This window comes from Macrotis lagotis, chromosome 4 (assembly GCF_037893015.1).
Source record: "Macrotis lagotis isolate mMagLag1 chromosome 4, bilby.v1.9.chrom.fasta, whole genome shotgun sequence".
Taxonomy (NCBI): Eukaryota; Metazoa; Chordata; class Mammalia; order Peramelemorphia; family Peramelidae; genus Macrotis; species Macrotis lagotis.
The window spans coordinates 230146081-230215570 of NC_133661.1; the positions used below are offsets into that span (position 1 = coordinate 230146081).

At 36.7% G+C, this 69490-nt stretch overlaps 1 protein-coding gene, 1 long non-coding RNA gene and 1 pseudogene across 4 annotated transcripts; 1 reads left to right on the plus strand and 2 right to left on the minus strand.

The window, feature by feature from the left end:
- Positions 1 to 1724: 1724 nt before the first annotated feature.
- On the plus strand, positions 1725 to 45690 carry LOC141522272 (uncharacterized). Of its 2 annotated transcripts, XR_012478177.1 has the most exons (5): positions 1725 to 2046; positions 15980 to 16189; positions 37008 to 37126; positions 38846 to 38891; positions 44568 to 45690. It is a non-coding gene; the product is annotated as an uncharacterized LOC141522272 (long non-coding RNA). The 2 variants fall into 2 exon arrangements; XR_012478176.1 differs by lacking the exon at positions 44568 to 45690 and having other exon boundaries at positions 38846 to 40530.
- Positions 39234 to 49193, minus strand: GPR65 (G protein-coupled receptor 65). Of its 2 annotated transcripts, XM_074235582.1 has the most exons (3): positions 49108 to 49193; positions 43775 to 45334; positions 39234 to 39381 (listed from the first exon to the last, which is right to left on the minus strand). In XM_074235582.1, exons 2-3 carry the CDS (start codon positions 44688 to 44690, stop codon positions 39308 to 39310), a joined length of 990 nt encoding a protein of 329 aa, XP_074091683.1. In that variant the 5' UTR covers positions 44691 to 45334; positions 49108 to 49193; the 3' UTR covers positions 39234 to 39307. The 2 variants fall into 2 exon arrangements, with proteins under 2 accessions (XP_074091683.1, XP_074091684.1); XM_074235583.1 differs by lacking the exon at positions 39234 to 39381 and having other exon boundaries at positions 41205 to 45334.
- Positions 45411 to 45505, minus strand: LOC141523156 (U6 spliceosomal RNA; annotated as a pseudogene).
- Positions 49194 to 69490: the final 20297 nt, after the last annotated feature.

Consider the following 69490-nt stretch of genomic DNA (forward strand, 5'->3'; position numbering starts at 1 on the left):
TTTTGCAAGGCAAAATGGGCTTAAGTGGCTTGCCCAAGGCCACACAGCTAGGTAATTATTAAGTGTCTGAGACAAAATTTGAACCCAGGTACTCCTGACTCCAGGGCCTGTCCTTTATCCACTGCACCACCTAGCTGCCCTGACAACAATATTATTTTAAGAACAACTTTGAACAGATAAGTTATTGTGACTATTATAAATATCCAACTTAACTATAAAGGATATATGAAGAAAGATACTATCTGCATCCAGAGAAAGAACTGATAAATAGATGTAGCCTATCTGATGGTAGCTATCTCTAGGGCAGTGGGTGGGGAAGAAAAAATGAAATTTGCATAATAGTTAAGTTGAGCATAATTTGAAGTTTCCTGTGCAATCTTCTTTTCTATTGTACTGATATGGAAATGCTTGTTTTATCCCATAAAACTTAATTAAAGAAAAGCTGATTTTGTACAAGAAAACACGAACTTTTCAGTAGAAGAAGGAAGATCAGGAAAGGTTTTATGTACAAGATGATTTTTCAACTGAGCTTTGAAGAAAACTAGACTTCTAAAAGGTCTACTACCAGTACATTCTTCCTAGAAATTCTGCCATCTTTCTGGACATTTGTTTAAAAAAAAGTTTAGAAAACTTAAATTTTTAAAAGTCTGCTTCTTCCTCCCTCCTTTCCTCCCCCATCAACATTTGCACTGGAAAAAAAGAAGTTGCTTATGCAAAACCTCAATAATCTGCATCTTCTTCCTGTTCTTTCTTCATCATTTACAAAAATAAGTCCTTCCCAAGCACACTGTGAAAGTCCCTCCTCACCTACTTTTCAAATTTTTTTATAAAGGTCTTTTTTAAATATCATGTCACTTATGACAAACAACATTTTTCTTGATACTTTAAAGTATTTCAATTATTTATTAAATCCACTAGTGAAGATTGCTGCTTTCTGGACCTACAAATCCTCAGTGACAAATTTATACAATTTCTTGTTCTCTAGTCATCTTTGTTAATATCTACCACTTGCTTATAATTAATTTAGGATAAATATTGAGAATGCTTCATGGACATTTGTTTTTCTCATTATGCATGTTAATGTCATGAAAATAAATTACGATTAGCACTGCTGTGTTCAGGTAAATCTTGCTCAATTATTCTAAAAGAAAATCATGTTAAATAAAATAATCATATGTAACATTCATCATAGCTGTTTTCCTAGTTGGAAACAAATGCAAAAGTATAAACACTAAATTCATAGACAACTTCTCATACCTGGGTAACTAGGTAAGGGGATAAAATGATGAAGGGTGCCCAGGAGATAGACTCTCCTGAGGAGGGGGCTTGCAAAGACCACTGAAGGTTCATTTATAAATGAAAAAATCTCACAGCTGTCTGACCCAGGAGTGTCAGAAAAGTCATAAATCTTAATGCACAGATTACTGCAAAAAGTTACAAGTTCATTTAGAATTATTTAAGGGGGCATCAAGGTAGAGAAAGTGAGTTTTAATAAGATAGTAAAGTTAAGAAAAGAAAGACAGCTGAAAGGTCATGCTTGCCAGCTGGGCTGAGGTCAACATAGTCTTGATAGAGTTGGGTTGGGAGAAGGGGAGGCAAGAAGAAGGAAAGATATAAAGGGGAACAAGATAGTGGTCAGTGTGAAATCAGCAGGGATTAGCATATGACAGAGAAAGGGAGAGCTACCAGTGCTGGGAGGAGCCGGGGGAGGTGCCAGGGAGTGGCCAATACCTGGACAAGACTAGGGTCAGGCATACACCTTGTCAAGCTACTTGCTAGAATGGTAAAGGAGGGGTAATGGATAAGGGGCTGAAGTTGCTCCTGCTAGCTCAGTGGATTTATATTTCAGATGAACCTGAACAATGTGATAGAAGTCAGAGTTCCACCGAAAATGCCAGACAAGTGCAGATAATATTTCCTTAATATTACAGATGAATGTTTCCCTAATATTTCTCCTTCAGCAAGAGCATTGGACTTGGAAGCAAGAAGATTCATCTTCATGAGTTTTAATCCATCCTCAGACACTTCTTAGTGGTGTGTCTCTAGGTAAGTCATTTAATCTCTGTCTATCTATAATTTTTCCAACAATAAAGTGAGGATAGCTATATCTGCTACTGTTGTGATGATCAAATTAGATTATATTCCCAAAGTGTTTAGGATATTGACTGTTTTAGAGTAGTAATGTCCTCACTTGTCACCACACTCTGTATTCCAGTCAAACTGATATACCTGCTTTTCCTTGAACTTGGCATTCCACTTTTGATATACATATCTTGGTATAGATTGTCCCACATCCCTAGTATTCACTTCCTTCTCAATTTTGTCACTTAGAATCTTTGCTCCCTTTAAAGCTCAGCTCATTTGCCATTTTCTCTTTAAAGTCTTTTCCAGGTCTCCTGGATGCAAGTGTTCTTTCTGTCCTCAAATAATAACAGGGATAATAATTTTATTACATGTTGTACCATTTGAGTGAGAAATTCTTTGGGTACTTGGACTGTTGTTTATTTTTTCACTGCATTCCTGTAATATCTCACAATGCCTTGCTCTTAGGAAGCATGAATACAGGTTATGATGAGATATAAATGAGGTATACACAGATTACTAATCATTTTGAAGGAGGTAGAGTCAGGAAAATGGAGCTCAAATCCAGCCTCAAATTCTTATTAGTCTCAGCAAGGCACTTAACCCTCTTTTCCACAGTTTCCTCATCTGTAAAATGAATTGAAGAAAATAGCAAACCACTCCAATATCCGTGCCAAGAAAATCTCAAATGGGATCAAAAAGAGGCAAATATAACTGAGCAACAACTACTGACTCATAATCTAGTGCTCTCTCCTTTGCACTATCACGGCAGAGTAATTTATAGGGAAATTAGTCTCATCTCTCTCTCTCTCTCTCTCTCTCTCTCTCTCTCCCCTCTCTATTTCTTCCCCTTCCCCTACTCCTCTAACAACTACTACATGAAGAAAATCATTCTTGTGGTCACTGAACACACAGGAAACAAAAATTCATCCTTTTCAACAGTGGTTTCTACAAGGAAAGACTGGAATTGAGTTTACTTGAATAGACTCCACTTTAATATTCTTTGAAGATTTCATTTCCCCAGTTATGTTTGTACATCTAGTACATTGTGAGATTTTCAGAATGTCTTTTTTCTCTCATGAAACTAAATAAAATTAAATCATGTCTTTATTGATCTCTTACAATGTATGCTAAGGATCAAAACATTTTCCTCATGAGTGTACCATTCATGGAAACTCCTTTATATTAGCTTTCACTAGATGACTGAAGCAGAAGTAAATCAACTTTAAAGTTATGAGTATGGAAAATATTTGCAGAGGGTTATCATAAATACCATCATCTCCACCTTTACCCATTATTCTGTGGACATCTTCTAGGCACATGGCTTTGTATCTGGGCTATTCATAATAGATTCTAGTCTTCCATTTTTCAGCGAGGATACATAATGAAAAACCTAATGTTCTCTAAACATTTACAGTGTTGGGATAACCTTCAAACAAATATCAATTTTGTGTGCTTTTTTTCCTTTCTAATAACAAATCTGAATCTCCCTAAAGATTCTCATGCTTTGTGGAGGTTTTTAGGATAACTAATAAGGCACAAAGGCCCTGAGATAGTAGGAAACATTCCTCCTGGTCCAATAGGAATGTCTAATATACAACTCCATTTTAAGTTGAGGGTGATTCCCTTGATAGAGAAGCCAGAAGTAGTTTTTTCCCAGATCCTTCCTTCTATAGAAGGAGAAATATCTGTCTAGTTTTTAACATTAAGAAAAAGTTGTGCTTATCTAATGTGTTCTGAGGGCTCCCTCAGCTGAATGGACCCTAATCAGATGTAAATTCCCTCCTATTGTTCAATGTAACTCCATTGTTAAATGTAAATTCTACAAGATAAGAGCAACCTCCACTCCTCCTTTTACCCCTCCCTCCAGTTTCCTGCCTTTCAGAATAAGTACAGACTTCAATCTCATACTAGAGGTGGGATCCCCCTTTGACTGAATTTTTCCACACTCTTCCCTAGACAGGAAGTAAGCAAGACTATAAAATCAGTCCAAACTCCCCTCCAGACTGGACTCACTCCAATCTAATCCCAGCCAGCTCTTAAAGTGGTTTTCCTTTCTCTCTTTCCCTCAGGCATTCTCTCCTAGATCTTTGTTATTCAGTTTGTCCTCAAGCAGCTTATTGTCTCTCCTGGGAAAAGTTTAATCTGTGAACTTTGTAGACTTAAAAACCCTGAGCTTTTCCAGCTTCAGGGCTCATCTTGAATTTTTCACTTTCAAAGAATTCTCACCTTTATGATGGCCCCACCAATTTCTCCATCATCATCATATTGCCGACCCATGAAGGGATTAAATGTGACCCTGAACTTGCTTGGAGTTCTAGAAGGTGAGGGACCCCAGAACCATGCCCAAGTCTTCCAGATCAGACCAAATTGTACTCTTAGCTGGCCTTCTCACTTTATCCTTCTTTCCCCCAACCAGGAAATTGTGGGAAAAGAGGTATATGTTGTATGAGCTTATTAGGGGTGACTAGAAGCAATAGACAGGACACTAATATTGCAGCACCCCTCATTTTGCATGGCTCTTGCTCAGATCCCCAAGGAGCATGCTGTGCGTTGAAGCTCCCCTCTTTCAAGGCAGAGTCAGATGGATCTTGCTTGGACCCCCAAGGACCACACACCAATAGTTTTTGTTCAGCAGTGAGATGTTTACAAAGTTTTTTAGGCTAAAATCCAATTGGTGTGAAGATTTTAATAACCAGAGTTTATGAGACGGATTTTTTTTTCTTTCCCAGTGGTCCTATCCATGGACAGTAACGAGAGAGAGAGAGAGAGAGAGAGAGAGAGAGAGAGAGAGAGAGAGAGAGAGAGAGAGAGAGTTCCTTAGGGTGGTTAGAAGGAATCTTCCCCTCCTTTTTCCCCTTTGGCTGGAGGATAGTTGTAAAAAAGACTTTTTAATCTCCTAAGAAATCTGGATTTTTTTAAAGGAGTTGGCTTGGTTTCTTGTTTCTGGAGTAATAATTACTTATCTAGTACATTCCCTGCCTTGATTTGCCTAATCTGTTCTACCTGCTCTTTCCCTCCCATCAAAGAAAGTGCTTCTTGGAATCTCTTGAAATCCCGAAGTCTGGGTGCCAAGGATTGTGTTAATTCAGTGGCTTCAGGAATGAGTCTCAGGCATACTATATTGACCTCAGTCTATGTTTCTCTCTCTCTCTCTCTCTCTCTCTCTCTCTCTCTCTCTCTCTCAGAGGAGAAATGGAGCCTTTCTTTTTACAAACTCTCTTCTCCTTGCTACTGCACAGGCCTGGACCTGGGCAGAAAATGAGATAGTGAGGGGTCCTTGCCCCTGAACACAGAAGCTGCTAATCCTGTCCCCAGTTTAAGTGACATTCTAACTCCACTTCTCCAGCATTTGGGATAAATTCTTCAAAGGTCTGAAGGAATGCCCCATATCTTCTTCCTTGTGTTGCTTGATTTTGCTCCATTATGTTTTATACATTAAGTTTTGATCCATTATCCACTTGCGAAGAATCACTCTTTTGATCAGGGAATGCAAGTGTAAAAAGAAAATAGAGATTTATTAAAAGAAGTTACAACACAAAAGAAAGTAATAGGAAAGTGAAGATGAGATTAAGGAAAAGCCAAGTGCATTGCTAATTAATCTTGGCAGCCCAGCAGAAGATTGAAAAGCAAGAGAGCCCAATCCCCTCCCAAAATCTCTTTAAATTCCCCCTCAGGGTTCATGGGGAGAGGTGGTAAATTGGGAGTGGTCCAAGTCCCCATTGGAGATTTTGCCTTTTGGGGGGAAGGGGTGTGTTTCCAGCACCTGTGAGACCTGGCTCAACACGCCCTATGTCCATGGTTCTCTGCATCAGTCATACAACTTGGAACCAGGTATCCCCCAATGGCAAGCTAAGCACTGGTCCTTCCTGTCTCAAGGTGCTTGATCTCCAATTTCAACATATTATTTCCTGCCGACCAGCAACCAGGCCAAAGTTAAGTGAAAGGAAAAATAGGGACATGATACAAATAACAGTGTCCAAGGGAGGCAGAATCTCAAGAGCTGGAACCTCCACCCATTTAAAAGATTTTGTTTCTGCTACATTCACAATTCTTTCTGTCACTTGTTTGGAGGTACAGCCTTTCACAGGTCTACCTATGGGGCTGCCCAACCCTGACTCCCATTACTAAGGTTTTACCACAAGCTTTCCTACCTATCTAGGAAAACCCCTCCTATGAAAAGAAGGGTGGGGCAGTCAGCATGACCTAAAAACCTGGGCATCTCCAAGAGGGTTTCTATAAATTAACAGCTTGTCATTAACTGGTTAAATTTTGTTTTGGAAGTTTTCTAACTTTTCTTTTTAAAATAAATGAAAAGATCTATATGGGAAATGATAATCCAAAGTTAATTAATGAACTTTTTCTGGGACTGGGGAATTCAGATTTGAGTTCAATTAAGCTGTGCTCTTATAAGAAATAATAAGAAAAAGCTAAATTCTAAACACCAAGCACTTGTGAATCCTAGCAGTGAACTAGCTAAGTGAAATAAATATTTTAAAACATGAAGTATGGAAGTATTTGTTATAGGAATATTAACATTTTTATTCTTATCTCTGCAATTAGATAACTGGGTTTGATCTGTGCAAGATAATTTAAAAATATATTTAATTACATCAAGGATTTTTAATTACTGATTGACTGTTTAAACTGCACAAGTAGTACAGTACTAATTGTAACTAGTACAATTAAAAAATAATAATATAAATGTATATGTTTGTATGTATGTGTATATTTAAGTATATATTTTAAATCACAAGTCTCTGTTATAGCTCCCAATAGCCCTTCTTTCCTCACTAATGTCCTGGAGAACTAAGAAGAGGTCAATGAACTATTCTTGGGGTTTAATGAACTGTCCAGAGACTTAAAATTTGGCTACATAAGTGAATTAATATGTAATCTTTGTCCTAATGAGAATGATATCTATATTTGTGAGTGTGTATATATGTGTGTGTTTGTGTGTGTGTGTGTGTGTGTGTTTGTGTACATGTATATAACTTGAAAGATAATAATGAAACCTTTCTGGGAGTGTGCAACCCAGATTTGAAATGGTTTAGGATGTGTTCATGTTTGGGGTAGACTGATTTATGTCTGGCCCAGTCTAAATGAAATAAATATTCTAAAATGTTTATTACTCCTTTTTATTTGGGTTTTAGATTTGTTTTAAAAAATACCAATTTAAAATTAATAAGTAATCAATAACAGATTATCATCTGAGTTAGGGCATCATCATTGAAGATCTCAAGGCCTCAATTGCTAGTGAATACTTGCTAGTATTAATAATTTGGTTTCAATTGAAAACTGAAAAGATAGTATTTCCCTTTATAAATCAAGTTAGTAAATCAGATTTAAACTAGAGAAAGTGTTCAAGATAAATATCTATTGGAAGCTTTTTAAAGGCAAGCCTTTAAAGGCAAACCCTGCTAGCAGCAAAAGAAAAAGACTGAATGGTATCTTCTTATTTATCTCCTTAATTAAGTGTAACTACTTTAAAATTCAAGCCACCTATGTTAGGAAATTTTATCTTATTTAAAGGGCTTGTTAAAAGCTCAGTTCAGACATCAGATGAGCTGCTCCTGGTTCTCTCTGGCTTAGAAAAGCTGAGTCCAATTGTCTCTGAAGGTTTACATTTGAAAGTTGACATTTGAAAGTAGGTTTGTGTAAAATCTTACTTTAACCAAGAGAAAGTAGTATTTGGAAGCATCTATAAGCTAATTTATCGTAAAGTTAATCTAATATTGATAACAATTATATCCAACCTATTTTACTTAATGAATCTCTGGAACGTTGAATATTCTATTAGGTAAAGTTTTGGAATGTTAAGTGGTATGTTATAATGTTTATTCTCTGTAATCTAAGCTTTTTTTTTATCAGGACCAATTCAAACTAAACTTTTGGGAATTTTTAAATTGTGTTATTGATAGTAAATAGAGTGAATGAATTGGGGTTACATCTAATGATTTAGACCTTTACCAATAAGATTGTAAAGATTTGTTGTGTGAATTGTAGTAGGTCAGAGAATACATTGTCAACACTTTCTCAAGGTTTTTATGGCCCAGAAAGTTTTTGAAACTTTTTGCTATCTGAAAACAAGATGAGGGGGGTGGCTAGGTGGAATAGTGGATAAAGCACCGGCCTTGGAGTCAGAAGTACCTGGGTTCAAATTCAAATTCTCAGACACTTAATAATTACCTAGCTGTGTGGCCTTGGGCAAGCCACTTAACCCCATAAAACCTAAAAAAAAGAAAAAGAAAAAAGAAAGAAAACAAGATGAGGTGGGGAAAACATATCTATCTGAAATTTTTATTAAATGTACTGAGTGACTTATTGTTTCTATGTGATTGTGAAAACCTGGCATGTCAGTTAGTTATTATTGTTCTTGTTTCAAATAATTATTTTCTTGGTTCTTAGTAATAAGGGCTAATTTCTCTTGGCAATATCAGCCTATATGGTCAGAAGAAATCAGGATTGTGGACTTTTTCTCCCTAAGTTAATTGCAAACTCAGAAAGACAGTAGTTAGGTTGTTAGAAGACTCACCCTGTCTTCAAGATACTTTGAGTCCAGGAAGAGATAACAAATAATCAGACAGTACTTGTACAGGTGTGATGGGCTTTGAAGAATAGAGGGCAATTTGATAATAGAAGACTAATAGACTCTCATATTCTTTAATGTTTATAAATTTTTATCAATTATGTTATCAACTTTTGTAACTTCCTTAATTTCCCTTCACCCTTATTTAAAGTTTAGAGATATTACACCTAAATTAATTGGTATTGTTATCAATGGCTCATTATAAAAACTTAATCCAGATAAGTATTTAAATAAATGCAATAAAATATCTTTTATTGATAGATATTTTCAAAGTCGGATGTCCTTTCTTATGGAAAGGGGCTCTAAATCATGGCAATGTTGGGTCTTATATGCAGTTTGAAAGACTTGTTCCTTCCACTTTGTGCCAATTATTGGCCAGGGTCACAATGTAATTGATACATTCACATTCCGCCCCCCATACTAATGAGCATAGGAGTGAACAGTAACCTCCTTGAGCAGACACAAAGGAGAAGGACACAGATGTTAGATTAACGCAAAATTAGATGGGGGCAGACCTGTTCTAATCTCAGATTTTGATCCAGTTGGGGTCAATTCTTTTGTTTTACACTCACATACCTGCTCAGAGGCACTGACACAGGCAGACCCCAGTCTTTGTAATGTAAACTAATACTCTCCCTTCACATTCTTGTGGAAACTAAATATTCCCACATTCCACACAGTTATCTTTTGTGAAAACATAAATTATTTCTTGGTAGCTAGGTGGCACAGTGGATAGAGTACCAGCCCTGGAGTCAGGACTACCTAAATTCAAATCCAGCCTCAGACACTTAATAATTACTTAGCTGTGTGACCTTAGGCAAGTCACTTAACCCCATTGCCTAGCAAAAACATATATATATATATATATATATATATATATATATATATTATTTCAAGTTACTGCTAGATCTGTAGGCTTATGTATATTATAATGTTGAAAAGATTATGTTTAGTAAAATGTAATAATTCATGTGTTACTCTACTTAGAAATAAGGTTGTTCCTAGTACTGTTTTGTTACTTTTAGAATTAATGACATGTTGAAAATTTAAAGTCATCTAAGATGCTCTAATGGTTAGAAAGAATTCTGAAACAATTATCTGTATTTACATCTGATTTAAGTATGGTTAATAACTAAATAGATTTACTGTAAAGAGTTGTTTTTTTAAAAATGTGATTTAGAATTATTATATTTTTACATCTCAAGTTTTGCTTATTATATTTCATTTATACCACAGTCCTTAGGTTCATGTACAGTGATTGATAGAATTAGTTACAATTTTTTCTCTTGATCTCTTTGCTGACATTAGTCATAATCATGGTACATTCTGATTCCTTTAAAACTGAAGTCACCTGAAGCTCTGATTATAGGAAATTGATATATTTCAATATATATTGCTATAGTTGGTCTGTCTGACATCAGGGATGTTAAACAAAAAGACAACAATGTGGGAACACAGGCTATTCTAATGACCATTACACAGGTTATTTCCAAATAACCGCCACCTGGACACAATCTCAGGAGCTGGCACGCTGCCCTGAGAGATAAGTTGTGTGCTGGAGAACTTGGGAGTTGGTCTTTCCGCCCCACAGCCCAAGGGCACAAAGCATAGGCTGTGTTTAACCACCTCCCCTCAATGTACCCCCTTATCTTGTAAAGCAAATGCTGTTTGTAGATCCTGCTTGCCACATTCCCTATTTCCTCATTTTTCTTTGTTCTACTCCAGAAGACCTAACAGTATATATGTTAGAAGCTAAGCAGTAATAAATTTGAGCTTGAGACATAAGGCAATGTGGCTTGACTCCTTATTCTCAAAACAAGACAAGCTGCAACACAACAATATGCCAGTGAGGCCATTAGCCCCATAGGGTTTGATGTTTATTATTTCCAGTGACATAGCCTTTGAGGGAAAAGCCATTAACATTAGCTTAGACAGGACTCCCTTAAAAGAATGCCTCTCCTGGAAGACCTGGAACCTGATTCATTGAAAAAGATTGACTATATGACCTCTGCCTGGAACAGGCATATAAATACATAGAGGGACATGTTCTTTTTATGTGACTACCTCCAAATTTTGTTTGTGCACAGTTGTTTGTTTCCTCCCCTTTTGTTGATCAAGTAAACCTTCCTGTCCCCTGGAAGAGGCTTCTTGCAGAAGGTGAGACTTGAATAGATACTTGGGAGAAGCCTGGGAAACCAACAGGTAGAGAAGAATAAGGACAGCCAGTGAATTAGGTGAGGGATTATAAGCATGGAATGTTTTAGATAGTGTGAACAGTGAATTTTGTCCTTTTAATATATATATACATATCTATACATAAATACAATCATACACATACATGCAAACATATTTTTCTAGGTTTTAAGAGCAAAGTTGAAGTCATCTTTCACAGATACCAAAGAAACTTCTTGGTAATTAGCATTTGAAAAGAGTTCTTTCAGAAAACAAGGCTTATCTTTATCCCATCAAGAATCAGATATCTACCTCCATTGCTTTGAAGGTCTTTTAGGATATTGTATTCTTTTTACTGGAATGATTGATGTTGACTTCCTGTGTCTTGTACTGAGGTGCCCCCACACATTCGTAGTTGGGTGCCCATGACTTTCTTTGATTGGACAAGCTAGAGGTGACATTTCAATCCCACCTTCTGATAGTCAAAACTATATAAAGCCAATTGTAAGGCTACATTTTTTGAGGGGGTGGAGTGGATCTGTCTGTAGCTAGGATCCCCACCCCCATCCCCATGCCTATTTAATTTGCAACATAAAGAAATATCAATAAATATTGATATTAACCTAATTCTGTTTTATTCTTCAAGGCCCAAACTTTGCTAACTAACCTTTGTCCCTGATTGGGACAAACTCTAGGAAGGTTAACATATTTATTTTCAACAGGCCAAAACTTAATAAGGACTCCTCATTTTGCGACTCCTTAGCGATAGATAGAAATACAAACATACACACATGCATATTGTTAACCATAATTTTCCTAGGCTAAAAATGAAATAACAAAGTTAGTTTTCTAAATGAAGTTTTATTTTCTAGGACCTTATCAAAGCCCATAGGTGGGATGGCATCTTTACGGATGCCAATGGTGATACAAAATTTGGGGGCATCTTATTTTGAAAGGACAAAGAATCATAAAAACTGAGTTAGGTACCAATGAGATTTCACATAAATTACATGGTTTTACAATATGGTTTTCTCAAATTTTATAATATTTGCTTAAAATTCCTATTGACAAGAATTCTACTTATGCTGGTAAATGTTTATAAAATACAATTGGACAAATTCAAAAAGAAAATAATTCTCTCAAAACCTCAATTGTTCAAATGGAAAACTCTTACAAAAATAGAATTGACCAATTGGAAAAGGAATTGCAAAAGGTAAACGAAGGGGGCGGCTAGGTGGTGCAGTGGATAGAACATCGGCCCTGGAATCAGGAATACCTGAGTTCAAATCTGACCTCAGACAATAATTACTTAGCTATGTGGCCTTGGGCAAGCCACTTAACCCCATTTGCCTTGCAAAAAAAAAAACCCTAAAAAAAAATAAAGGTAAATGAAGAAAATTCTTCTCTAACAAAAAAAAATAGAGTCTGTGGAAACCAATGACTTCATGAGACAACAAGAATCTGTTAAACAAAACCAAAAAACTGAAAAATAGAAGAAAATGTAAAATACTTCATCAGCAAAACCACTGACCTCAAGAATAATTAAGGGGAGATAACCTAAGAATTATTGGTCTTCCTGAAAACATTGAAGAGAAAAAAAAAAGCCTGGACTTAATATTATAGGATTTAGTGATTGGAAAACTGCCCTGATATCATGGAACCAGAGGGCAAAATAGTTATTGAAAGAATGCATTGATCCTCTCTGGAAAGGGATCCTAAAATGCAAACACCAAGGAATATTGTGGTCAAATTCCAGAACTGTCAGATAAAAGAGAAAATCCTGCAAGCAGCTGAAAAGAAATAATTTAGACACCAAAGAACTACAGTAAGGATTTCACAGGACCTGGCTGCATTAACATTAAGGGATCAAAGGGCCTGGAATGCGATATTCCCCAAAGCAAGGGAACTTGGAATGCAGCCAAGAATTCATTATCTGGAAAAACTGAGCCTTTTCTTTCAGGGCAAAAGATGGACATTTAATGAAATAAGAGACTTCCAATTTTTCCTGATGAAAAGACCAGAGCTTAATAGAAAATTTGGACTTCAAACAGGAGACTCAAGAGACAAATGAAAAAGTAAAAAAAGGGTGGGGTAAAAAAAATAAAAAAAAATGCCATCCAATAAGATGAAACTGGCTATATCCCTACCCGGGAGAAAGAATAATAACTCTAGAGAACTGCACCCCTATTAGAGAGAATATATTTAGCCAGAAGTGGTGGACACTCATGACTTCTTCAAGAAGCTACTATCCAATAAGATGAAACTGGCTATATCCCTATCTGGGAGAAAGACTCTAATAACTCTCAATAATTGTAATTCTATTAAAGAGAATATACTTAGCCAGAAGTGATGGACACTCATGACCTTTCTGTGACATGGATAGAATGATTTAAAAACAATACCTCCTTAAAAAGGGGGACAGTAAAGAGATGGGAGGATGGGGGAGACTGAATGGGGTAAATGTCATTGCAATAAGAATTACAAAGGACTTATTGCAATAGAGGGGAAGAAGGGAGGAGGTAAGAAGCATCTGAATCTTACTCTCATGATTGGCTTAAAATTAACATACATATACTCAGTTAAGTTAAAAAACTTATCTTACCTTTAAAGGTGTTAAAAGGGGGAAAGGGGAGGGAGAGGAAAGGGAGAACCAACAGAAGGAAGGGAAGGAAGAAGGGGCAAAGAGAAAAGGGAAAAAAAGAGGGGGTTGGATATAAAGAGGAAACACTGAAGGTGGTGGTATTTAGAAATAAAATACATGGGAATATGGATAAGGGGAAATATACAAACAGGAAAGATAACATGAAGGGCAATAAAAAGTTAATAATTATAACTTTGATTGTGAATGGAATGAACTCTCCCTTAAAATGTTATTGAATAGCAGAGTGTATTAAAAACCAGAATCCTACAATATGCTGCTTTCAAGAAACTCATTTGAAGCAGAGAGATACATATAGAGTAAAGGTAAAAGCTTGGAGCAAAGTATATTTTGCTTCAGATGAAGTGAAAAAAGCAGGGGTAGCAATCCTTATCTCAGACAAAGCAGCTGCAAAAATAGATCTTGGTAAAAGAGATAAGGAAGGAAACTATATCTTCCTAAAAGGTACCATAGACAATAAAATAATTTCAATACAAATTTAAGAGGTCTATTATAGTCCAAAACTTTTGTTTGTTTGCTTTTTCTTTTCTGGCTTCATTTGAAATTTTAATTAAAAAACCAACAGCTTTGTTGGGTATATATTTTAATTAGATTGTTTTGCTTTTCCCAGTTAGGGCTGTTTTGTTCTTTGTTTTTTGGTGTGGATCTTGTTTGTTTGCTTGTTTTTTAAAGAATAATTTTGAAAGAAAGTTTTGTTAGTCTGGCTTTAAAGTTCCAATAATTTCTCCCTCTTCCACCTTTTCCCTTCCCTTGATAAAGGTATTTGGCTTCCCATTTTATTTTCAGAGAGCTTTGTCCCAGATGTAATTTGACATATTGATTCCTGGAATTATTCTTCCAGAAATTAATACAGGAAATACTGATTTTCAATCTTTTTCTTTTAGACTTCTCTTATTTCTGGAGGTATAAAATTTGCAGATTTGATAATATTTCAATCTGATAACCAGAGAGATTTTTTTTTTTAGAGTTAGACAAAATAATAACAGAATTCAATAAGAAGGGAAAATGGTCTGGAATCTTAATGGAAATAATGACATGTAAAACAAAATAGGAATGAGACAGGAAAGGCACATATAGACCACTAATTACATAAAATATAAAGTAATGATCATCAATTACTTATTTAAAAAAGATTTTATTTATTTTTAATTTTACAATTTTTTCCCTCTAATCTTGCTTCCCTCCCCCCTACCCCCACAGAAGGCAATCTGTTAGTTTTTACATTGTTTCCATGATATTCATTGATCTAAGTTGAATGTGATGAGAGAGAAATCATATCCTTAAGGAAAAAAAATAAAGCATAAAAGATAACAAAATTACAAAATAAGGTAACAGTTTTTTTTAATTAAAGTTAATAGTCTTTGGTTTTGTTCAAACTCCACAGTTCTTTCTCTGGATACAGGAATGAGCAAGTCCATTAAAGTTGATCATCAGCCCCATGTTGCTGTTAGAGTGTACAGTGTTCTTTTGGTTCTGCTCATCTCACTCAGCATCAGTTCATGCAAATCCTTCCAGGCTTCCCTGAATTCCCATTATCTCCTGGTTTTGAATAGGACAATAGTGTTCCATGACATACACATACCACATTTTGTTAAGCCATTCCCCAATTGAAGGATATTCACTTAATTTCCAATTCTTTACCACTACAAACTATGAATATTTTTTGTATAAGTGATGTTTTAACCCTTTTTTCCATAATTTCTTCAGGGTATAGACCAGTAGTGGTATTGCTGGAATCATCAAAATTATTTTTGAAAAATAGAAAAGTAAATTAATATTGCCAATTGTGTTTTATTATCCACTGTGAAGAATCACATTTTGGCTTGGGAATGCAGGTATAGAAAGAAAATAGAGAATTATTAAAAGAAGTTACAATACAAAAGAAAGTAATAGGAAAGTGAAGACGAGATTAAGGAAAAACCAAGTAGATTATTAATTAATCTTGGCAGGCCAGCTACCAGGCTCAGCAGAAGTCTGGAAAGTTGAGTGACTTGGCTTAACCAAGCTGCACAGAAAGGCCCATGGAGCTCCATGTGGATTAAAGACGAGCCACAGAAAGAACCATCCTTCTGGATGGGAAACTGGAAGAAGCAAGAGAGCTTGAAGGGACAGCACTTCCTGTTAAATACCTGTTAATGATCCTTGAGACCCACAGCTGTGAGATAACAAGGACAAAGGTCTCCAAGACCCTCTTGCTCCTCTGTTGTTTTGCAGTACTGCTGGCTTGGTATCTTAGGACATCTTCATTTTCCTACTTTTGTGTTTGCCCAAGAACTGGCTCATCCTAAGATAACAGGATATATAGCATAATTGTAAAGATAAGGAAGTATGCCAAGAATTTGGACAAACAACTTTATTATCCTTTTGTATGGTTGGCTCTCACTGATTAACTCATGGGATATGTTTGTGCTGTCCACGGGCATTGGCAAGATATGTAGAGGTGAAGTATACTGAATAAAGTGGTCTTTTGTTCCTAGGAAAAGAGTCTCCTGTCTCTCATCTTTTCACTGTAGCTGAGAACAAGTTCTTTGCTGGTCAAAGAACTCAAAGTAGTTGGTGCACAGTTTCATTTCACTTGGTGCCAAACGTGGTAGGGGAAGATCATCAAGGGACTTCAACCACAGGGCAGATCAGCCTCCATCAATCCAGGAGGTCTCCGGCTACAGCCCTGTGTATGGACTGGTGAGGTAAGAATATTCTTATCGTGGGAGAAGTATTAGGAGTTTCAGATAAAGACACGCACATAAGATTATTATATAAAGCCTTAAAGAAACAGGATTGTACAGTACAAATCAGAGATATTAGGAAATATTTAGAAGTAGTGTATAAAGCATCCCCCCTGGGTGCTAGAAAGAACGCCCAGTGACATGAATGATTGGATCATAGTAGGGGAACAAATGACTGAACTTCATAAGCATGAATCAGTCACTGAAGGAATTTTTTTATGCATAATTTGGTTAGACCTGTTTATGCAGATGAATCGAACTTACAATGCCCTAGGAAGTTTAACACAGAAATGCAAACTTCTGTTCCTAGGTCTGGTCAAGAGAAGCCCAGCTCTCTGGTCCTTAACAACTTACTGTATCCGGATTTGGGTCCATTTAAAAATGAAAGAGAAAGGGTTAACAAGGAAACAATGGATAGATTAGAAAAAGAAATCAGTGGAAAAATGCAGTCAGTTGACTATGCTTTTAATAGGTCAAAAGCTGGTTGAGAGCTTTATGAACAAACCCATAGACAGCCCGAAAGAGTTCAAGAAATCATTAATTAGTACAGAAAATAAGGAATTAGGCTTATCACCTCTTAAAAGGGGGTTATTTCAGGCACTACAACAGGGAGAAAACCTCATGGGTTTGGAAATAATGATGCCTGTCTTAGAAGACACTCAAGTGGATCCTAATACTGGACAACAAGCTTGAATCAGAAGACATAATGTGGTTCTTATTAGTCAAATAAAAGAGTTAAAGAAGGCAGTTAAAGAATATGGGGTGAAATCACCATATGCACATTTGCAGTTAAAAAATTTGGAAACTTATGTTCTTTCACCAAATGATTGGAAGGTAGTAAGGCTTGTCTAACACCTGGTGAAGCAGTAGCATGGATGTAAGAATTTATGAAGCATTGCAGGAATGTCACAGCTTCATTAAATCTGGGTAATCTAATGAATGGTAACACATACTTTGAGCAAATGACAGGAAATGGACAATATTATACAGAAGGTCAGAAGATCACCTATACTTTGGAAATTTATGAAAGACTTGCAAAATGTACAATAGAGGCTTGGGGTAGGGTCCCTGTATCTGGAGAAAGTAAAAAAACCCTTTGCCACTATAATACAAAAACCTGATAAACCTTTTGTTGACTTTGTAGCCAGAATGCAGGATGCTGTAGCTAAGAGTATGGGGGACACCTTGGGTACAGACACTCTATTGAAACAACTGGTAAGAAATAATTGTAACACAGACTGTAAAAAAGCCTTAATAGGGAGCAGACGGGATGCTTCATTGGAAGAGATGATTCAGAGGTATTCTAGCATAGGCTCTGCAGCATATGAAGCAGAAATCATGGCTCAAGCTATGACTAGGGGCTTTAATAAAAGTAGCATAAAATATTTCAAGTGTAGCAGGATTGGACACATAAAGACTGCTGTGATAAAGGAGGAGGGAATAGACCAACCAAACCCTGTCCTAAATGTAAAAAGGCAGGACATTGGGAAAGTGAATGCCATTTAAACTCAATGTTGGGCCACATCCCATTTGCCCAGGAAAACAAATGGGGAATGTTAGGGGTAGAAATGGAAGTGAATCAAGAGACAAAAGAATTAAGACAGAAATATAAGTTTACCTCTCACAGGAAACAATTTTAATTGATCTTCCTTCCCAAGGGAATTATTTAATCAGGGCCAATACTATAGTTCTTTTACCCATACAAGAAATTTGAACAGATAATGAATATTTAGTAATAAATGCTCCAAGTACAGACTATACTGGTTTATGTGTTCAAGTAGCTATATTAAAAGGAAAAGAGATTTCGGTTTTTAATCCCTTACAAAATCATATAGAAATTGATGATAATCAGGTAGTGGCCCAAAGGAGTATTACTTACTAAGATCAGTAAGTCACACACATTAGGAATGTTTGCTGAAAGGATTCAAGCCTCAAGACCAATGATTATTATAAAAGTAGGAAAAAGAAACTTTAAAGGGATGCTAGATACTGGTGCTGATAAAACTATTTTTCCAATTAGCATTTGGCCTCATAATTGGCCTCTGGAGGCTACAGATAATCAGCTTTTTGGGTGTAGGTGAATTACAGGACACTTAGATATCAAAGTATTATTTAGACTGGGAACTTAAATAAACAAGGTAAAATTGGACCTGATGTGGTACAAGGGCTTCCCAATGATTTTATGGGGAAGGGACTTGCTCACACAAGTGGGACTCAAAGTCTTGACGGATTTTTCTTAGGGGCCACTGTAGAAAAGGAACAAAAAGAACAATTGATGCCTCCTAAGATAAAATGGAAGTCAGATGAGGCTATCTGGATAGCCTCTGGATAGATCAGTGGCCCCTTAGTTCAGAAAAAATATAGGCTCTAGAACAAATTATTAAAGAACGGCTTGAGAATGGGTATATAAAGGAAAGTACCAGACCATGGAATTCTCCAGTCTTTGCTATTAAAAAGAAATTGGGAAAATAGAGGATGCTTACTAATCTCAGGGCTGTAAACAATTCTATGGAATTCTATGGAAAAGAACTATAGTAATGCTGGATTCCCTTGTGCCAGCATTATTCCAGAAAATTGACCTTTATGGGTAATTGCTGTTAAAAATTGTTTTTATTCTATATCCAAGGATGCTATTAAATTTACCTTCTCTATACCCTCTGTTAATTTAAATTCACCCATGAAATGGTTTCAGTGGTGGGTATTGCCACAAGGGATAAAGAACAACCCTACAATGTGTCAATATTTTGTGGAAAAGATATTATAGCCTATCCAAAATACTTTCAAGGATGTTATTATTCTTCATTATATGGATGACATACTAGTGTCTCATCATAATGTTGAACTTTTAGAGATAGTTTTACAGGAATTAGAAAAGGCTTTAGCATGTCACGGTCTCAAAGTAGCTCCTGAAAAAATCCAGAGACATCCACCCATTAATTATCTGAGACAATTGATCAATCCTACAAAAATAAATATTATACCCTCACATTTAGACAAAAACTACTAGGAGAAATACAATGGAAAAGACCAAAAATCTATTTGCCTTATGATACCTTGAAACCCCTATATGAAATGTTAAAAGGTGATCCAGCTTTAAATTCACCAAGAGAATGGACTCCTGAGGCTGTTCTAGCCATTTCTCAGTTCATTGAAACCCTGAAAAACACTTATACCATAAGAATTGATCACAGTATTACACTTGATATTACTGTACTTAATACTCCTTATATGCCTACTGCTGTCATTTATCAAGGGACAGGAATTGCTGAATGGATATATAAGGGTTTAAACCAAGGAAAAACATTGGTTATGTATGCCAGTATGCTAACTCAGATCATACATAAGTGTAATTCCCGAGTATTACAAATTAGTGGAAGAACACCTAATAACACCTACACACTATATTCATTAGATATTATAAAAGGATTTATTGTGGAAGATCCTTTTTGGCAAATAGTTGTTAATAATAAATTTTGTCCTGGGATCCCATTGTTAATGAATCATTATTTCAGATGTGGCCTTGGGATTAATCAAAGATAGTGAAAACAGAACCTGTGCAAAGTTATAATGTTTATACTGATGCCACAAAGAAACATAGGGCCTCTATTTATTTCCCAGCATTGAAATTGTTAAAAATCATAGAAAACTCCTTTTGATTCTACTCAAAAGAACAAACTATGCTACTACTTTTGCTACTTCCATCCCTCATCCCATCAATTTGATTGTAGACAGTCAATATGTAGCAGGTATTATAGCCTGAATAGAAACTGCATTTATTAAACAAAGTGATAATATAATGTTACAATTTTTTTTCACAATTTACAGTCTTCAATTAGGGCACGATCTTATTCTATGTTCTGCATGCATATTTGTTCACACTCAGGGCTGCCTGGTCCCCTTGTTGAAGGCAAATGATATGGCTGATAAACTGTTGGTAGGTGCAGTGGGGGAGGCCTGTGGAGTCCATGAATGGTTTCACCTCTCTGCATGGTCTCTTAGACTTTTATATCATATTTCCAAAGAAGAAGCCAGACAGATTGTAAAATGGTGTGTTCAGTGTGTCTCTTTTCAACCCCCTGATCAGTCCCTGATCCCTAGGAACCCTAGGGGTACCTTCCCTATTTAATTATGGCAAATGGATGTTACTCATGAGCCCTCTTTTGGCAGACAAGTTTGTTCATGTAATGGTGGTCATCTTTTCTTCATTGTCTGGGGAATCAATTAAGGATGTCATTTGTCACTTAATATCCTGTTTCTCTGTTCATGGTATCCCTGCTTCTTTTAAGACTGATAATGGTCCAGCCTATGTTTCTCAGTCTTTCAAGTCATTTTATGAGGAATTTCTTGTGATGCACATAACAAGAATTCCTTACAATCCCCGTGGTCAGGTTATAGTGGAATAGGACCCTAAAGACCTTTCTTCAAAAACAAAAGAAAGGGGAGTTTGAGAGTAAAGCTAGGATAAGAATAGACATGGCATGTTATATATACAATTACCTGACCCTTAATGAAGACCATATTACTCCAGCCATGAAATATCACTATTCTCCCTTAACAAAGAATTATGCCAAGGGACATAAACAAATTGTACAACCAAGGCATGATGAACAGGTTATGTGGAAAAATCATGATGGAATTTGGAAAGGGCCTAACAAAGTTTGAAGAAAAGGGCCAGGTTTTCTTGGTGTTTCTACAGATGAAGGAACTGAATACTGGATTCTTCAACAGAATGCACAGACTGTCTTTGAAGGAACAAAGATGCAAAACACCACAAAGATGATCACATAGAAGGGGAAAAGGAAAACACAAACCCACTATACAAAAAATACTTTTGAGGTCAATGGGACATTTTGTAATGTCACTGGACAAAGATTCTATCCTCCTTGTACTTTGTGATCTAGATACTTGCATTCAGAGTTATATCCACACATGATTAAATGTAGTACATAGTGAGCTACTTGCCTCAAGGACTATGTGTCATGGCACAATGACTCACTTCCTAATGGAACACTTTATCATGGATTCCCTGCTCCATTATACTTGAATAAGGAGGGGAAGACTTTGGGGGAAGGATGGAAAATAGCTATGGTTATGGGATGGAACAAGATCACATGGAAGTATACATCCATATTAATTGTGCATACATTTTGTGAATGATTCAATTTATATTCTTGTTTGGCACCTGATATTTAAAAATGAACTGATAGTTTCATAAGCTCATTTGTTTCTTGGTTAATCTCTTAATGCCTTGCTTTTGTGAACACATAATAACAATATTGTTTGAGTAATTTTTAATACATAAAAACTCATTTGTGTTCCCAAAATGGTTTTAAAAATTATAGTAATTTTAGAGAATCAACCAAAAGCAAGTGAAATAATTAACAACTTTTGCAGAGTTGCAGGATACAAAATAAACCCACAAAATCATCAGCATTTCTATATGTTACAAGCAAAGTGTAGCAACAAGAAATAAAAAAGGGAAATTACTTTAAAAATAACTATAGACATTAGGAAATACATGGGAGTTTACCTTTTAAGAAAACCAGGAACTTCATGAATACAATTACAAAACACTTTTTGTGCAAATAAAATCAGATCTAAAGAACTGGAAAATTATTAATAGCTCATAAGTAAGTCAATATAATAAAAATGACTATTCTGCCTAAATTAATCTACTTATACCTACGTATACTGTTTTACTAATCAAATTAGCAAAATATTTTATAGAGCTAGAACAATACTGACAAAATTCATCAGGAGGAACAAAATGTCAAGAATATCAAGAGAATCAATGAAAAATATAGGGGCAGCTAGTTGGCACAGTGGATAGAGCACCAGCCCTGGAGTCAGGAGTACCTGAGTTCAAATCTGACCTCAGACACTTAATAATTACCTAGCTGTGTGGCCTTGGGCAAGCCACTTAGCCCCATTGCCTTGCAAAAACAAAAAAAAAAACTAAAAAAAGTTGTTTTTACATGTACTTGGGGGAATAAAATAGTATTAAGAAAAATTGATTATGATCCATTATTTTACCTTCAATGATATGTAAATATCATTACACTAGAACATAGCCACATTATTGTGATGGGGAGGAAATTATTATAAACAAACAGGCAAATGTTTTAAAGGGGTTAAAATTAATAGAGAGAATGAAGATTAGAAACAATTTGTAGATTTTAATCTAGATTTTATCTAGATTTTAATAGGCAAGTTTTACAACATTAGATAATAAACATGGCTATTTAGCATAATTATTAGTTTGAATTTATTCCTTCAGTAATTTGTTCACTCATGTACAGAGTAGATAGTGTAATGTGCTTTGTGTGGAGGCAATAGAACATCTAGATTGCAGGACATGGAGTCCCGAAAGACATGATTAAAATTCCACCTGTAATTTGAACTTGCTCTCCAATAAGAACAAATCATTGAATGTTTAACTAAAAACAAATATAGACTGGCTACATTGAGGTAGAAGTACTTTCCACATATGAAACCTCAGGTCAACAAACTTGAAATCCTGTTGTGTAATTCCCACTAAAAATGAAAATTTATATATGTAAAACTTTATATATAAAATCATTTTCTTCACATTATGATGATATCTGATTTACTTAAGTCTCTCACCAAGGACCAAGGTCTTTACAAGCTATTTTTATTGCCATGCATTTTATTTTCTAGGGAAATATTGCCCATAATTTTCCATTATTCTGTAACACATGAATTTATAATTGAAGTCAACATTGCTCTTGGCTGCCATATATTTCTTTTTGGCATAAGGATTATCCTCTTGAACTAGAGATGTTGACAGGAACAGGTCAATCACAGTAAGAAATTACCTCCATTATGCTTTATATTTTGTCCCCTCTACCCCATCTCTGATCTTAAGACTTCTAATTCAATGGTTCAAATATTAAATAAATGATGTCTGCTTAAGTCATTTCCATTTACATACTTCTCTGGCATGAAGAAATGAGAGGGAAGTTGAACTTCCTTTAAAATTGTCCTCTAAATATATATTCTATCAGAAATTCTTTCTAAAAGTAAATCTGATACAGTTACTTTTGAGTTAATATTATACTTATAGAAAGGAACTGAGCAGCTAGTTGGTCCAGTAGAGTGCTGTCCTAGAACTGAATTCATATCTGGTCTCAAATACTAACTGTGACCCTGGGTAAATCACTTAACCTTGTTTGCATCAGTTTCTTTATCTGTAAAATAAGAAGGAATGGCAGACCATTCCAGTATCTTTGCAAAGAAAACATCAAAGGGAATGTTAAAGTGTCAGATACAACAAATCAACTAAAGAACAAATAGAAAGGGATTATTGTCTAGGGAGTTATCATTTCAGTAGGCAGTGCCTAGGCTAGGTCAAATTTCAAGCTAGGTCTGATGGGCTGCTTTAGAGGTATAAGATCATTTAGCAAGGAACAGTTTTTTTTTTTTTTTTTGCAAGGCAAACGGGGTTAAGTGGCTTGCCCAAGGCCACACAGCTAGGTAATTAGTAAGTGTCTGAGACTGGATTTGAACCCAGGTACTCCTGACTCCAGGGCCAGTGCTTTATCCACTGCGCCACATAGCTGCCCCGGAACAGTTTAGCATTTTTAAAGCATTCAAGATATTATGTGGAGGACTTCCAGTAAAAGTCAGTCTCTTCTGGGTGAAAGGGGAATATAACCCAGAATAGAAGGGAGAACTGGAAAACCATCAGGAGACTCTAGCCACAGATCAGCTCAGAAAGATGTAGTCCCCTTTTTCCCCCATGCAGAAATATGTATTGTTAGTGGAACAGGATGAGGTCACACATAGGATATGGGTTATCTTCCAGGTCTAAAAAATACTGAATCCTCTTAGGCCAGCATTTTATATGCCCAGTGACCAAAGGTTTCCAACTTTCTTTGGTCCCCATACCCCTTGGTCCTCCATAAACTATCCAGGGCTCCTTATGAAAGTCAATGGGGGGGGGTGGAGCCAAGATGGCCATAGGAGAAGAGCCTCTCTTAGGTGCTCTCTCAAAACTCAAAATAAGGGCTCTAAATTTTCAAGAGACAGAACCCACAGAGGGATCCAGTGAGGCAGTTCTCCAGCCCAAGGTAATCTGGAAAATAGTGGGAAGGCTCCACTCCACAGGGTTAGAGAGGTAGCCCAACAGAGTGAAGGAACTCCAGCCTCCTGGAGGCAGCCCCAGAGTGCCTGGGAGCCATGGCTCATGGCAGCAGGGACAGTTTCCTGACCTACATTCTGGGGAGCACCGGGTACAACTTGGAAGATGGGGGGGGGAACACCTCTGCCAGAGTGAGCAATGAAATCCAGCCTTCAGGGCACTCAGTGAGCAGCTTGGCTCACAGCCACAGCCCAGATCCAGGAAACAGAAACAGGAGGAGCCGGTAAGCAGGAGCCTCCAGACAACTGAACTTTGAGTGCTCAGCCTAGGTAGGGGAGCTGAGAGAGACTTCTGAGGTCTGTTCTCTGTACCTGGAGCAGGAATCTGGAGCTCTGACCACATTCAGATCCTGATCACAGTCTAGGCCCCCCCACAGAACAGCAGGACACCCCCTCACCTCAGCCCTGTGCCAGAGGGGTGTGCTTGTGGTCATTCACATATTGGGGGGAGACAGGGCTTCACACACTGAGATCCTTGTGTGTGGGGGTGTTCCAATAATACTCAAAAGCTCAGGAAGCACCTCACAATCAGGCATAGGCTGTGGAAATGAGTAAAAAGAGAAAAAAGAGGAACACCATTGAGAAATACATTTTCTATGATCCCAAGAAGGATCAAAATACTCAATCTGAAAATGAGGAAGTACAAGCTCCTGTATCTAAAGACTGCAAAAAAAAAAAAAAATGGAAATTGAGCTCAGGCTATGACAGAACTCAAAAGAGATTTTTAAATCAAGTAAGGGAGATAGAAGAAAAATTGGGGAAAGAAATGAGAGAGATGCAGGAAAATCATGAAAAAGAAGTCAGCAGCGTAGTCAAGGAGATCCAAAAAAATGCTGAAGAAAATAACATGTTAAAAACCAGCACAGGTCAAATGGATAAAACAGTTAAAAAAGTCATTGAGGAGAAGAATGCTTTAAAAAGCAGAATTGGACAGATGGAAAAAAGAAATAAGAAAGCTCTCTGAGGAAAAAAAAAATCCTTCAGATGTAGACTGGAACTAAAGGAAGCTGCTGAGTTTATGAGAAATCAAGACACAATACTTCAAACCAAAAGAATAAAAAATTGGAAGAAACTGAAACATCTCATTGAAAAAATCACTGATCTGGAAAAACAGATTCAGGAAAGATAATTTAAAAATTATTAGAACACTTGAAAATAACAATCAGGAAAAGAGCCTTGACATCATTTTAAAAGAAATCCTACAGGAAAATTGCCCAAATATTCTAGAAGCAGAGGGCAAAATAGAAATTGAGAATATCCACCAATCTCCCCTGGAAAGAGATCCAAAAAAACCAACCCCCAGGAATATTATTGCCAAGTTTCAGAACTCCCAAGTCAAAGAGAAAACATTACAAGCAGCCAGAAGGACAATTTAAATATCATGGAGCTGCAGTCAGGATCACACAGGACTTAGAAACAACTACATTAAAGGCTCATAGGGCTTGGAATATAATATTCCAGAAGGCAAAAGAGCTTGGAATGCAACCAAGAATCAACTACCCAGCAAAACTGAACGTCCTCTTCCAGGGAAAAAGAACCAGGGGAATTTCAAATGTTCCTGTTAAAATGGCCAGAGCTGAAAAGAAATTTTGGTTTGCAAATACAGGACTCAGGTGAAGCATAGAGAGCATATGAGGGACTTAATGATGATGAAGTATATGTATTCCTGCATAGAAAAATGATATTGATATTACTCATAAGCAACTTCTCATTTAATAGAGCAGGTAGAAGGAGCTTTTATAGATGAAGTAAAGGAGAGAGATGAATTTGAAGATATAATATATTGTAAAAATGGAGTCAATGACTAAAATGGAAATGTGATGGGAGTAAGAGAAAGGAGAGGTGGAATAGTGGAATAGGCTGATATTTCATATACTAAGATTTTTTTTTATTTTTTTACAATGAGCTATTGCAATGATATGGAAGCAGGAAAGGCGAGGGGGAATGAGAGAACCTTCACTCTTGTCAGAGGTGGCTCAGAGCAGAAACAGCATATATTCAATGGTGTATAGACATCTAGAGTAAGAAGGAGAGAAAAGGAACAGGGGGAACAGGGGATGTGAGTGATGGAGGAGAAGAGGGACCATTGGGGAGAGTGGTCAGATATAACACATTTTCTTTTTTACTCCTTGCAAGGTACTGGGATTGGATGGCTTGTCCGGGACCACAGGGCCAGGTGGTTGTTGGGCCTTAGGGGTGGTATGTGGGCTCGGGGCCTCTTGGCCTGACCAGTGATCAGTCTGCTGTGTCACTCAGCTATACTACAGCACATTTAAGAAGAGGGACAGAGTGAAAGGAGAGAGGAAATATAGTATATGGTAGTGGGGAAGTATGAATGGAGGGAGTTGTGATCAGCAATGGCAACAGTGGAAAAATATGGAAGTAGCTTTTGTGATCGACTTATCCTAAAGAATGTGATCTACCCGCAACAGAGTAGTGGTGGAACACAGTCTGAAGAACATTTTTTATTATTTTTTATTATTATTTTTTGGGGGGGTTGCAGGGCAAATAGGGTTGGGTGGCTTGCCCAGGGTCACTCAGCTGGGTGGTTTTGGGTGTCTGAGGCTGGATTTGAGCCTAGGTGCTCCAGGCTCCAGGGCCAGTGCTCTGTCCACTGTGCCACCTAGCCACCCTTAATATTATCATCATCATTATTATTATTGTTATTGTTATTATTATTATTATTATTATTATTATTATTATTGTCTTTGCAGGGCAATGGGGTTGGGGTGGTTTTCCCGGAGTCACACAGCTGGGTGATTGTTGGGTGTCTAGGGCCGGATTTGGACTTGGATGCTCCTGGCTCCAAGGCCAGTGCTTCGTCCATTGCTCCACTTAGTTGCCCTTATTATTATAATTATTTTTTTAATTTTAATTTTTTTCTCTTTATTGCTCATGGAGGTCTATATTTTGGGGGGTATTATGTTTACTCTTAAACAAGAATATTTTAGTAATGTATAAAAAAGCATCATTTGTACAAAAATAAAAATATAAAATATAAAATAAAAAAGGAAGTCAATCAGTCTAAGCATTTATGAAGTTCCTATATGGGCCACATACTGTACTAAGTGATAGTTACAACGAGAGGGGGGGAAATTCCTATTTCTGAGGAGCTCAGAGTCTAATAGGGAGAGACAACATGAAAAGAACTATGTAAAACAAATTATATTCAGCATGAATAGGAGATAATCAACAGAGGGAAGGCACTATAATGAAGAAGGGATAGGATAATCCCACCTGCAAAAACTGAGTTTTTAGTTGAAATTTAAGAAACCCAGGAATGTCAGGCAGTGGTGGTGCAAAAGGAAACCATTCTGCACAAGAGGGACAGTAAGAGAAAAATCCTGGAGCAGAAAGATGCAGTGCTTATTTATTAAATGGCAAGAAAGCCATTGACATTGGATTGAAGAATAAATTCAGGGGTGGGTTGGGGTGGGGGACATAAAATGTAAAATGATGAAAGAGTGTCAGGCTTTGAATTCTAAGCAGAGGGTTTTATATTTGATCTTAGAGGCGATAGGGAGTCATGGAAATTTGTTGAATAAGCAGGTTACATGATTGGACATGTGCTTTAGAAAAATCACTTTTGGGGAGGCTAGGTGGCGTAGTGGATAAAGCACCGGCCTTGGAGTCAGGAGTACCTGGGTTCAAATCCGGCCTCAGACACATAATAATTACCTAGCTGTGTGGCCTTGGGCAAGCCACTTAACCCCATTTGCCTTGCAAAGACCTAAAAAAAAAATCACTTTGATGACTTGTTGAATACCTTCCCAGACACTCCTTTATCCTTCCCCAGGTGAACTTTGGAGGGGCGGGAGACAAGGAAGACATGTTCTCCCTTTGTACACCAAGGTCTCCGTTTATTTACCAAAATACAAATGCTTAAATAAACTCTCCAGTCCCTGGTCCACTCCCACTCCCATGGCACTTAGTAAAACAAGGCTCTGGTGCTCAAGGACACCAGGTGATGAAGTTTCACAGCACTCCCACACACAACAGTACCTAACAATGATTAAGCAAAGGATGGACTGGATCTGGGAGAGATCTGTGGTAGGTAGATCAACCAATGAGCAATTGCAATATCCAGGTGTATGAAGTTGGGAGCCCTCATTGGAGTGGTCATCTCATGTTATGTTCCTGTTAGACTGGTTGCTCAGGAAGTGTTAGGTTCCTGCTGGCTAGCTTATCCTTACCCAGGCAAACATTGAAGAGGTGGGAGACAAGGATGGAAAGTTCTCCAAGTTTTCCATTTATTAAACCAAATGCAAGTGCTTAAATATCCTTCCCAGTCTCTGTTCCACTCCCACTCCTGTGGCACTTAGTAAAATAATGCTCTGGTGCTAAAGGACACCAGGTAATAAAGATTTACAGTACTCCCACACACAACAATTCCTTACATATCCCCCTTTTTTGTTTTTTGAATAAAAATTCCTTAATTCAATTACATAATGAATGCATGAATCCACAGATTTATCCCAGAAGGATGTCATGATTTATGATATTTCCCTTACCATAAACATATGATGATAGATAAGACAAAGAATATATAAGTAACTATTTAACAAATATCAATTTAACATCAAAACAAATGAGATAGTACAAATATCTCTTTCCCAAAAGAAATCATTAAATTATATGCTTCAATATTCCCAAATTCCTTGAAATACAATTTATCTCAATTATATTTTCCTTCTTAACACAAACAAATTCTCAAGACTTATTACAAAATTTAGGTGAATAAATTACTTTCAGATAGTTTTTTTCTCTTTTCAGAACCGCTTGAGGGCAGGAAATCTACCCCACTTTGGGCTGCATTCTCAAGCAACATGACTCCAGTGGAAATGCCCCAGCAGAGGTGGGGGGAGGAGGGGTGTTCCCCATGGCACCTCACTCCCAGCCCTGTCCCTTGTGGGAATGAAGGGTGGAAGGGTCAGGAAGTCTACATTTACTAAACCTTAAAGTCTCATTTAATATAAGTTGAATACAGTTATCAATCAATATTAGGTTAATAAAAGCTTAGCTCACAGTTGAGATCATTTCACAAACTTTGCAACTTAACAAAATTTCAAATGGTATTAAGTGGATAGGCTCAGATCCCAACTACATTTATTACTTAAATTAGATCTTTTTAAGCAATTAAATTCAAAATTCAAACTAAAAGTAGTAACATTTAATTTTGCTTATTTCAGATCTGAATAATACACACACAGGAGTTTAGACAAACACAAACTCAAACACAGAAACAATTCTCTTGTGTTACATTTACCAAGCTGAGATTGGTACCCAATATGAGACTGATGGCCAGTATCGGATCGCAGAATATAGGAACATTTTCCCACCTCTCCAGGCCAGTAGAGAGAGATGTGAAAGAATCCTATTGATGTTTAAATATACATATATACACATAACACACCAAAATATTAGCCATAAGCCATAAGCTATATTCATTCAAAAGGTGAAATCTGAATTTCCCAGTGCCAGAAAAATGTTTTCTTCCCCTTTTTTCTTAACTAATTGACCATGAAGCTTTCAATTCAAAAGCCAATTGCCCAACCCCACCCTCCCCAAACCAGGAAGAAGGCATGGGGGTCCCTTGATTTCCAAAACAAGTTTTTGGGGGAGTCTTGCCCTTCCTGTAGTGAAGCATGCATACCTTCTGAGAGATAAGTTTAAATTTCGAAGTTTTAAAAAGGATGGTTTCCCTTCTCCCTTCCCCCTCCCTCTGCAGAAGGTAGGAGTGGCAGAGAATGAGAGAGAGCATTTGAAATTACTTGAGTTGTTAGCAACAGTACAATTTGGAGTTGTTGCATTTTCTGAACAACAGCCAGCACCATTACAAATTGTTCAATAACATGTAACATTTTTGCTCTCAACACAGGAAGTGCAGTTAGTGTGTATTTCACAGCTTTCTGGTACCGGAGCAAGAGTCATGGCAGGCCTGGTTGTAGGTTGGAGAGTGAAACTCTTTGTGGCTTATGTAGTGGAATTTGTCCTGGGGTCAGGGTCTGCGGCACCTATGAGAAGTCTCTGCAGTTGGTCATAGGTTTTTGGGGTTTGGGTTGCATTTAGCACACATAACACAGTCAGGCAGGCAACAGCAGCCAAAAGGAACTGCAAGCAGGTTCCTGCATCTCATTCATGGCGCTGGTATGAACTGCTGCTGAGGAAGAAGCTCTGTCCTCTTAGGTGCTGTCTTGGAGACTCCACTTCCCATTGGCTCCTCAATGCTGAATACTTATTTGTTTCTTCTTACTTTCGCTTTCCTTCATACCTCCTTATTCCAACTTCCTTAAAATCAGGCCCCTGGTAACAATCAACCTGTTACCTCTCCAAAGTCTTATGCTTCAGAATGTCACCTAGAATTTCTCTTGCTTGTATCTGCTGTTCCTTATCCTGGACTCCACTCAGATAGCTCTGCTTTTGTGTTCCTGTTTGGGCACCATTTGTTATGCTCCTGTTAGACTAGCTGCTCAGGAAGTGTTAGGTTTCTGCTGGCTAGCTTATTCTTACCCAGGCGAATGTTGAAAAGGTGGGAGACAAGAATGGAAAGTTCTCCAAATTCCCCATTTATTAAATCAAATATAAGTGCTTAAATATCCTTCCCAGTCCCTAGTCCACTCCTACGCCATGACACTTAGTAAAAATAATGCTCTTGTGCTAGAGGACACCAGGTAATAAAAGATTACAATACTCTCACGCACAACAGTCCCTTGCAATCTCAGAGGACAGAAGGGGGTATATTTAAAAGATGAAAGAAAGGCAATTTACAGATGAGGAAACCAAAGTGATCCATAGTAATATGGAAAATTGCTCTAAATCACTACTTATTAGAGAAATGCAAATTAAAGCATCTCTGAGGTACCTTTTCATACCTCTCAGACTGGCCAATATGACCAGAAAGGACAATGATCAATGTTGGAAGGGATGTGGGAAATCTGGGACACTTAATACATTGTTGGTTGATGTAGCAATACCACTACTGGGTCTATATCCTGAAGAGATCATGAAAAAGAGTAAAAACATTTCTTGTACAAAAATATTCATAGTGGTGGCAATGAATTGGAAGTTGAGTGAATGTCCATCAATTGAGGAATAGCTTAATAAACTGTGGTAAATGTACATGATGGAACACTATCGTTCTATTAGAAACCAGGAGAGATGGGAATTCAGGGAAGCCTGAAAGGACTTGCATGAACTGATACTGAATGAGATGAGCAGAACCAGAAGAATATTATATACCCTAACAGGAACATGGGGGTGATGATCAACCTTAATGGACTTCTTCATTCCATCAGTGCAGCAATCAGGCACAATTTTGGGGCATCTTTGATAGAGAATGCCATCTGTATCCAGAGAAGGAATTGTGGAGTTTGAACAAAGACCAAAGACTATTACCTTTAATTTAAAAAAAATTTATCTTACTATGTGACTTTTGCTATCTCTTATACTTTTTTTCCTTAAAAATATGATTTCTCTCTCCTCACATTCAATTTAGATCAATGTATACCATGGAAACAATGTAAAGATTAACAGACTGCCTTCTGGGGGGGGGATTGAGATTAGGGGGGAAATTACAAAATTCAAAATAAATAAAAATTTTTAAAAAAGGTAAAATTGCAAGGTCTTGCTAATAGATAGGATGGGGTTGAGGCAGGGGAAGGGGAGAAGATAATGAGTCTAGGATGATATCTACATTGTGGACCTCCAGACCTGGGTGGATGTTGGTGTCCTTGATAGTAATAGAGAAGTTTGGAAAGGGGGAATTGAGAGAAAAGATGGGTTTAATTTTAGAAATATTGAGTTTATGATGTCTAATAGATAATTTGAGATTGGAGATCAATAGACTGGTTAGTCTGGATAAATAGATTTGATAATCATCATCTTAGGGATGATAACTGTATTCATGGAAGTTGATAAGATCATCAAGTAAAGTAGTATAGAGAAAGAAAAGAAGAGGTCCTAGGACAAAAACTCTGTGGGATACCTATATAAGTGAGCATGTTTCATCAAAGGAAAATGAAGAGTGGTCAGATAGGAGAAAAACCCAGGAAACTGTGATAACCTAGAAATATGGAGAGAAAAGAGTATCAGAGAAGAGAACGATTGACTATATAAAAAATTTGAAAGAACATAAGGATCGAGAAAATGCTATTAGATTTATCAATTAAAAATAATTAGTAGTTTTGAAGAATGTAACTTCAGTAGAGTGAAGAGATCAGAAGTAAAACTGGAGAGTTATAAATAAGAGAAGACACAGAGGGAACTATTGTAGATGGATTTCTCAAGTAATTTAACTGCAAAAGAGAAGAGTTAAGGAATGATAGTGGAGATGGCAAGAGCAAGTCAGGTTTTCTGAAGGTTGGAGAAGTATCAACATGTTTATAGAAAGTACAGACTTTCCTCTGTCCTCTGCCCCTGGAACAGCACTCTGGGGCTCTGACCACATTCAGATCCTGATCGAAGTATAGGCCCCCCCATAGAACAGCAGAGTCCCCCTCCACCTCAGCCCCGTGGCAGAGGGAGGTGCTTATGGTCATTCACAGACCAGGAGGGAGGACAGAGCCTCACACACTGAGACACTTGTGGGAGTGCCCCAAAAGCTCAGGAAGCACCCCTAAACCAGGCCCAGGCTGGGAAAATGAGCAAGCAGAGAAACAAAAGGGAGACTATTGAGAAATATTTTGCATATGAGCCCAAGAAGAATCAAAATACTCAGTCTGAAGATGAGGAAGCACAAGCTCCTGCATCTAAAAACTCCAAGAAAAACAGAAATTGGGTTCAGGCTATGACCAGAGCTCAAAAAAGACTTTGAAAATCAAATGAGGGAGTTAGAAGAAAAACTGGGAAAAGAAAGGAGAGAGAGATGGAGGAAAAACATGAAAATGCAGTCAGCAGCCTAGTCAAGGAAATCCAAAAAAATGCTGAAGAAAATAGCATGCTAAAAACCAGCTTAGGTCAAATGGATAAAACAGTTCAAAAAAGTTATTGCGGAGAAGAATGCTTTAAAAAGCAAAATTGGCCAGATGGAAAAAGAGATAAGAAAACTCTCTGAGGAGAACAAATCCTTCAGACAAAGAATGGAACTCAAGGAGATAAATGAATTTACGAGAAACCAGGATTCATTACTTCAAAACCAAAAAAATGAAAAATTAGAGGAAAATGTGAAACATCTCATTGAAAAAACAACTGATATGGAAAACAGACTTAGGAAAGATAATTTAAAAATTATTGGAATACCTGAAAGTCATGATCAGGAAAAGAGCCTTGACATCATTTTCAAAGAATTACTACAGGAAAATTGCCCTGATATTCTAGAAGCAGAGGGCAAAATAGAAATGGAGAGAATCCACTGATCCCCCTGAGAAAGAGATCCCAAAAAACCAACCCCTAGGAATATTATAACCAAGTTCCAGAACTCCCAAGTCAAAGAGAAAATATTACAAGCAGCCAGAAGGACACAGTTCAAATATCATGGAGCTGCAGTCAGGATCACACAGGACTTAGCAGCAACTTACATTGGAAGCTCATAGGGCTTGGAATATAATATACCGGAAGGCAAAAGAGCTTAGAATGCAACCAAGAATGAACTACCCAGCAAGGCTGAATGTCCTCTTCCAGGGAAAAAGATGGACTTTCAATGAACCAGGGGAATTTCAAATGTTCCTGTTGGAATGGTCAGAGCTGAACAGAAGGTTTGATCTTCAGATACAGGATTCAGGTGAAGCATGGAGATTGGAGGAGAGGGGGGAAATATGAGGGACTTAATGATGATGAACTGCATGTATTCCTGCATAGAAAAATGACACTGAGAATACTCATATGAACCTTCTCAGTTAACAGAGCAGGTAGAGGGAGCTTTTATAGTTGAAACACAGGAGAAAGCTGAATTTGAATATAAAATATGGTGTAAAAATGGAGTCAATAGAAAAAAGGGAAATGTAATGGGAGAAAGAAAAAAGGAGAGGGGGAATAGGCCAAGATATCTCATATAATAAAGTTTTTCTTTATTAAAGTGAGCTATTGCAATGATATGGAAGGGGGGAAAACAAGGGGGAATGAGGGAATGTTTGTTCTCATCAGAGGTGGTTAGGAGAGGAAACAGCATATATATTCAATGGGGCATAGGCATCTGGAGTAAGAAGGAGGGGGGGACAGGGGGAAGGGGGTGATGTGAGTGATAGAGGAGAGGATGGACCATGAGGGGAGAGTGGTCAGATATAACACATTTTCCTTTTTACCTCTTGCAAGGGGCTGGGATTGGATGGCCTATCTGGGACCATAGGGCCAGGTGGATGCTGGGCCTAAGGGGTGGTATGGGGGCTCAGGGCTTCTTGGCCCCAGGACCAGGGATCTGTCTGCTGTGCCACTCAGATATCCTACAGCAGAGTCAGAGTGAAAGGAGAGAGAAAATATAGTACATGGTAGTGAAGAAATACACAAGGAGGGAGATGCAATGACAATGGTGGAAAAATATGGAAATAACTTGCGATGGATTTACCATAAAGAATGCGATCCACCCATGACAGAGTTGTTGGTGTTGGAACAAAGACTGAAGCACATTTTTTATTATTATTATTTGGGGTGGGTTGCAGGGCAAATGGGGCTGGATGGCCTGTCTGGAGCCACATAGCAGGATGATCTTTGAGTATCTGAGGCTGGATTCAGACCTGGGTACTCCTGGCTCAAGGGCCAATGCTCTGTCCACCACCCAGCCACCCCTACTATTATTACTATTTTATTTTGGGTCTTTTTTTTTCTTTTTTTTGGTTTTTGCAGGGCAGTGGGGTGGGTTGGCTTGCATGTCACACAGCTGGGTGATTGGTGTATGGGGCTGGATATGGGCTCCAGTGCTTCTGGCTCCAGGGCTGGGGCTCCCTCTGTCCATTGCGCCACCTGGCCATGCCTACAATTATTACTATTTTTTTTTTAATTTTAATTTTTTTCTCTCCCCTTTACTTTATCACTCAAGTGAATCTATATTTTGTGGGGGGGGGAGTATTCTGTTTACTCTTAAACAAGAATATTTTATTAATGTATAAAAAACATTATTTGTACAAAAAGAGAATAAATAAATATTACAAAAAGAAAGTAATGACTTTCTAAAGACATTAGACAAGGAAAAATTGAAGCTAAATGAGAGTAGAAATGATAAAGGGAACAATTTACTGAAAGAAATGTGATGGAACAGGATCACTTGTGCAGGTAGAAGGGGTTACCTGTGTGAGGAGTAGGGATGTGCTTTCACATGAGACAGGAGTGAAAGAGGAGATGGTAGCAAAGATAACTAAATGATGAGGAAGGGAAAGGAGAGAACTTTGAGGATGGTCTCAGTTTTTTCAGTAAAATGAGGCAAAATTCTCAACTGAAAGGATGGGAAGAGGGGGAGCTGTGAGACATCTCAGGAGGGATGAAAAGATTTGGAAGAGCCACTGTGGGATTGGAAGTTAATTAAGGAACTGTAGGTTTCCCTTGCAATGGTGAAGGTCCAGTTGAGGTTATGTAACATATATTTGTTGTGGACCCAGTCAGAATGTCTGCATGATTTTCTCCACCTTTATTTAACGACATATGTGTAGGAACAAAGGTAACAGGTAGTAGAAAAGACCCAAGACTAAGGTTTGGCAGAACATAAGGTAATATGATGAGGGTGCAAGAGAATCAAGAGAAGTGGTCAATATAGACCTGAGCTGGTTCTCTAAGAGGTCAAAATGAGGAAAAGAGAAGTGTGTGATTATTACAGAGTTAATGGTCAAGGAGATAATCGAAGGGATAAGGGGATTGGAGGTCACAGTGTAGAAGAAGACCAAGGGTGGTATAAGAAATAAAAAGAAAAAAATAGAATTCTGGAGTTTACCATGACAAGGACAACAAAAAATTTTAAAATTAATCTTTCACAAATAAAACTTTCTTAATATGTAATATCTACTATAATGCTGCTGTTTTTGAAATCTCAATGGGATGATATAATTAATTATGAAACATTCTCCCAAACCCTTGTAACAAGCTTCTTGTAGCCTATAGAGATACCCATAGCCATAGACTAGTAATCTCTAAATTAGGTAACCAGGGAAACTTAGAAATAACTGGAACCTTAGTCCCTTGGAGCAGTTAAGTATGTGTATGTTATATAATAAGTATGGGTTCTGTTTTCTTGCCTTTTAAGGGGGAAAAATCTAGCTTAACTTATATGGAAGCACGTAAACTGTCCACAATTTAGTGTCTTTACTCAGGTTGCACTGTTTGCAGGGAGAAATTCAAGCTAAATAATACTCAAGTATGATTACATTGCCTATTCCCTGAGTTCTTTTGGTGTGGGCCAGTTTTTAATGTTTCATAGTCTCCTCTGCAGTACTTGGCACAGGGAAATTTCTGTGATATCAAGTACATATCATAGGAATTTAATAAATATCAATTGAATGAATGCTCAAGAGTCTTTTTTGTTTTTTAAATTTTCAAAGCACAATATGCATATTTTCCAATTTTATATAAAATATATGCAAAATTATTTTTAATTGATGATACACAGTACCAATTGAGGGAAAGGGCTCTAGCAGTAGTCTTTTACAAATAATAGAAAAAACCCCCAAAAATCTAATCTCTTTTACCATTCTTCCCACAGTGACATATGAAGTATTTTTCCTCTCCTGGCAAGAAAACATGATTCCCAAACACTTCTCTTTAGGAACAAGAAACCAGCACAAACAGACTTCTTATAATTGCAAAAGAACTCATGCTAAGGTAGGTGAAACAACATCAGCATCTAGTGGCTATAGGAATTACACGTGTTTGCTAGCTACATGTGATAGAGAAAGAAAGAAAAGAACTGTATTTGTCTAAGGAACTTGTTCTTAAGGATTATTTTTTCTTTTTTATTTGAGGTTAGGGAGAGGTTTGGGGGAAATATGGGAGAGATTTGCAAAAAAAAAAGGATTTGCAATGAAAATTGCAAAAATAAAATAAGAAAGTAAAAATTATTAGAGCATTTTTTAAAGTACACAGAAAGAAGCTGAAAGGGAAACAACAAATAGAACATCTTTGAAAGCAAAATATTGAATTTATTATATAATAATATTGTAGTTAGTCAACACAATGTAATTATATTGTTATGAATCCAACATATGGAATTTATAACTTTTTACAAAACAAGTTCTATGCCATAGAGATTCATGTTTTAATATTTAAATTTTTGTTTTACTTTACATATAGAAATGTGCTTTTTTGAGTGTTTTTTAATTTAGCGTTTTTAAAAAGTTTACAGGGTAGAGGAAAAAGAAATATTAAAAAAACTTGCAGTATTTGAAGCTTGCTTTGAATAGGCCTCTATCAGCCATTTCAGAGAACATATGTTAGAACTTCCCTGTAAATTTCTAGGAACTCAGTGATGGCAGAATATTTTAGCCAACACTGGTTGAGGACCCAAGGTTGGGTTCCAATAAATTTTTGGTCATCTAGAATCAGGTCAGAAAAAAGAAAAAAGAAAAGAAAAGACAAACCACAGAAGAAAAGGGTCAACCTCAAACATATCTAACTGACCAATATATACTTTGCATCACTTTTATTTTACCCCTTATAAAGGTTTTAAAAAATTATTGTATAAACCAGTAGAAAGTTGGACCCAGGGTCAGCTTCTCTTTTTTTTTTTTTTTTAAATCTTTAGCACTTACTTGGAAGGGGAGGTGAAAATTTACTCTCCCTTCCTTAATGCCTCTTGAGTAGGGTAGAATAGTTTTGTTTGGCAACTAAAGAGATAAAACTTGGCTAAGGCCTAGTTAATCCATTTTAAAAGAACAGCTAAATGATTGATTCTTCTTACTCACTGGTTAGAGAGTATATTGTTTTGTCATATCAAAGTGATGACCCTTCAGGATTGAATCAAATTTGTCCTTAATTCCTCAAGTCTCTACAAACACTACTTTGAATAGCCCCCAAAAGGACTATTCTAATACATACTTCAGCACCCAAGACAAAAATCAGTTTTTCCTTTGTTAGACATAATTTTAATATAGCCACCTTCTTATAGAGAAAAAGTTGCTTTTTCTTTCAAATTTTTTTTAATTTTATTTTTTTTTAAGGTAATGGGGTTAAGCAACTTGCCCAACATCATACAGCTAGGCAATTATTAAGTGTCTGAAGTCAGATTTGAATTCAGGTCCTCCTCACTCCAGGGCTGGTGCTCTATCTACTATGCCACCTACCTCCATATATGTTTTAATCTTTCAAACTGAAATTAAAAATAAAGCTTGTGAAATGCTAAAAGGGGATACAAATCATCCTAGTTTTTTCAATTGCAATTGTGTGAGGTCTTTTGATTCTCAAGGATGCATTTTTTTCCCTTTAGTTGATAATAGAATTCTCAATAGAGAAGATATTTTATAATTGATACTAAACTAATTTTTCCTTTAAAATACCTATTATCAGCCTTATTTTGAATAATTTTTTATTTTTTTTTCCTTGAAGGTTTGACCTGCTTGGAAATAAGAATCTACCAAGAAGAAATCAGGAAGTAAGCTTCTTGAAGGCAGGAGGCATTTTGTATTTCTTTCTAACCCTTTGTGCTGACTGGCAACACGATAGGCATTAATAAATGCATTGCTGAATATAAATGATTTTAAAGAAGTAGATTAAATGAAGATTTTTCATTGGAATTAGTTATATTCTGACCAAGAATGGTGGTGAAAATTCAATATGGCCACCTTCTTCCCATAGCTTCCATGGTAGCCAGCTCATTTTCTGGGGAAAGAGAACATTAAAATTGTACGTCTTCTGGTAGATTTACAAAGATGTGGAAATATCCAAGTCTTTTTGATTCTCAGAGAGCCATTTTTACCTCTTTCATTAAAAGAGGAAAATATTTTATAATTGTCAAATAGATTGCAAAGAAACCCAATTTCCTGGTATATACAAGAGTTAGTTGATGTTTTAAGCACATGTGTTTTGGTGTGTTCTGTTGGAAGAACAATCTTCTAATTCCATGTCAAGGTCAACTGTTGTACCTAGACAAAAGATAATTCTATTATTACAAAGTCCTGCACAATAGAGTGTTACAATAGCTCTTGTGTTTCTATAGCAATCCCTGGGTGATTTTAACTGTAATAAAAATAAAAACTAAATGCATGGAAAGCAGAATGGTGAAGATGATAGAAGGAGCTGGTATCCTGACACAAATAGTAAGATAAAAGTTCTTGTATATGTTAATATATATCCTTTTGTTTAAAAAATAAAGATTATATAATTTAAAATAATATCAACAGATGAGAGGAGGAAGAATAGATAGCTCGTTTTAAAGTTTGCTTTATTGTTGAAAAATAAGACTGTAATGGCATGGAAAAAATTTTCTAGTTTGGAGGACAGACTTAAACTGAAAAAGAAGGTGGGGAATAGAATGGGCCAATTGAAGGATATATTATCATGAGACTTTCAGGGAATTATTGCTCAAGAGTCAGGGAATATTAAAGACAGAGTTATCATGGATTCTGGAAACTCATTTCATATAGGAAGTAAGAGATTTCCATATCCCTTAACCCTTTCTCTGGCAAAAGATGTTTAGTTTCTGTTTACATAACAAAAACATTGGGTGGCTAGATGGCGTAGTGGATAAAGCACTGGCCCTGAGTTCAAATCCAGCCTTAGACACTTAATAATTACCTAGCTGTGTGGCCTTGGGCAAGCCACTTAACCCCATTTGCCTTGCAAAAACCTAAAAAAACCCCCCCAAAAAACCCCAAACCATCCTGGGGGGGAGCCCTTAGAAAATGTAAAAAAAAATGAAAATGGCATATTAAACAATGATATCCCTATATTGCTGATTGATATAGAGGTATTTGACTGGAGGACTGGAGAGTAGAGTACCAAACTCCTCCCATACAGGGGACAGAAACTACTTTGAAAAGGAACAAAGGGTCAGTTGTAGCCTTGACTTTTAATTCAGCATAAGAGAATAAAGAAGTATCACTAGGAGCCAGAAGGATATAAGCTCCTTGAGGTCAGGGACAATTTATCCTGTTTTAAAATTTCTTTTTAGCACTGAACATAATGCCTTTCACATTAGTGATTGTTTAGGAAATGCTTTTCAATGAAATTAAATTACCAGTAGTCTTCCCCCTCTAATAGAATGTGTTTGGCATTACAATTTTATAAATGTGTCTGGCTGTATATGTATGTGTGTGCATGCATACATACATACATACATATATGATATTAAAATATATATTTTATATATGTATATACACACAAATGTAATAGTTTACATATTTATCTGCATGTACATACATATATGAACATATGTATATACACTACATACAGATAAATATATACACATATATAGAAGAAAATGGTCATAGGGCAACCTGGAATTAAAACATTTTTGTTATTTTGTTAAAGTTAATATACATATTTATACAAATGACAAAAAGTTTAAAATTTGACCTTGTATACTTTTTATTTTGTTTGTTTGAATGTGTTTGGTTTATAAAAAAAAAAAGAGAAAAACAGCAAAACATGTTCTGGGCACCTGCTTTGAATATTTATAACATCTAGCCAAGGATTTTTAGTTGAAAGGGACTCTAGAAATTTAGTCCCATCTTGTCAGCTCACTTATTAGAATGTAAGCCCTTGAAAGTGGGGTACAGACTGTACCAGACTATTTGTCTCTGAGGGGAGGGGGTGGGGTGGGGTAGAAGGAAATCATGTAACATAAATATGAATATGCATGTGGATGAATGTTGAAAAACTTTCATAACATGTAATTGAAAAAATAAAATATAATATCAATTGGAAAAAATAAAAACACTATAAAAGTTGAAACTCTTGCTTTTAATATTTGTCCTGCTCTGGGTTGGGCACATAGTCAGTATGTCATAAATGTTTTTTTCAATCATTTAAACATGTTTGTGACTCTCAAAGACAGAGACGTTTTGTTTTTGTTAATGATAATTTCATAAAATAGGATTGTTATCTTTTAGAACTCAAAGAAATCTCAGAATTCATCTAGTTAAAAAATCTCATTTTGACACAGAGGTTCAGAAAATTCAAGTGTCTTGGCAAAAAGTCACAGTAAATGAATAATAGACTTTGGACTCAAGTTCAGGTCTTCTGTAATTCAAATCCATTTTTCATTCCTCTAAACCATGCTACAAGTAAAACTTGATAGATAAATGCCAGTGTCTATGGCTGTATATATGTATCTTAGTGGTGAGGGACAGTTTGGGGAGGTGAGTATAGGAAGTTCAAGAAGGGGTCATTAAGGTGGAAAGCAAGCAGTATTTAAAAGTACTGGAATTTTAATTTGGTTGAGGGGTGTATTAGGAAGAAGAGTATATTTACCAAAACTTCATTGAGTATCTGTCAAGATAGGACAGTGTAATAGAGCCCTTCAGAGATTTTTAATACTGTAAGTTCTGCAGAATAACTGTTCTTTGATAACAAACTTCAATTTTCAATTATACTTATAAATTCAGTGATGATGTTTGTTCTTCATCCTTGAAGAAGACAATGACATCTGGAAGCTAATGCCATGACATGCACATGAATTGGATTTGAGTGAGGGGATACTGTACTGTCACCCCCTCACTTTCTCCTTCAGAGCCATCTGTTCCAGTGATCAGATATGAATCAGGAAGACTGGAGAGGACCCTAGATGTGAGGTAATCTGGGTTAAGTGACTTACCCAAGGTCACAAGTTAGTAAGTGCCAAGTGTCTGAGGCTGGATTCAAATTCCTGTCCTCCTGACTCCTAGGTCAGTGCTCTATCCACTGTACATTAAGAATAGTAAATGTATCTAGAAGTTGGTTTTCTGACAAACTCGTCATTCCTAGGTTAAAGTTGTGAATTATGAAAAATAATTAGAACTCTGAAAAAGAATAAAAACCCTGAATAGATGAAGCTGCTATCTTAGAGTCTGAGATAAATTTCATTCACATTATTTTATGGAAGGTACCTTTTATTATTTATTCATATTTAAAGCACAAGAACAAAACACTTAGTTAACAATTATTAGCTCCATAAATTAGAAGAAAGTTTAGAGAGGCATATGGGGATGTAGAGAGAACACAATGAAAGCTAGAAGTGACATTAGACAATAAATAGTGAGAGAGGAGGGAGAAAACTTATAAAAACCAAACACAAAACTAAAAGTATACCCTAAGTTTATTCCTGATGGGCAAAAAGCTCTACCTACAGTGTTTACCTTATTTATTATAGCAAGATACAATAATTGTTCCCACTGAAGACAATATCATCAAGAAAAAGAATTGTATTTTCCATTTCATTTACTGTGTTTGAAAAGGCATTAGTGTTTGTGATATCTCATATACATACCCCCTTCAAAATGATTAAAATATTAGAAACTTAGAAGACCAACATGGTATGAGCAAGTCTCTCAGACAATTCTAATAGACTTCTAGTTCCATCATGTGAGAGATCTAGCCCTTAATCACACTTACCTCACACTTCTGTGTATTTAATTAAATTCAGTGTAGTATATTAAATAATCCTCTCCCAACAATGCCCATTACATTATGTGTTATAAAATGTTTTGATCACCATAACTCCCATGTTATCTTGATGACTTGGAAAAAACTCTACCTCGTTGTGATCTGGTCCAACTATTCTAGAGAACAATTTGGAACTATTCCCAAAGAGCTGTAAAACTTTACATACTTTAACCCAGAAATAACAATATTAGGTCTGTATCCCAAAGAGAACAAAGAAAAAGGTCAAAACAAAACATATATATATATATACATATCAACTCCTTTATTTTTATTGGAAATTGGGACATGGACAAAGATGAGTATTAAGTGGGGAATAGCTGAACAAAATAAGGTGTATGATTATGATGGAATACTATTGTTCTATAAGAAACAACAAGCAGGGTGATTTCAGAAAAACCTGAGAAGAATCATATGAATTGATAAAAGTGAAGTGAGCAGAACCAGAACATTCTTCTTTGAGAATGAAGGAAAAACAACATTGTTGAAATGAATTTAGCTACTCTGATGGTGATAATGATTCAAGACAATTCCAAAAAAGCTCAAGATGATAAATGTTATCTACTTTCAGACAGAACTGATGGAGTCTGAATGCAGATTAAAATAAAGATTTGCTTTATTTTTCTTTATTTTTTTGCAACATAAATAATATTAAAACATGTTTTGCAAGACTTCACATGTCTAATTGATATCACATTGCTTTCTTGATGGATGGGGGGAGGAATTAGAGAGAGGGAGACAATTCAGAATTCAAAATTCTAGACAATGAATGTTAAAAAAATAAAATCTTCCATGGAAAAGGGTGGGGGAAATAAAGAAAAACACTCTACTTTACTGTCTCTAACTCCACACTGTATTTTGTAGACATAGAGATTGTCATTTTTCTTTGAGACTTACTTGGCAAATGGCAGCATTTGAACATGTTCCATATATCTGATCTTCCTGTCTCACTTACAAAACAGTACAAAACTGGATCCGCAACACAATTTAAACTTGTCAGAGCAACAGTGACTCTATAAAGTTTAAATATCTGCTTGCCGAAGTCTGTGCTGTAGTTTGGAATACTTAGAATCAGCAACATAGCATGAAAAGGAGTAAAGCACAAGAAAAAAGTAAGCGTGATACTTAAAAGCAATTTGATGATCCTCTTCTTTTCATGACTCTCTGTGGCTTGATTATACTTTACAGCTTTGTAGACTTTTTGGTTACAAAATATTATTATAACCAAGGGGATCATATAACCAGTGCAAGTTCGAAATATGTTGAAGTGAGCTTGCCATGTCTCCAAGGGATATTTGTCAAAACACAAAAGATAAGACTTGTTGCTATCACAGCGTTCAACAGATATTTCATTTTCCCAAATAATTATGGAATTGAACACTATTTCCATGACCCAGATTGATAGGCTGATAGAAAAGGCAATTTTTCTTGTTCTTAGATAGGGAAATTTCAAAGGATAGACCACGGCCAAATATCTATCAAGGGAGATGCAAGAGAGGAAGGCAGTACTACTGTAGAAATTCACATACATCAGGAAAGCACTTATTTTGCACAGCATGGGAGAGAATATCCAGTTGTCTTCATTCCAAGTGTAATGTATCCAAAGAGGTAATGTTGATGAATAGAGGAGATCAGAGAGCGATAGACCAAAGAGGTAAACTCCTAATTCATTTTTCTTCTTCACTTGCAGAAATGAGACACACAGAGATCCAATATTGGCTGGAATGCTGATGACCATCACAAAGATATAAATGATGGGGAACAAATAATGATCTATATGGCGCTGCTCTTCAATACACGTAGTTTCAGTCATGATTTGTTTTTGTGGTAAGAGTGTCAGTTCTGCTAGGTGATACAGTGGATGGAGCTCCTTACCTGGAGTCAAGAAGCCCTGAGGTCAAATCTGGCCTCAGATTCTTACTAGCTGCATGAGCCTGGACAAGCCTTTGAACCTCTGTCTGACTCAGTTTCCCCATCTGTAAAATGAGGAATAAGACTATTACCTAACTTCCAAAATTGTAAAAATAAAATGAGATATTTGTAAAGCACTTCACAAATCCTGAAGTGCTTTTTAAATGTTATTGTTATTCTCTGAATGTCTATGAAAAAAAGGAATTGTGTTCATTATGAGTTTTTTTTAGCTGCTCAAACACTAATAACTCATGTAATTCAATGGCAATACCAATGAATATGTGATGTGTAGAGATTTTTCCACAATTGTCTATGGTTTGGTGCCTGATCATTAACTGAGATGTAACTGTATTGCAGAAACTTGATATCATGTAATCAGTTTCAGAAAACTGACAAAAACAATCAACTAGTCCTTCACATGGCTTTGAGATAAGACCACAGTCTGTCTGATAATCTCCATAAAATTCAAGTTAGTTTGGTCACAGTAAGAATAATTAATATTTTGCTTTAGCAAAGGTTGAAGTTTCTTCCTAAATGTCTTTGATTCTGTAAAGAAAGATAAAACAGTTATGGTATATTTTCTATTAAGGCTCTAGGATTTAAAACTATTTTTCAGGTGCTTTGTGATTTTTGAAATATCTTTGCATGTCATCCTTGTGCAGGGGCTGTGCTAATTTTTTCTGTATCATTCTAATTTTGTGCTACTGAAGTGAGCACTGAAATATCTTTTACATTAAATCTCCTGCAGGTCTTAAAATTTCCTTAATGTGTAATTCTGAAGTTTAAAAAAAAAGCAAATAGTAAATCATAGACTTCAGAAGGTGAAAAATAAACTAAGCAATTGTGTCTGTCAAAGAGGAACATATAGAAAAGAATTTAAATTTGTCATAAATGTCATTTTCCAAAAGCAAGACTCATTTTAGGATATCTCCTATATGAGAATTAATAAAATTAAATTAGAAAAGTGTGTCTCCCCATTCGCCATATATACATAGATACATAGATACATACATACACATACACAGAAAAGCAATAATAAAATCATGTCCATTTGTTGCACTTGTCAGGGCTGGAGGAAGTATTGGGTCAGAAGATTTCAAATGTGAAGTTTGCAGTACTATATTCAAATCTATATATTCTTCAAGGAAAAATTGTCATCAAGACAACTAAAATGTCTGTAATTTAAATAACATCAACAAAAATCTTAAGTATACTGAATGATCATGTGAATTTGATATATGATATATCAGACTTCAGCATATTATTAGTCTTCTTGTTTTGCTAGTTAAATCACTTTTTCATATACATATCACATACACACACACATACACACACACACACACGGAAATGGCATTGATCAGAATACTCACAAAAACTGGGTTTGTTACTAGCAGATAAACATAATAAAAACAGGACCATATACCAGAAACTGGAATGACAAAAGTATTGCTCTTTTCACTTAGTTTTTTTCTTGCCTATCCTTTTGCATACCAATCAGTTCCTTAGGGGTTTCCCCCACTCCCTCCCAACAAAAATCTCTCTGAAATAGGTTTTGGAGATACAGAATCCCAATCAAAGATATGACTAAATTTATTTTTTATATAACTATATATATATATATATATATATATATACATATAAACTTTATTTAAAAGAAGTTTCCTAAATCTAATTATCTGGATCATAGACTACAAGTTGGCCCAGATGAGTAAGGGAGAAAAAAAAAGACTAGAATTATTCTTAATCTTGGGGCTGTCCGTTCTTTCTTAGTTCTTCCTGGCTGGTCACAGGTGGTGGCTTACAAAGAACCCTGATTACTGAGCCACAGATAACCTTGCTGAACATTTCTTTTGACCTCAAAATAACTGAGTTTATTCTTAGATGGCATCTCTAGGTTATAGCAATCTGTTCCCATCTACAGTCAGTTCTACAACCAGACATATACAATTCCAAAAATCATCATGCAATGCAAAATAATGTGATAAAAGCCACCAGGCTTATGGGACAAAATGGGGATAAGAACACAAAATTTAAAAAAAAAATCAGTAAAACATTTTTAAAACAGATAAATTTAATAGAAATAGAAGTCTATTTTTATACATTTTAAATGATTAAGAAATATATAAATATTACAATTAACAGTATATATGTATATGTATATATATATATCCATAGTCTTAGGGTACTGTTCATCCTGCTCCCAGATTACTATGGGATCTGGGTTGGCAAAATTGATGACTATGGGGAGGGGTGACTTTAGTGGGTGCAACAGATAGAGTAGTATTGAGATGGGCCATCATTATGGGTAGAGTACATGATTGGGGATCAGTAGTCCTCTGTCCACAGCATCATAAGATTATACATAAATACTTTGAAAAAGACCTGGAAATGAGTGTCAAAATGGTAACATTTTATAAGCTATTATGAAATGATGATTTTTTTCATTCTTGCTGTTACAAAGAAAATTGACCATTAGCAAACCCCAAGTTTCTATCATTATTTCATTGTTCCCTAATATATTTCTGAATATAGTTGGAGTAAATCTGTATTTTTTAAAAAAGCATTAAGCAGAATCAATTTTACAAAGTTTTGCTGACTATAAAACTTCTTGACAGGGACAGGCTGATAACTCTTATTGACTAGATGTTCTAGCTCATAGGATATTAGCTATCAAGATTGAAAAAAATTAACTCTTCTAAAAGGGAATATAGAACAAATGAACTTGTTATTTTATTAAAAAAATGGATCTTTTTTGTTGGTCTTGTATTTTAAAAAATATGTCTATCCTTTAACATTGTTCAGTTGTTAAAGTCTAGAATGTATTTTAAAAGTTCTTTCCCTACTAACAGCTTTAATATCAAGTATATGAACATATACCTATATAATGAATCTTAGTAGGAATTTCACTAGTTGTCCACAAGTACATTGAGACAGGCAAATAGTATGTTCATATATATATATATATATATATATATATATATATATATATATATATATATATATATACATATATATATATGCATATTTTATTGTATGGGATTTTTTAAAATTAGATGACAAAGAATGTTTTTGACAAAATTTATGAAGAGCTGGTGTAGGGATAGAACTCATTAAGATCCTTCCCAGCAGGAACATAATCTTTATAAGACAAGGTGGGATTTTACCAAAGCTAGGTGTGAATTTCCACTGATTTTCTTGGGATCCACACAATTGGGGTCCATGTACTCCTAGTGCCTATATTCTTTAATAGGGTGAAGGAATGTTTCCATGAATCATCTCCCCACAGTCTGGGGAAAAAACTTAAGCAATCATAATGAGTGTAAATATGCAATAGAAGTTGGCTTCTCTCCTAGTAAACTATTGTAGACAGTAGTTGTCCTGAGAATATGCTTCTCATAATTTATATCTTTTCAGATAATTTTGGGCAATTTTTATTACATTGAAGAAAATTTTCTTAAAAGTGTTGAATTAAAATTTAAAAATATTTCTACTTTACTTATTACTGATCCATAATGAGAATCTGAAAGTGGGTTAAAGAAATATGACTTTTTATCAAAACAAGAAAGCATAAAATCAGATCATAAGTAATTTTAAAATGATGAAATATGTGAAAAAGCTGTGATTTTTCCCTAGGGAGAGAACTCCTATGCAGAGAATGACTTAGTAGATAAATTCTAGGTACCTAGAGCTTAAATGACTTGCTCAGGATTACACACTTATGAGTTTCCTAAATAAAGGATAGTTACTTGACAATGTGATCAAAATCCAAGATATTTTCACAGAACATCACAGTAGTACTTAGTTCACATTTTTTTTTGTATTGTAAAGTTTACTCCTCAACAGATACATACCTTATAATCTTCATAATATTTAGTCAAGGAATATGAAAAAGAATCATTTTTTTATGGATGAGGAAAGAGTAAAAATTTTAAGAGCCAGAAATACCTCTAGATTGCTAATCTTTTCTTCTAGATCACATCTTAAATATGGACACTAATTTGTCAACAAATTACTTGGAAAAGTAATTAAATGTAAAACAAAAGGAAAAATGTTTTTCATTTCTCTTTCTTTGGATCTGTAGATTTCTTTCCTCACTACTTCTAGGTTGGAATTTTGAAATCTGCTCAACACTACTCAGGGTAGAGAAAGCTATTCTTCCTCATTTGTGCCTTGCTTTAACAGTTACTTATTACATTATGTGAGCATGTAAATAGCATTAAATCTTCTTTCTAAATGTTAGTCTTCTAAAACTATAGTCACACTAACAGAAGCAGTCATTTATAATCTTTTTTTTAAAAAATTGTCTTTTCGCAACTTACCCAGGTGTTTCAAGGTATAGTAGCTCTTTCCGCTGAAATACTTGATAAATACTTGCGCACTTAAAGAAAGTGAGGGTTGTGAGAGGTTGTGGAGGGTTGTGTCCCTGTCTACAGGGACAGGAAATTGCCCACATTTCACAATAAACCAATGAGGAAGCAACATCTTGATATGAAAAAATGATTATAACTCGTTTAGGGGCAAACGTTCCAAATAATTCATAAGTTGATTTTATTTATTCTGAAGTAAACAAAAGAAAATTTTCTCATTCTATTTTAAGAATAATTGCTTGAAATAAAATTAAATATTTTACTTCTATTGAGCACTCCTATAGTAAAAAGCCTCACAGTTTTAAGTGAATCAAAACTGGCCCCTACAGGACTGAATCAGACACTGATTTCAATAAATGTCAGATTCCTAACAAATTAATCAGTTGTTTCAGATGAAAACTAAAAAAAATACAATGAGGCAGGAAAAAAATGAATTTGATAAAGGTATTGACTATTAATTAGAAGGCAGTCCAAAGAGTCAGTTAAACACTGATTAATCATCTCATGTACCAGACACTTTGTTGAGTGCTGATGATACAAAGAAGGGCAAAAGATAAATTCTGGGCTATGAAAATAACTTTGTACAAATTATGTATGCAAACAGACACACATATATACATTTTTGTATGTGTGTGTGTGTGTGTGTGTGTGTGTGTGTGTGTGTATGTATGATGAATTGAAAGTAATCAACAGAGGAAGTCATTAGATTTAAGGGAGATTTGGAAACATTTCTTGTGGGATTTTAGCTGACTCTTGAAAGAAGTCAGGGAAGCCTGAAACTAAAATGAGGAAGGAGAGAATTCAAGACATGAAAGACTTTATAGAGAATTTTTACCCTTACAAAATTCCACAGTTGAATAGAGATTAGAAAAGAGGTAATTCAGTTGTTAGAATTCCCTTGGATGATGCTTTTTATTGCAAAATCAATTCAACAAATATTTAATAAATAACTAAAAGTAATTAAAACAAGTATTAAATAAATTCAAGACATAGTTCAAAGTACTAGGATTGTGAAGATGACAAACAACAGTCCCATTCTTCCAGGAGTTCATAATATATATATATATATATATATATATATATATATATATATTCAAAAATAAATATTATACAAAGAAGAATGTGATAAGGACAACCCAAGGGTCACAAGAATTATGAGGAGGGACTACTGCTCAGAGAAGACTGAGTTTCTCTTCTGTAAAAGGGCACTGATTATTTTAAAAACCTAATGGGGAAGTATTGACCTTGTAATATATCCAAGATTTTTAATCTTAATTGTTTTGTTAGTAAGGAGATATCAGGCAAAGAGAAACTTGGCTAAAATATGGGAGTTGATCTTTATTTGAATAACTGAGACATTTAAGAATATAGAACTAGAGCTAAGAAGGATCCAGATGCCATCTAGTCCAACCCCTCATTTTTGTAATTGTGGAACAGAAGCCCAGAGAGGTCAGATGGCTTACCTCAAGTTACCAAGGTGCCATATTTCACAACTGAGACATGAATCAACACCTCGAACTCAAAATGGAGCATTCTTTCTATTGAACTTTATTGCCTTTCAAGAGTTTAATTTTTTAATAACATAAATATTTAGACCTACACATTATTTACATAACTACTACAAAATTTCAGTAAAATGTAAGTAATAATTTTCGGGTTCATGATTCTCTTCTAAGAAATTTATTTTTGCTGTTTGCACATCCTCTTTTTTTCTCTGTAGTCATAAATGAAGGTTATTTATGATACAACATCTGACATTAATGAAATGTGCTTCTGCTTTTTTAGGGAGAAGAAAATTTTGCATTCACCTCAAATATTTATGCACTCTGTCCTAAAAAAATAAGGATGTAGGTGGCATTCTGTTAAAACTCAAGAATCACACATTTCTCTGATTCAATAGGAAAGAAGCAAAATGGGTATGACGTGAAAAGCTAAAAGCTTACCAACTTTTTAGAACATATGATTTATTAGTATAATGTGGGACAAGTCAATTGACCCAGTCCTTTGAGAATGTGGAATCTGTTTTAACTGGTGCCAATTCAGAAGGCACTTCTGGAAATTTATGAGGGGGCTGTAATGTTTGTTTTTGTTTTTTGAAAGAATCTTGCTCAGTTTAGAAGTATGACAGTTATTCCCACTTCTGATTGTCATGGAAATTTTAAACTTGCTCTATTTCTGATCTTAGTAACTGTACCTCTTTAGGCAGTCTTATGGCCCCACACATCTGTGGGCTCATCACGTGGTACCTGACTTAGTGTGGGCACCCAACTGATTTTTGGTGTACTATAGCTAAGAAGTCTTGAACACAAGGAATCACTAGACTCATGTTCAGGAATCATAGGTGTGTGTTGCCATGCCCCAAATGATCGTGTGTAATGGTGAACTTGCCCTCCTCTTCAAATATGAACAGCTATTCTGTGAAAATCTCAAGCTTCCTTTTGGGGTGAAGAAAAGTCTTTTAATTGGCTTCTGAAAGTGAGAGTGCATAGAAAATTAGTGGAGGAATTAGATCTTTATCTTGCTGGAAGTTTCTGTGGGGCTCTGGGAGAGGGAGAAGACTTCAACTCTCCTCTTACCTTGATCAAGTCACTTAATTCTGACTGCCCCACATCCAGGACTATCTCCAAGTTGTCCTGACTCATATGACCACAGCACCCTGTCAGCTCTTGAGGAGAAAGTGAGGCTGGTGACTTTGCACAGAACCTCTTCACTCAAATCCAATTCATGTGCATGTCATGGCATCACCTGCCTGATGCCATGGTCTTCTTTAAGGACAAAAGACAAACAACAACCCAACAAACAATCATGGAATCATAAATGTATGTCACTACTTTTTTTTTCTGTCTCTGATGCACCTCATTGTTTCCTTTACTTAGGTGAATGGGTATAGGAAATGGAAAGCACAAGGTTATGACCACAATAGCTTCAAAAATTTTAAAGAGGCACAAGAAGTCCAGAAACTGAATCTATGAGAGGGTTGGGGGTAGAGATAAAGCTGGCAATTACTGCTGTGTCATCTCTGCACAAAAAAAACGGTCAGGTCCCTGTTATATATTATTCTTCCAATTTTACAGAGAAGTGATGTGACTTGTCCATGTTTACATAGCTAATAACTATAAAGTAGAATTTCTCCTTACTACAAATTCAATGTATCTTCCACTAGACACTTCTGGCCAAGGCCATCTCTGGACATAATTGTCCAATAAGCAAAGTTAATATTTGCAACTACTCGTTCTTTCTAATTTATGTATGAAAGTATATGAATAGAAGTGACCTCTTATAACTCCACCCCTACCCCATTCCCCTAATCTGGTCTCATTCCCACCAGGTTTCTTCATAGTTGGCTGTCAACTAACTTCCCCTAAGATATTATCAGATATGACACTTGCCAAGAATATTAGAACACTCTTAAAAATTGAAATCCTTCATAACTCAAAGTAATAGATTTCTAATAGGGAATATTATGGATTATGACAGTGGTAAGGTGCTCTTATAGGGGAAGGGGGAAAGCTATTTTCAATGAGAGGTCCTACCCTTCAAATCTCATTCCTCTGGGATCAAGGTCCCGATTGGCCATATTAGTACTATGCTCTAGCCAATACTAACCAGCATATATAGATGGCTCTCTTCTACTGTTAAAGTAGATCTTATAAACAAATTTACCTATGATTGTATCATACTTTGAAGTTATTTTTACAATAAAGGTTTGTGCTAATTCACTTATTCCTTTCCCTTTTCTCTTTTATGATCAAGTTCATTATTTATAAGTCAGTTCCAGGGTGAAGGACACTATGACATTAGAATAACTGTAAATAAGTGGTCTAGCAGAATAACTTGACCTTAGATCTAAGTCCATTCAGTACAGTCCTGCAGCCTGTTGAACTGACACAGGATCCAATGGTTTGACTTTTTCCTCCTTTCCCATCATTCTAATGTCTTATTTGTTCAATATTCTAATACCACTTAAAACTGCTAGAATAACATGTTAATAAATGAAGAATTTATTAAATGCATATTATATGCAAAGCACTGTGTTAAACATTGAGAATACAGATAGAAGGGTATAACTACCCCTGTTCCCAAGGACAAGACACATGAAAAATCTTAGCTGCAAGGCAGAAAAAGTCCCATGATCCTTAGGGTACACTGACAAAACAGATGGTAATGCCTCTTCTTTAATGTTATTTCCACTGAAAAAAATCATAGACTATTGAACTATTTGATAGTGCTGGTGGCAAGAGGGTTCTTTTCTGGATTTTTAGTAGCTGTGACTATAGCCCCTGAAGCAGAAGTTGCAAGACTGTATCACCACAGAGATTGCTTTCCAGCATGATGGATGAGGGCAATGGGATGGAAGCATTGCTGTCTCAGAAAGGCTCTTAGGTTCCTAGTGCAGGGCTGTTTCTATCAGAGTCTGAGAAAAGATGGTGATCAAAGTGCTAGTAGTGATTTACCCTACAGGAAACATGCCTACAGACAGAAAGAAGAGATATTAGTTGAGATAGGTAAGTTGAGTTATCTTCACAGTCACAAGACTGTGTCTGCTTCTGCAGGACCAGGAGCCTAATGAAAACAATAAAGGTGGAAACATGTTAGCCTTAAAGTGTGTCAGTCCATACTATTATATTGCAAGGGCTGTGACAATTTCCTGAGGAAATAACCCCATTTATAATCCCACTTAGGATTTTCTTGGCAAAGATATTGGAATGTTTTCTATTTTCTTCTCCAGTTTATTTTACAGCAGCACAAACTAAAGCAAAGAGGGTTAAGTGATTTGCCCAGGGTCACAAAGCCAACAAATGCCTGAGGCCAAATTTGAACTCAGGAAAATGAGCCTTCCCTGATGCCAGACTCAGCACTCTATTCACTGGGCCAGTTAGCTATCCTTACTTGAGGTGGGCCTAAATTCCTGTGTGGAACTTTAGAGGAACTATTTAAATCCTTACATAAGGGGACCTAACCAAAGGGATTCTTTCCCCACTAATGATGAGATGGGAAAGATTCAGCATCAGGGTAGTGATAAAAGCTGTAGAGTGATCATTTAGATCCCTGGGCAAGGGGAGATTCACCAGAGAAGAAAGCATTCTTGACTTTTGTGGGGCAGACCTTAATTAAACTTGCCCAATAGGTTAGACTCAGGATGGGAATGAAATACCCCCGAAGAACAAGTTTTTTTTGAGCCCTAGTCCCTTAAAGTAGTCCATTGTCAGGGGCATCTTTTCTGATTTTTAAGGCAAATATTAATCTAGTCCATGGAGCAGGGAGCCTTTTGACTGTGGTAGTCATGCATCTGTTGGTTAAAGGTGCCTTATGCTTTGTTTTTTCTGAATAAGAAAGTTGTTCTGTGTTCTGTTGTTAGTTCAGTGCTTGCAAGAAAACTAAAGGTCCTGGTGACAAAAAAAAAATTCAGATATTTCCAGGAACTGCATCCTAGATGGGAATAAATGCAAGCCATTTTGATGACTGAAATATTCCAAGACAGAACCTGTGCTTTTGTGATGAAAAAATTATATAAATTACAGCTAATATGATTAAACCACTGTACCTTGCTTTCTTTCCTATAATTTTTCTGGTAGCTAGCAATAATTTACTTGAGCTAATCTTACAATATTAAGAGTTTCAAACTCCAAAGTTAATTAGGAAATATCTAAGTTAGATGGGGCAGAAAAATACAGTTATTATCAAAACAACATCCAAGTCTTTTTTCTTCCAAGATATTTTTTTCCAAAATCTGTGAACTATTTAGGAATATTTTTAATTGACATTTTTCCACTTAATAGCATTTTATTTTTTCCAATCACTCTAAAAATAGTTTTTAATATTCATTTTTGTAAGATTTTGGAGTTCCAAATTTTTCTCCTCTCCTCCCAAGACAGCAAATAATCTGAATCTGATATAGATCATCTATATATATGTATGTATATATATATATATATATATATATATACACACACATATATATATACACATATATATATATATATATATATATATATATATATATAATGCCATCATGTTAAATGCATTTCCAAATTAATCAGGTTATGATAGAAGAATCAGGACAAAGAGGAAAAAAAATAAAGAAAAAACAGAAAAAAATTATAAAAATGAAAATAGTTTACTTTGATCTGCATTCATACTCCATACTTCTTCCTCTGGATTGGAGTGGCATTTTGCATAACAAGGCTGTTGGAATTAATTGTCTTTGATCCTCCTATTGCTGAGAAGAGCTAAGTCCATCATAGTTGATTTTCGAACAATGTTGTTAAAGTATACATTGTTTTCTTGGTTCTGCTCACTTCACTCAGCATCAGTTTATGCAAATCTTTTTCTGATTGCAACCTGCTCATAATTTCTTATAGAACAATAGTATTACATTACATTCACATACCACAACTTGTTCAATCATTCCCCAATAGAGGAGCATCCCCTTAGTTTCCAGTTCTTTCCCACCACTATAGTGAACATTTTCTTAGCTAAATGATGCAAAGGTTTAAAAGGATAAAGTTGCTCAAAATCAGATACAGTCCTGCTAAATAATTTTACTACAATTTATTGTGGGTAGGCCTGTGGTTACCATAGCTGTGCCATTGTTTTCAGAGAAATTGGGGTGGGGAAATAGTTTGGTGAGTTATTCACTCTCAAAATGTGAGTCAGGGAGGTAAAAAAGGCTTAGACTTTAATTCACAGGTTGCATGAAAATTTTGAAGTTACTACAAAGTCCATAGGTTACTACAAAAAATTCACAGGTTAAATTCTTTGGAGAAACAGTAAGACAGTGAGTTTCTCAAAGGACAGGCTGATTAGAAGAAGTTGAGGTTAAGACAGGCTAAAGTACTTAAAAAGGAAAAAAAGGAAAAAAGAAGCTTAGATCAACATAGATCCAGTCCCAAGGACCTGTAGTCATTTTGTTCCAGCAGAATAGGTCAGATCACTTGGATCCAGTTTATAGAAGAGACAGAAGCCTGGCCCAGGAGTCAAAGAGATGACCTCAGCCTGGGTGAATTTGTATTTAAATACATTTACAAGGTGGGTGGGACAAGGGTGATGCTTGAGGAGTGGTTTAGCACCTGGCTCCAAATATTCTCCAGTGCAAACAGGGGTGGTTCTCAAGAATGGCACTCACTGGGCATGAATAGCTGTTCATTAGGACTACACCTTCTACCACTCCAAAGTGACCAAAAAGTAATGGAGTTTGAACACCCTGCAGCACAGCTCTTGTGTGAAGTTCTGCTATACCAGGATGATTTCTGTGTGGTTTTGCTAGATTTTATATCCACATATTATAGTCTTATAAGCTATAATACTTGTATTTACATAGTATTTTGCAATTTATAAAATTCTATTCCATACATAATCTCATTAGATTGTTATAGAAAGGAAAATTCTTCATTTGGGCTTTCATCCTGATTAAGGAGGCTTTATACTTATACTTCTTAATATCCTAATACTGAGACAATTCTCATGAGTTGCAAGTATAATTTTCCCATGTAAGAATATGGAGAGTTCAACATCAATGAGCCAATGAGCCCCTTTTGATTTCCCTTTCCTATTTAACTTTTTATTCTTTTGAGTCTTATATTTGAAAATCAAATTTTCTGTTTAGGCTTGATATCTTCTTCAGGAAAATTTGAAAGACCCCTATTTCATTGAATATTCATTTTTAACCTTGATAGAGAATGTTCAGTTTTGCTGGGTAGTTGATTCTTGGTTGTAATCCAAGCTCTTTTGCCTTCCTGAGTATCATAGTCTAAGACCTATGATCCTTTAATGTAAAAGTTGCTAAATCTTGTGTTTTCCTGACTGTGACTCCACATCCTTTTTTTCCGGCTGCTTACAATATTATCTCCTCAACCTAGGAGCTCTAGAATTTGGCTATAATATTTCTGGGAGTTTTCTTTTTGGGGTTTCTTTCACAAGGTGATCCATGGATTTTTTCATTTTCTCTTCTCCTTCTGATTCTAGACTATGAGGGCAGTTTTCCTTTTTACTGGGAGTCCACCTTTTGAGCTTTCATTTGGTGTCGCAACCCAGGAACTTAACTAACAGCAATGATCCCAGAGGGACTATTTTAAATGTGCTTAAGTTGGGATATTTGGCAACTCAATGCCCAAATCCCAGATCCCCCCCTCCAAGCCTTGCCCAAGGTGTGACTAAAAAAGGACACTGGAAGTGCACCTCTCTTCCTTGAAAGGGAGGACCTTTGTCAACTCCTAAAGACTTTCTTGCTCTCTAGGGTTGGCCAAGGTTGACTGATGGTGCCCAGGATCTGCCTTGGCCCTCAAACCCATCACACAAGCAGACCCTCAGGTAATTCTACAAGTGGCAAGAAAGCCAACATCTTTTTTCCTAAACATGAGGGCCACTTTTTATGTCCTGCCAGAATATAATGGACCACAAAGAACTCATTTATTTCAATTATGGGGAATGAGGGACTCTAAAATTCCAATTACTGCTCCTTCACCCTATTCTGTTGAGGCTTTTACTCATCCCTTTCTGGTAGTTCCCAGCTGTCCTAACCTATATTGGGCAGGGATACCCTCTACCATCTAAAGACTCTCCTATAAGGCAGCTTGGTGGTGCAGTGGATAGAGCACTGGCCCTGGAGTAAGGAGGACCTGAGTTCAAATAGGACCTCAGACACTTAATAATTATCTAGCTGCCCTTGGGCAAGCCACTTAACCCTATTGCCTTGCAAAACAAAAAACAAAACAAAACAAAAAAACCTCTCCTATAACTAATGGGAACCTAATCCTTAAACTCCTTTCTGCTGTACCCTTCTCTCCTCTGGAGGTAATCCACTGTAAGAGCCATGGGGGCATGTCCACTTCTGTGGCAAATGGGAATAAGTCTGACCAGACAGTCAAAGAGGCTATACAACAACCCTATACACACCTTCGGTTAGTTACCTTGCTTTCTCTGAATCCAGAATATGCACTGAATGAAAAACAAGCACAACTCTAAAGGGGCCATATGTCAAGAGCCCTGACTAACTCAGAATGACTGCCTGCCTTCTCCTTCCTCAAAAGCAAGCAAGCACCTTTCTTTCTCACTTTCATGATTCCCTCCATAAACCCCTCCTACAGTTTCTATCCCCTCTTCCCCTTTGCTGTGTCAAAATGTAATGATAATAAAATAATAATGATGTTCTTAACAACTATATTCCTAGTAAAACAGCTGATTTCTTTAGACAGCACTCAACTTTCACTTTGCAATCTCTTTTGTAGCAGTTAAGAAGTCAAGATTCAAGACTATCTCCCCCATGTTAACTCCAAACTCAGGAAGGCCATGATAAGGGTGCTGGCAGACTTGCCCTGCCCTTAAGATGCTTAAAATCCAGGAAGAAATTACAATTCACCAGATAAGGAGGATAAATTTAAAGGAGCAATTAAGCATCTTAAGACTACACAACCATCATTGTCAGGCTACTGAGGCGGTTAATGAGTTCACCCATTCTTTGTTTTTGGATAAATATTCCCCTTAATTTTATTTTATTTTTTAAAATATCATGCCTTCATATTCAATTCACACCTGTGTGTACAGTCTTTCAATTACTCTGTATATATGTACATGTATAAAAATACATGTTAATCAATGGTGATTGGTTTGGGATGTGGCTAAAAAATTGGCTGACACAGCCTCATGTATTAGGGAAAAATCAGCTGATACTTTGTCCAATTGATTTTAATCTTCCCACATATTGCCCTGGCTTCTTCCCATATTAACCACACTAATCATGGTCTTTTTGGCACTCTTCTTAGGTCCTCCTTTGTTTTGAATGCTTACATTCTTTTTTTTTTTTTTTTTTAGAATTTTCAAGGCAATGGGGTTAAGTGGCTTGCCCAAGGCCACACAGCTAGGTAATTATTAAGTGTCTGAGGTCACATTTACACTCAGGACTTCTGACTCCAAGGCTGGTGCTCTATCCACTGCGCCACCTAGTCACCCCATGCTTATATTCTTCACCCACAAACCAGTGAATTCTGCAACATCTCAGATGGTAAAATCCATGATGCTATTTCGGGCACAAGGATACCAATAATTCCATTTTACTCTTAGTTGTATCTAATGACATCATCGCCCCCCCCCCCCCTCAACTAGAAATAACTCCAGAAGAACTGACCTCTGACTGGAAATGTTGGATACAGGCCTGAGTTGTTACATTGTTGCCCAGTAGAGTCCCATTGATTATCCTATCCTAAGGGCAAGAATCTTAAACTCCAAAGAAACTCCAAACAATGAACAATCAATCTCACCTTGGTGAATCCCCAAATGAAACAAATCCTCCAAGGAGACCCCAATGGCTCCCAGTCCCTATAGAAATCATACCACCTTGCCTCCTATATCCAATATATATCCAATAGCCACTATGCACTGCTAGAGTTTGCTTGGATCTAGCCTATCACCATTCCTTCATTCAATAAACAGATTTGTATTCACTTCCATTTACAGTGCCATCTTCTTTTTTACCAAGGGTTCATCTTTTGACCTTTCAACTGGGGATCAATTTCTACGAAAAATGGAGAGGCTGGATTTGATGGTTTCTATAAATTTATTCTTTTATGGATAAATGCTAATTTAGGGAATGAAGACAAATCATTATTCCCATTGAATTTTAAATAAAACTACTTGACTTCACCTTAAAATCTTTATCATTCTGGCTTTCATTAAACGTTTTATAATAGCCTTGATCCTAACTTCTACGGCTCATTGTTTCAGATTTTGATGGTTTAGAAAGAGTGTAAGAAGAAATTGTTTTCTGTTTCTATCAGAAATTCTGAGGGACTTCTCCAAGATTGATATCTTTGTGATGACAAATTGAGTCATATTTTGCCTAAACTCTTATTCATAGTTAAGTAATTTGATGGGCAAAGCTTCAGTCAAACTGAGATTTGGGAAAGACCTTAATTTAGATAGGCCAAGGTCATTCACTGCATCTTGGATCATAGCTGGTCTTGTCACTGGATTTCAACCACTCTGGAGAAGAGAGTGAGGATGGATGATTTTGTGCAGTTTTGCCCTACTTATATCCAATTCATGCTTAGGTCAAGATATCACCCTAATGACATCATTGGTCCTCTTCAAGAACAAAGAACAAACTATAGAAATAGCTTGGTGAGAAGGTTACAAAGATGAAAAACAGTCCCTGCTTTGAAGATCTTTGCATTGTATTCTCCGAAAATGGGAGATAATTTAAGCATTGAAAGAGTGTTAGTAACTAGAAGATGAAGACAGCTCTTGAGCTGTGAGGACAGAAGTGAATAACAAAAGGCTAGGCAATGTTGCTTGGGAGACAGACAAAGCAGAGAGAGAGAGAGAGACAGACAGACAGACAGACAGACAGACATTCAGGGAGAGCTGACTGAGCCAGGGAGGGCCCCTGGCCTGGAGGGGAATTTAGGTAAGATTTTATAGTCTTGCCTATTATCTGGTTACTGAGGACAAAGGGGAAAATCACTCCCCACCTTACATGACCAAAACCAGGTACAAGGTTGGAAGCTGGTGTTGGGAATGAGGAGACAGGTACAAATTTTACATTTAACAATGAAACAGTAGGAGTCAAATTTATATCTCAGGAGCAGATAGCTTTAACAAAATTTAGCAGCATAAAAGATTGCAAAATTTGTTTCTAATTACAAATTTCCTATAATAATTATCTGCATCAAGCTGACCCTTGAAAGCAGCAAATAACTAGAAATATTGATGATAAGCATAGGCAAAATTGTTAACAGAGTAAAGGGTGAAATTTATCTTTAGGTCTATCCACCCAAGAACAAAGGAGAAGCAATTTATGAGTGTCAATATATTGAAACATATAAACAAGGAATTAGTAGGGAGAAGTAGTGAAAAGAATGTCATCAAAAAAAAAAATATGGTCAAAAAGTAAAATGGATCAATCAGTTAGTGGGACTTAAGGATGATTGATAGCAACTCCAAATTCTCCCTTGAGAAAAGTCCCTAGTATATTAGGTGGCTTGGCTTTCATGAATTTGGTATTAAAAAAAATTAAACTTGGGCAGCTAGGTGTTGAAGTGGATAGGGCAACTAGGTGGTAGAGTGGGTAGAGCACTAGCCCTGGAGTCAGGAGGACCTGAGTTCAAATTCAGCCTCAGACACTTACTAATTACCTAGCTGTGTGGCCTTGGGCAAGTCACTTAAACCCATTGCCTTGCAAAACAACAACAACAAAAATTAAATTTTACATGTGTTAACCTCCAGAATTTCTCCTAAGAAGGAACAAAAGAAATTAGGCTAACCAATGTTACCCTCCAGAGTTTAGTTTTAAGAAAGAACAAATGGAATTAGATAAACATATGAGTCTATTAAGTTCTCTATGCTTGTTTCACCCATGCACCCATGCATGGGGCCCAGTGAGAAACTGGACCCCCAGTGGAATTTGGGGGCATGTTTATATAGAGTCATAAATCAGCAGGTAGGATGTGATAAAGCTGCTTCTGAGCTTGTCCATAAAGGATGGTGGTACTTAGGAATTTCATTAGGTCAGGAGAAGTGCCTCCCAACTCAGGATGTTTGGCAAAATCAGTTATGCTAAAGATCTCCACAAAGCATGAGAATCTTACCCCTCCAGGATGTGAGAGCTATCCTGCATTGATACAATGTGGAGATTCATACTTATTACAAGTAAACAAAATTTATAATAGACAATATTGTCAGATGGAGCTTATGTGGTAAGCCAATAGAACAGAGATAAGAAGTATATACTCTCATGGATGGATTGTTATCTATATTAACTGGGTAAAAAGTAAGATCTTATACTGCTTAACTCACACTTGGTTCTATTTCCTGTCATGAACTGCTGATTTGTTTTTTGGCTTCCATGGCATAAAACTAAGCCCCTTAAAATCTATGATCCAACAGAGTTCTACAATAGGATCCTGCTATCCCAGGAACTAAGACAAGTCTGCTCTTAGAGAAGTTGGCTGTTATCTTCATGGTTCACAAACTTGAAAGAAAGGTATTAAGGAGTATTCTGGTAAATGTTTAACAAGGAGTGCGAGGAGGGTGAGGGAGGGGAATGTATGCATACAGACACACTTTTAAATTTAATCTGCATTATTAATTGGTTCTCAAATATTGACAATTAACAAAACAATCAAGTCCTAATTTGTAGCAACTGCTCATGTATGAGGTGGAAATATACACACTTGAAGTAGGGAAACTTTTTTTTTTAAGTATAAATTTATTTTTTTATTCTCATTTTGTACAAATTTTTTTTTTACATTAATAAAAGATTCTTGTTTACAAGTAAACAAAATACCCCTCCTCCCCCATGAATATAGATAGACTTGCTTGGGCAAAAAAAGTAAAGGGGAGAGAAAAAAATTAAAATAAAAAAATAATATTAATAATTGTAGGTATGGCCAGGTGGCGCAATGGACGAAGCATCAACCCTGGAGATACGAGCACCGGAGTCCATATCCAGGCTCGTAAACCCAACAATCACCCAGCCGTGTGACATGCAAGCCACCGGATCCCCACTGCCCTGCAAAAACCAAAAGAAAAAAGAAAAAAAAGACCCAAAATAAATAAAATAGTAATAATAGTAGGGGTGGCTGGGTGGCAGACAGAGCATTGGTCTTTGAGCCAGGAGCACCTGGGTCCAAATACGGCCCCAGACACCCAAAGATCACCCTGCTATGTGGCCCCAGGAAGGCCATCCAGCCCCACTTGCCCTGCACCCTCCCCCCAAAAATAATAACAAAAAATGTGCTTGAGTCTTTGTTCCAACACCAACAACTCTGGCATTGGTGGATCTCATTCTTTATGATAAGTCCATCACAAAAGTTACTACCATATTTTTCCACCGTTGCCATTGCTGATTGCAACTCCCTCCTTTCTTATTTCTCCACTACCATGTACTCTATTTTCTCTCTCCTTTCACTCTGACTCTGCTGTAGGGTCTCTGAGTGGCGCAACAGACAGATCCCTGGCCCTGGGGCCAAGAGGCCCTGAGCCCCCATACCACCCCTTAAGCCAGCATCTACCTGGCCCCATGGTCCTGGGCAGGCCTTCCAATCCCAGCCCCTTGCAAGAAGTAAGAAAGAAAATGTGTTATATCTGACCACTCTCCCCCCATAGTCCATCCTCTCCTCCTTTATTCACATCCCCACCCCTTCCCCCTGCTCCCCCCTCCTTCTTACTCCAGATGTCTATACCCCATTGAGTATATATGCTGTTTCCTCTCCTAGCCATCTCTGATGAGAGCAAAGGTTCCCTCATTTCCCCTTGCCTCCCCCCTTCCATATCATTGCAATAGCTCATTGTAATAAAAAAAATTCTTATGTGAAATATCTTGGACTATTCCCCCTCTCCTTTTTCTTTCTCCCATTACATTTCCCTTTTTTTCTATTGACTCCATTTTTACGCCATATTTTATCTTCGAATTCAGCTTTCTCCTGTGCTTCAACTATAAAAGCTCTCTCTACCTGCTCTATTAACTGAGAAGGTTCATATGAGTATTATCAGTGTCATTTTTCTATGCAGGAACACATGCAGTTCATCCTTATTAAGTACCTCATATTTTCCCCCTCTCCTTCAATCTCCATGCTTCACCTGAGTCCTGTATCTGAAGATCAAACCTTCTGTTCAGCTCTGGCCATTCCAAAAGGAACATTTGAAATTCCCCTGGTTCATTGAAAGTCCATCTTTTTCCCTGGAAGAGGACATTCAGCCTTGCTGGGTAGTTCATTCTTGTCTGCATTCTAAGCTCTTTTGCCTTCTGGTATATTGTATTCCAAGCCCTACGAACTTCCAATGTAGCTGCTGCTAAGTCTTGTGTGATCCTGACTGCCACTCCACGATATTTGAACTGTCCTTCTGGCTGCTTGTAATATTTTCTCTTTGACTTGGGAGTTCTGGAACTTGGCTATACTATTCCTAGGGGGGTGATTTTTTGGGATCTCTTTCTCGGGGGGATTGGTGGATTCTCTCCATTTCTATTTTGCCCTCTGCTTCTAGAATATCACGGAAATTTTCCTGTAGTAATTCTTTGAAAATGATGTCAAGGCTCTTTTCCTGATCATGACTTTCAGGTATTCCAATAATTTTTAAATTATCTTTCCTAAGTCTGTTTTCCATATCAGTTGTTTTTGCAATGAGATATTTCACATTTTCTTCTAATTTTTCATTTTTTTTTTGTTTTGAAGTATTGATTCCTGATTTCTGGTAAATTCATCAATCTCCCTGAATTCTATTCTTTGTCTGAAGGATTTGTTCTCCTCAAAGAGTTTTTTTATCTCTTTTTCCATCTGGCCAATTTTGCTTTTTAAAACATTCTTCTCCTCAATAACTTTTTGAACTGTTTTCTCCATTTGACCTAAGCTGGTTTTTAGCATGCTATTTTCTTCAGCATTTTTTTTGGATTTCCTTGACTAAGCTGCTGACTTCATTTTCATGTTTTTTCCAGCATCTCTCTCCTTTCTTTTCCCAGTTTTTCTCCCAACTCCCTCATTTGATTTTCAAAGTCTTTTTTGAGCTCTAGTCATAGCCTGAGCCCAATTTCTGTTTTTCTTGGAGTCTTTAGATGCAGGAGCTTGTGCTTCCTCATCTTCAGACTGAGTATTTTGATCCTTCTTGGGCTCATATGCAAAATATTTCTCAATAGTCTCCCTTTTGTTTCTCTGCTTGCTCATTTTCCCAGCCTGGGCCTGGTTTGGGGGTGCTTCCTGAGCTTTTGGGGCACTCCCACAAGGGTCTCAGTGTGTGAGGTTCTGTCCTCCCTCCTGGTCTGTGAATGACCATAAGCACCTCGCTCTGCCACGGGGCTGAGGTGGAGGGGGACTCTGCTGTTCTATGGGGGGGCCTATACTTTGATCAGGATCTGAATGTGGTCAGAGCCCCAGAGTCCTGTTCCAGGGGCAGAGGACAGAGCTCTGCATTCTCTCTTCACTCCCCTCCCTCAGCTCAATGGGCTCATGCCCTGGAGGCTCCTGCTTATGGGCTCAGCCTGCTTCTGTTCCTGGCTCTGGGCTGCAGAAAGACCAAGCTGCTCTCTGTGTGCCCTGAGGGCTGGGCTCCATATGCTCACCCTGGCAGAGGTCCCCCACTGCTACCCCACTTTGTGCCCAGTGCTCTTTGGGGTGCAGCTCAGGAGACTCCCCCACTGCTGTGAGCCGAGGCTCCCAGTGCCCTGGGGCTGCCTCTGGGAGGTTGAAGTTCTTTCGCTCTGGTGGGCCACCCCTCTGGCAGGCTGCCCCTCTGACCCTGGGGAGCAGAGCCTTTCTGCTCTTTTCCAGGTTACCTTGAGTAGGAGAACTGCCTCACTGGGTCCCTTTGTGGTTTCTGTCTCTCGAAAATTTAGTTAGAATCCTTAGCTGATGAGTTTTATCAGAGAGCTCCTAAGACGTGATCCCTTCTTGTCACCATCTTGGCTCAGCACCCCAGTAGGGAAACTGTTAAGAGAAATATCTTCTATAATCTGTTCCCTCTGCACAGACCATATATCTTACATTAACACTCCCCCCCCCCCCATTTTGTTGTCCAAGTTATTTGATAAGATCAATGAACTTTTAGTAAAGGAATTTGCCCCTCTCAGGCCAGGATCCAGTAAATCTCTGTCCTTAGAGCCAAAGCCCCAATCCATAAAATAATAAATCCCAGATTTAGCCTGAAAGGATTAAGTCTTTGAGTTACTACCCCTTATCTACATATCTCTAATTACCTCCTCTCTTCTCTTGGAGCTACCCCCTTTCCACTCTCCCCTCCTCCCATCTCCCTAGCTCCTCCTTAAAAACTCACTCACCCCTCAGTTGAGTTGCTCTTCCATGTGAGGAATATAGGGGTGTTTGGGTCTCAAAAGAATGTGAAGGGAGATTGTTAGTTTACATTACAAAGACTGGGGGTCTGCCTGTATTGGCACCTATGGGCCAATATATAAGACAAAGACTGCCTCAACCAGATCAAAATCTAAGATTAAATCAGATCTGCCCCACCTAGTTCTAGGTTAACCTAGGGTCACATTCCTTCACCTTTGCTCTTGCCCAAGGAGATTACAGTTCCTCCCCCTATGATCATTAGTATAATGAGTATAATGAGCAGGGTGGAGAAAACATATGGAGGCAAATATATCACTTAGATTGTGACCCCAGCCAATAATTGGCATAAATGCCTTTCAAAGTGCACATAAGACCTAGCATTTCCAGATTCTGTGCCCCCTTCCCTTAGGAGAGAGGTGGTCATCCTTTGCAAAGATGTATTAATAAAAGATCATTTTAATCACTCTAGACTTAAGTATTCAAGAACCATTTATAACTGCCTATGAAGTATACCCTAGTCCTACAATGTGGAGTAGGATCTCCTACCCTTTGTTCTTCTCTATCACTTATTTCCTGCTTGCTTCCTTACTGTGCCTGTCAAGGTGACTTTGGATATTTAGGTTCTTTTAAGAATCAATGTTTTTTTGTTTTCGCTTCAGTCTTTCTTTCACTTAGCAACATGTGAACTTTTTTGTAATAATTTGAGCTTTTTGTAATAACTTGTGAACTTTTGGTTGTGACTTGTGAATTTTTTATAGTAACTTGTAAACCTTTTGTGCAACCTGTAAATAAAAGTCTAAGCCTTTCTTTTCTCCCTGAATTAGAGTTCAGTCACCCAAATAAACCACAGTTGAAAATCCTACAGCAACCTAGCCAAGTCAAATAAACCTGATAAAATTCCCAGAACAATTACAGACTTCCATAAGTTGAGACCTTGAAAACAAAAATCAACAGTGCTATCAATGCATAGTCTAAGGTTGACACCCCTCTCACATGATGAGGTAGCTCAGTACTTTTTACCAAGACTAGCCCCTTCATTTGCTAGTGATCCTTTTCCTTCTGGTCTCCTCTAACAGATTGCCTCCTCTACCATTTCCACTCTCACTTATTTTCAGTTTCTCTTTAGTCTATTAGAACATACCCTACTTCCTACAATATGCCTATTCATGTCTCCCTTATCCTTTAAAAACTCTCATTTGAGCCTTCTATCCCTGTTAACTGTTCTTTCCCTCATATATATATATATATATATACATATATGTATATATATATATATATTATATTGTCCTATATATAGTTTATATGATGTCCTATATTTCCTTTGTCCTTTGTAAACTCCTTGAAAAGATTATCTACAATAGTTGACTCCTATTAATTACTTCTATTTTGACTTTTGATTTTATCATTCCATTGAAATCTATCTCTTCAAGGTTACAGTAATCTCAGTTGCCAGATCCAATGATTTTTTTCATAATCTTCATTTTCCTTGACCCTACTGTGCAATCTTTTACATTACTGATCACTTTCTCCAACCTGATACTCTCTTCTTTCTACATTTTCAGGATGGCAGTCTCTTGGTTCTCCTCCTACCTATCTGACCACTTCCTTTGTTGGATCCTCCTTTACACAATACCTTTGACCATAGGTGTCCCTCATGGTTCTGTACTGCTTTCCTCTCTTTCCCCTCTATACTACTTCATTTAGTGATCTTAGCAGTTTCTGTGGATTTAACAACCATTACTAATCTGATGATTCTCAGATCTACCTATATTGCCCCAATCCCTCTGCTGACCTCCAATCTTACATCTTCAACTTACTTAAAGATATCTCAAAATAGGACAGCTAGGTGGCTTAGTGGATAAAGTACCGGCCCTGGAGTCAGGAGTACCTGGGTTCAAATCTGGCCTCAGACACTTAATAATTACCTAGCTGTGTGGCCTTGGGCAAGCCACTTAACCCTGTTTGCCTTGCAAAAAAACCCCTAAAAAAAAAGATATTTCAAAATGGATGTCCAGTAGACAACTCAAATTTAACATATCCAAAATTCATTATCTTTTCTCATTCTCCTTTGCCCAACTTCCTTATTAATGTTGGGGCAGCTTTATTTTTCCAGTCTTTGAGGCTTACGACCTAGGAGTCATCCTGGATTACTCATTATCTCACCTGCCCCCCATCCCCCCTGCCCTCCAACTATTGTTAAGATCTGTTGATTTCACTTTGGCAACATCTCCAGAAAATGCCCCTTCTCTACTCTGACACTGCCAGAATTCCTTCATATTGAACTATTGCAATAGCCTATTATTGGTGGGTCTAATTATGTTGAAAGAAAAAATTTTCATTTGGGCTTTTATTTTGATTAAGGCAAAACTCAAAACAAAGGGAATTTTTTCTTTTTGGGAGTGATCATTATTTTTCTAACTACATGTAATGGTAATTTTCAATAATCTTTTTTTTTTTTTTTACATTTTTCTCCTCCCTCCCTTCTCCCTTCCTCCTAACAGAAAGCACTGTAATATAGGCTCTGTATCTATAACCATGCTAAACATAGATCCATATTATCCATGTTGTGAAAGAAGAATCACATCCAAATGAAAGAGAAAAAAATTTAGAGAGCAAAAATGACAATTCATAAGACAACTTTATTTTTTTAAAAAAATGAAGATAGCAAACTTTGTCTGCATTTAAATTCCACAGTTCCTTCTCTGGATATGGATGGTATTTTCTATCACCAGTCTTTCAGTATCGAAGATAAAGTGAATATAATTATAAGTATATTAAGATAACAACGATGAAGATCAGCAATGACTTCAAGATGGGCACAACTTTTGTAAATGACTAAGACAGTTCAAATAGGTCTACCTTAGCAAAAAAGCTGGGTCCTTTCATCTCAGCTACTACCTAAGGTAACAAGAATAGAACTATTTGCAGGTAGGGGTACATGATAAAGAGCAGGAAATACAGAAAATTGCAGACTTATTGTTTCCCTCTCTACTAGATCCTCTCCAATACTGGTGGATAAGCAGGACTGGGAACACTTACTCCAATCTGTCTTTCATTCAGTCACTAAAGTGATTTTCCTAAAGCACAGGTCTGACTTTGACATACCTGACTCAATAAATTCTATCACCTCCATGAGAAAGAAAAATTCTTTTTTGTAGTTCAAAGTCCTTTGTTAGTTCTGTCTTTTTATACCTTATTCTTCAACATGTGCCAGTGACCTTCCTGTTCCACAAACAAGATACTTCATCTTTTCCAGATCTGTTTTCAGACTTTTCTTCATACCTGTAATGCTTCTCTTTTCAACTCCACCTATTGATTTCCCTGACTTCTTTTAAATCTTTTTTTTTTTAGATTTTTGAAGGCAGTGGGGTTAAGTGGCTTGCCCAAGGCCACACAGGTAATTATTAAGTGCCTGAGGAAGGATTTGAACTCAGGTACTCCTGACTCCAAGGTTGGTGCTCTATTCACTGCGCCACCTAGCCACGCCAACTTGTTTAAAAATCTTAAACTAAAATTTCATATTTTTAAAGGAAACCTTTCCCCATTCCCTTTAATTTTAG

Bases quoted from the DNA above. Each gene is read 5' to 3' on its own strand.
- GPR65 (XM_074235582.1), bottom strand. From the start codon at position 44,690: ATGACTGAAACTACGTGTATTGAAGAGCAGCGCCATATAGATCATTAT. The intron at 39,382-43,774 runs GTAAGTCTCAAA...TCTTTTGTCTAG, and splicing joins CAAATGCTGCCATTTGCCAA to GTACAACAGTTGACCTTGAC.